The sequence below is a fragment of the Glycine max genome, chromosome 18, assembly GCF_000004515.6.
Source record: "Glycine max cultivar Williams 82 chromosome 18, Glycine_max_v4.0, whole genome shotgun sequence".
In the NCBI taxonomy this organism is placed as follows: Eukaryota; Viridiplantae; Streptophyta; class Magnoliopsida; order Fabales; family Fabaceae; genus Glycine; species Glycine max.
The window spans coordinates 18,088,597-18,160,685 of record NC_038254.2 but is presented as its reverse complement, the minus strand read 5'-3'; the positions used below and the strand labels follow the sequence as shown (position 1 = coordinate 18,160,685).

At 35.5% G+C, this 72,089-nt stretch overlaps 4 protein-coding genes and 1 non-coding gene across 20 annotated transcripts; 2 read left to right on the top strand and 3 right to left on the bottom strand.

Moving 5' to 3' along the window:
• Nucleotides 1–14,194: 14,194 nt before the first annotated feature.
• On the top strand, nt 14,195–17,336 carry LOC100781860 (formin-like protein 8). Its single transcript, XM_003553175.5, has 2 exons — nt 14,195–15,531; nt 15,634–17,336. Exons 1-2 carry the CDS (start codon nt 14,420–14,422, stop codon nt 16,844–16,846), a joined length of 2,325 nt encoding a protein of 774 aa, XP_003553223.1. The 5' UTR covers nt 14,195–14,419; the 3' UTR covers nt 16,847–17,336.
• A 177-nt stretch (nt 17,337–17,513) lies between these two features.
• LOC100815002 (protein WVD2-like 7) lies at nt 17,514–23,213 on the bottom strand. Of its 15 annotated transcripts, none has more exons than XM_006602296.4 (10): nt 22,682–23,167; nt 22,485–22,585; nt 22,223–22,306; nt 21,333–21,998; nt 20,786–21,211; nt 20,627–20,691; nt 19,303–19,399; nt 19,100–19,171; nt 18,829–18,915; nt 17,514–17,843 (listed from the first exon to the last, which is right to left on the bottom strand). In XM_006602296.4, the coding sequence occupies exons 4-10, from the start codon at nt 21,996–21,998 to the stop codon at nt 17,814–17,816; spliced, it is 1,443 nt and encodes a 480-aa protein (XP_006602359.1). In that variant the 5' UTR covers nt 22,223–22,306; nt 22,485–22,585; nt 22,682–23,167; the 3' UTR covers nt 17,514–17,813. The 15 variants fall into 15 exon arrangements, with proteins under 15 accessions (XP_006602359.1, XP_006602363.1, XP_006602358.1 ...); XM_006602300.4 differs by having other exon boundaries at nt 22,526–22,585; XM_006602295.4 differs by having other exon boundaries at nt 22,687–23,167.
• Nucleotides 23,214–41,974: 18,761 nt separating this feature from the next.
• On the top strand, nt 41,975–42,676 carry LOC100780242 (uncharacterized). Its single transcript, XM_026126848.1, has one exon. It carries the CDS (start codon nt 41,975–41,977, stop codon nt 42,674–42,676), a length of 702 nt encoding a protein of 233 aa, XP_025982633.1.
• A 4,416-nt stretch (nt 42,677–47,092) lies between these two features.
• On the bottom strand, nt 47,093–67,510 carry LOC100813933 (pyruvate dehydrogenase E1 component subunit alpha, mitochondrial). Of its 2 annotated transcripts, XR_005889502.1 has the most exons (9): nt 66,690–67,508; nt 66,245–66,324; nt 63,867–63,944; nt 63,649–63,744; nt 63,478–63,549; nt 48,417–48,470; nt 48,232–48,297; nt 47,251–47,590; nt 47,093–47,178 (listed from the first exon to the last, which is right to left on the bottom strand). XR_005889502.1 is itself a non-coding variant. In XM_003551951.4 (8 exons), the coding sequence occupies exons 1-8, from the start codon at nt 67,384–67,386 to the stop codon at nt 47,546–47,548; spliced, it is 1,188 nt and encodes a 395-aa protein (XP_003551999.1). In that variant the 5' UTR covers nt 67,387–67,510; the 3' UTR covers nt 47,093–47,545. The 2 variants fall into 2 exon arrangements, 1 of the variants encoding a protein (XP_003551999.1); XM_003551951.4 differs by having other exon boundaries at nt 47,093–47,590; nt 66,690–67,510.
• MIR9743 (microRNA MIR9743) lies at nt 54,117–54,355 on the bottom strand. Its single transcript, NR_126780.1, has one exon. It is a non-coding gene; the product is annotated as a microRNA MIR9743 (primary transcript).
• Nucleotides 67,511–72,089: the final 4,579 nt, after the last annotated feature.

The following is a 72,089-nucleotide window of genomic DNA, read 5'->3' as shown; positions in this document are numbered from 1 at the left end:
TTTTTTTAACTCGGTTCAGAATGAGAACTGAGTTTTTTTTTTTTTTTTTTTTCTTTTTTAATTTTTTGTTATTTCTTTTAGTTTTTTTTTTGTTTTTTAAATTGTTTTCTATTTTTTCTTATATTTTTTTAAATTAACCATTTTTTGTTTTATATATTAATTTATAAAAAATATAATTTATCTAGAATAGTATTTAAGAAAATACATATATTTAAATACTCAATATAAATATAATTTAGTTAAATATTTATATAAATATAATTTAATATGATTTATATTGTATTTTAATATAGTTAAATATTTTCCTTGTTATGATTTATAACTATCATTTGAAAAAACATTAAAAAAACCATTTTAAATTTTCCATGTTACGATTTACATCATGCTTTTATTAATTTTCATACTTATTTAATATGTTTTTCAAGAAAGATGCATATATTTTTAAGTTATCATATATTTTCTTTCTTATTAATTTTATTTTGTTTTAGTTAGAAAATTAAATGTGCAAAAAAAAAAAAGATAAAAAAATATAGCAACAAGTTTAATTGAACTAAAATATTTAAATTTGAAACAAAAGAATAAAATTTTTAAAATACAAAGAATATGACATATATTCAAGTTGTTGGCTTGAGTCTACATGGTAAGGGTAATTTTTCTTTGAATGGCTTGGGATGCGACACACAGAACATCACTTTGGTCGACCTGGTTCTCGGATATCTATTTCGGTGTGAATACGAGATGAGACAGATGTTGCAAGCTGGGTTTTCAGATGTTGCAAAGCTCAAACAAGCTAAAATCGATGATTCTTTAGTTACTACTTTGGTTGAAAGGTGGAGACCTGAGTCACACATGTTTCATCTTCTTGTTGGTGAATGCATAATCACCTTGGAAGATGTTGCTCTTCAATTGGGTTTACATGTTGATGGAAGACTAGTTACTGGTCCAACATATTATGATTGGGAACAAATGTGTGCAAAATATATAGGTGTTGTTTCCCCAAAGAATGCACTGGTGGCGTCAACACTTAAACTAAAATGTTTAAAAGAAAACATGTTGACTCTCCCAATAGAACCCACATCATAACAACTAGCAGCCCATTATAGGGCATACATTTTAGGGTTGATTGGTGGGGTGTTGGTGCCAGACATGTCAAGGAACAGAGTTCACTAGATGTCTCTGCCCCTGTTAGTATATCTTGATCAGGCTGACCGGTACAGTTGGGGTTCGGCATGTTTAACACATTTGTATAGAGAAATGTGTATGGCTATTTATCCTACATCCATAAAATGTGAGGATGTACAATGTTGTTATAGTCTTAGGCATGTTATCGCATGTCGTTCATTCAACCAAGGGTTAAGCGTCAGCCATCATATCCACTTGCAACTAGGTAAACAAAAATTTGTCACTCAAACCAAGTCCATTTTTGGTAATGTATTTGATACTAACATATTACATTTCACTAGATAAAGCAGTGGAGGGCTACAGTTTTTTGGAATCCCACGCGGTGATGTGATAGGTTATAGGTCAAGATTCAACAAGATGCGTAACGAGGAGGTTGAACCATTTTTTTTTAATTTATTCAAACGTCAATTATATTATTTTTAAAATTACTAACGCAAATTATTTTTGCAAGCTCCATTGGATTCCTTAGAGAGGTTTTGAGTCATTTCTGCCAAAAAATACAAACAAGGATTCCAAAATATGGAGTTCTTATGTGGTTTTAATTTGTTTTCCAGTGGTAGTATGACATTAAACTAACAGGGTCATGCTCCAGTTTGGACTTTGTCAAGTCATACCAAATCCACCACATAATCTTGACAAAGTCCATCATACTGACATGAGAGGACATAGTGACACAAATTGAGTAGAGGAACATCAACGGTGGATTACAATTTGGAAGGAAAGACACAAAGTCCACCATCGACATCTTTCATCATTGTCACATCTCGTCGAAGCATCGCGTCTCCGTCAGGTACTTCTCTTTCTCTTTCGTCTAAAGTGTGAAAGTTGTGTGTGCACATGTTTATGTTTATGTTGAACCAATTGTGGCTTCTGTAAACTTTTTTTTTTATCAATTATGTTTGACGAAAATCTGCATCAAATCTGTTTGGTGAAATTGAAATTTCGAAGCAACACACATTACTAAAAAAATAGTTTTTTACGACGCACCTTCAAAGATGGTTCCCAAAAAACCCATCGTCGTATATAAGGCGGTGGCAATTTCATAAATATGTGATGTTTCAATGAAGATGGTTTTACAAAAACATTCTTGGAAACTACCATTCCAGGACGGTTTTATAAAAATGTCTTAGAATGACAATGGGCTTTATTTATTGTGTAGAAACTGTCTTTATTTATTGCATTCAACGACAGTTTTGCACTTGAACCATCATTGTCTATTCACATTTTGCCAGCTTTTTACTACATGTGATATCATTTTTTTCATTCTTTTTCTTCTTTCCTGTAGTGTATGGAAAAGACGCTTCATCCATCTCTCTCTCTCTCTCTTATCTTCTCTCTCTATCTGCTGGGAAGACGTCGTCGGTTTGGAGGAGCAGTAGTGACCCCACCTCCAAAGGCTCCACACAAAGGGAGTGCTCTAGAAGCCACTGTCGGAGGAGGAGGACTCATCATCGTCATTGTCATCCTCAACCCTCAGATCTGTTGTCTTGCAACACTCTCATGGCAGCGAGGACTTCGCCGATAGAAACTGCCTGTTCACAGTGTAACTAACGGCAATGGGCGGTGAGGATTTTGACTTGTGTGAGTTGCGGCGGAGGACGGTGGCACGGTTCTTGGAGGAATTCGGATCTAAGTTTTGAGGAGAGAGAAGTGCCAGTTCAGAAAAGATAGACTCGATCTCCGACTACAACATACATATTGAGCATGTGGAACGAATTCAGAAAAGATTTCTTTGTTTTGACAACGAGTTCAGGGAATCCAAAAATGACAGAGGCACCACCTCTTGAAATCTTAGCAAAGCATGATTCTTTGATGGAGTCTAAGTAACTGAAGACATGGTCGCAGAGTATTGTCTCTCCGTTAAAGAATCTTATAAGGGTGTGTGCGGTTCATAGATAAGATATGGTATAACTATTTCTTTAGTCTCTTCATAGTCATTTGCATTAGGTCATGAGCGAGGATGAGTTTCTCAGAGGAAAGGTTCTGAGAGAGCAACAAATACATAGTTTTATGAAGCTAGTTAACATGGTTAATATGTTGTTTGGCTTCTCTATGATTTTAACCATATCTTTCCATTTGCTTTTCCATTACGTTTCTCCATTCCCTTCCCCTCTTTCTACTTTTGAACTTTGTCTTTGTGTGTCTTTGAAGTAACTTCATGTGGAACTTGTAGGCCTTGGATCTTCTTCATCAATGAGGCCCTTTGCTTCTTGAAGATCAATGGTAGTCAAGAACAAGCTCACCACCATAGGAAGCCATGGATAATAGCTTAAAGGTAGGAGAAGATGAGTGGAGGGAGAATGAGAGAATGAGCACAAAATTTTATGCCTCAAATGAGGTCTGAACAATGAAGTGTTATTCTCAAATGATCAAAGTTGAAAAAATGCACACACAAGGTCTCTATTTATAGTCTAAATGTCACACAAAATTGAAGAAAAATTTGAATTTCTATTCAAAATTCACTTGAATTTGAATTTGTGGAGTCAAATTTAGATCCAAAATTTCACTAATTATGATTAGTGAATTTTAGCTATGGTTCAACCCACTAATCCAAGATCAAGTCCAAAATTTTCCACTAAGTATGCTTAGGTGTCATGAGGCATGTAAAGCATGAAGGGCATGCACAAAGTGTGACTATATGATGTGGCAATGGGGTGTAGTAAGCAAATGCTCACCTCCCCCTTAAGATGGTCCAAAATTTAATTGGATTGGGCTTCTCCCAATTCAATTAAATTTATCTCCCAACACACACATCAAATAGTGCACTTAATGCATGTGAAATTACAAAACTACCCCTAATACAAAAACTAGTCTATGTGCCCTAAAATACAAGGGCTAAAAAGTCCTACATTACTAGGGTACCCTCCCTACACTATGAAGCTCTAAATACAAGGCCCAAAAATAATAAAACCTTAATCTAATATGTACAAAGATAAGTGGGCTCATACTTAGCCCATGGGCCCGAATCTACCCTAAGGCTCATGAGAATCTAGGGTTTTCTCTTGCATCTCTGGCCAATCTTCTTGGAGTCTTTTATCCAATGCCCTTGGGGGGTAAAATTGCATCAGTCTCGCTAGGGCAAAAACCATGAACATCTTCAAGCTCTCCAGTGACATGACCCATATTTTCAGCATTCTTGTCCTCCTCCTCAAAATCTATGCCATCAAATCATGTTCAGGTCTTTTCACTCTTTATTCTCTCTCCGTCTCTCTCACTGTTCCCCCAAAATTGGGGCTATTTTTTAATTCTATTTTCCAAATGTTCATTCTCGAGTGTCACTCAATCACTCACATTCCTTCGCCAAACAAAATTCCCTATGTTTGATTTCCATCATTTCACCGATTGATTAGAACTGTTATTTTTTTTTACAGATTTCTTGCAAGACTCAAGAGCTGTACATGATTGTGTTCATGGCACGCTATTTGGATCTATTCATGGACTTCATATCCATTTTACAAGACCTTCATGAAGGTGCTGTTCATTGCAAGCTCCTTAGCCATTGTTTGGTGCATGCATTTTCATCCCATGGTCAGGAGAAGTTATGATAGGGAACTCGACACTTTTCGCCATTATTTCCTTGTTGGGGCAAGCTTTGCTCTGACACTCATCTTGCATGAAAAGTTCATTGTTCAAGAGGTCCCTTACTTATTAACTCACTCTCCTTTTTGCACTTATTTTTCTCTACTTTCTCGTTAGCTTGACTTTAATTTCTAATAATTCATATTTTGAATCTTATCTTCATTTTTTATAGTTTTGCAAAGTGATGTGAATTATTGATGAGATCAAATTAACTAAAAAGGAAAATAGAAAATAAATTGAACACCATCAATTTATATTACGAATTTGCTTTGCCAACAGCCTTGGTCCCTATGGTAATTGGTAATTGTCTTATGACAATGGTAGTAAGGGACAGGGTTCAAGTTCGGTAGAAAAGAGCATACATCAACATCACTATTGATATTACTAACTTTCCCTCTATTTTGTAGTTGGCAAAATGTGTTGAAGTAGGGTTTCCAACACTGATTGTTATGGTTTTCATGTCATAGGCAATTGTTTAATCTCGCTTGTGTCCTATAGAATATGTGATAATAATATATATTATGAAGGCACTTGGAATAATGTTGGTTAAGATCAATATTTATGTTATAGTAATATAAAGAAATTACGAAAGGTGCAGTTATAATATGATACAACTAAATTTTAAATTCACTATTTTTATTCTTAAATTTTGGTCCATAATGTGTTTATTATCAACTATTCTCCTGCAGTATCTTAATCATTTTGTTAGCACCAAGAGACTTATGTATGAGCGATTTGCGCTGTTGTTTTCCATGGCAAGTGCATGGTTACTTGCAAAGCTTCTGACTTCAAGCATTGCATATAACCATAAGCCAAAAAGTACTCAAAATAGTTGTCGGACTGATCGTGTTGGCCTTATTATTGGTTATGAATGGTAAGTTTGTGGACTCATTAAGTTTGGAAAAGTATGTTGTGTTGGAATTTTAGGGGATCCTTATAAAATACCAATAATCACCAGGAACACATTACATTAGATTATCAAGAAGAGTTTTAGGAATATCTAGATCCATAATGATTGATCAAACAAACTCAACAAAATTTGTATCCGTAGGTGATTTCTGATCTATGTACTTTTCTTAGGATCTGTTACGGAATGTTAAGACAACGGATAACCGACTAACAAAGTAACCAATGGCTTCATGGTTCTTCCTCAACTGGAGCCTCTTTAATCCTCAATAGGACATTCGTAACTTTTCCGATGGAAAGAAGCGAAACTATGTGCGACGACTCAGTATATTAGGGAACATAGTCTTCTTATAGTGTGTTAACCTAATAGGGTTCCTATTATCCCATAATGGGCTAACACTAACATCTGCCCATTTACGTTCATATCATTTGATTTAGTTGTCTAACAGGTTCACTTAATTTGATCACATAAAATAAAACCCACTAATGATAAATATCTAATATAATTGTCTTATAACATTAGCCCACATTAATTATTGGAATAGAAAATTCCAACAATCTCCCACATGGGCTACATATTGTAACAATTATATTAAAATCCTTAAGCGCACATCTGTACGCTATTTACCATTAGAGTTCCACCTTAACAACCTGGTCCATCTCATGTATCAATAATGGAATCACTATGACTTTCGTCACTACAACAAATGTAATTAGACCCCAATGACCACCACATCAATATACTCAATGACATAGGTCAATATGGATAAGCAACATGGAAATTACATGCAATGTGATCTCAGTCATGCCTATTTCCAATTGGTCCAAACTTTATTCTTTATAGAGATAAATCCAAACAAAACATAAATATTGCAAACAAAACAAGATTATAATGAAATGATAAACTTCTAATTTATTTCTGCATAAAATCCAAACCACAAAATGTTTGTAAACCATAAGATATAGAACATAAGTAAGACTACCACTAAATTAAGATACTATCAGGAATTACACCCATATGAGCAGTATGCTCATGAAAAAACTTTAACTATTAGACCTTTAGTAAGTGGATCAACTAACATGGAATGAGTCCTTATATGTTCTATACAAATATGTATTTTTTGAATTCTTTATTTAACGACCAAATACTTTATATCAACAAACTTTTACTTGGTTGAATCCTTAATAACACCGCTAAGATATTGTCCCAACAAACACCCGATGGCTTCTTAATGTTGGCAATAACAGGCAAGCTAGTTGCAATAATTTAGCAGTCATAAATTCTAGTATGATATCTCATAGCAAAAAATATTAACTCCACCAATATGGCTAAATGAGGATCCTTATGTGGAGTGATTGCTATTAAAATATTTCATAAAAATTGAAGTCAGAATACCCAATGATCATTAAACTTCTAGACTTTTGATATAAAAACATGCAGTTTCTATTTCTCTTCAATTAGCACATTATGCGCTTTACTACTTTCTAGTGTTGCATATCAAGATTACTCATATATCACCTTAGGATTCCCACTAAAAGTTATTTCAGGACAATAAAAAATAAACTTAAGAGTACATGATAAATTTCAATATAACTGTTTTGCAATAATAAACTGTATGATGCTAGTAGGATGTCATCAATATATAATACCAAAATAATGAATTTACTCCCTCTAAACTTTTAGTATATGCAATCATCAACCAAATTTACTTCAACAGCATAAGAAGTAATCTTGATGAATTTTGTAATACCATAGATGAGAGACTTGTTTAAAAGCGTAAATAGATTTCTTTAGTTTGCATGCCATAGACTTTAAATCATCTTAAACAAGGTTTTCTGGTTGCACCGTATAAATTGTTTCATCAATGTTTCCATTTAGAAATGTAATTTTTACATCCATCTATGCAAAACAATTATCAAAATGATCTATAGTGTCATTATTGCCTTCAATTAGAAAATCTCTTTGTGATCAATGTCTTCATTCTTGTAAAACTTTTGGCAATTATACAAACTTTATGTATCTCAATATTACCCATTGAATCCCTTTCGACTATAGATATTTATCTATAACTTATGGGTTTCACACTTTCAAGCAAGTTGACGATATCTCAAATGTCATGTTCAACCATCGGTTTTATTACATCACTTATAACATCAATCCACTTGAGAGTTAAAGCACAACATGACTTGACTAAAGTCAATTAGACCTTTTCAGTCAACCTAATGTCATATTCATGTTCTTAATGAAATATGACATAATCATATCAAATTATATTTTTCCTTTCTCTAGTGGATCTTCTAAATAACACTTCTTGAGGTTATTGAGTTTGAACTTTAGGTGGTGCTTGAAAGGGAATCTTAGTATTGTCTTGTCTTTTTAATAATGTTAGGAGTAACATCATTATTTAATTACCATATCCATTTCTTGAACAATGGTAAGTACAAAGGCTTATCTATTATCAATAATAGGTTATTCTTTAAAGAAAACTCTTTATGTTTTCTTCCCCTCCAAACTCAATTTCCTCGAGGAGTCTTGCATCCCCGTCTCATACATGATCTTAAAGTGGGATTGTAAAACTTATACATGCAATAGCTTTAAATGTAACAAAAAAGAATTGTAACTAATTATCTTTAAGTCCAACTTACCTTCATGGATCCTATAAGCCATTGCTTCGACTGGACATCCCCAAATGTGCAAATGCCTTATGTTGGGATTTCCCTGGCTCACACCTATAGGGTAGTGACTACTTTAATTGATATCCTAAAAGGATATAAATTACATTCTTTAATGTCTTTTCCCCAAAGCAACTTTGGTAGAGAAGAATTAAACTTCTTACCATATCTGTACAAGTCTAGTTTCATTCTGCAACTTTGTTCATGCTAGGTTTCCCTAACATTACATGTTGTAAAATATTTTTACAACTATTAAAGAAAAACACATGGGGGACTCCAAACGTTGTACCTTATGTCATATCTACCATAGTATTCCTCACGATCAGATTTGACAACCTTAATTTTCTTTCTTTTTCTTAGTTGAAGTTCAACTTTAACTTTGAAAGACTAAATGTCTAGAGACCAAAACTTCTCATAATTTAAATAAAGAGGAATCATCTATGAACATAATAAAATACATTTGTTCTTTCCATGAATCCATAAGGAATAGAACGCAAATATATGTATGTATTAGTTCTAAGACATCCTTAGTTATTTTAGCACTTGAATTCCTTTTTGTTTGTTTATTTTCCCTTTATATACTCAATATAGACTATAAGGTCCAACCAATATAAATGATCCAAAATTTCCTATAACACAAGCGTCCAAATTCTCTATTAAGAAATATGACTTAAGCTTTTATGTTATAAAGTAACGAAATTCTCATTAAATTTTAAGTTTCGTACCACCCAAAATTGTTTACGATAGAAACACTCAAATATCCATAAAAGAACTCATAACTTGCAACATTTGAATCATAAGAGAGACTAACTTTATTATTTATAATTGAACAAGAATAACTGAATTTGTCCAAATTAGAAATAAAATTTGGTTTAATAAAAAACTCAATATATGTCTCAATCAAATTCAAATGAAATTGAGTCTTTTAAAGGAACATAAAAGTTCTTAAGCTTCAACTGCAATATTATGTCATCGTCCGCATAGATGAATCTTTCATCATCACTTGGCGGATGACTCCATAGGTAACATTGTATAGACATGTTTATGTAAGTAGTAGAACCAAAATCTACCCACTAACATCTTTCGGTACAAAACTAAATTAACTTTAAAACAAATAAAAATGAGAAGTTTACCATTTTTCACACACTAAATAATCGAAAAGGGACTTCCTTTTTTTATATGTCTCATCCTACAAAAGCAAAAAAGAAATTCCTTATCTTGTTCTCTTGTTTCTTCTCTAAAAAAATTTATGTAATATCCTCAACTCTCAACTGACTCCTTCCAAACTCTAAATTGTATACATGTATCTTTGGGATTCAAATAATATGAGTATTTTAAATCATAGTAGTAGCAACAATAACAATTAAAGAAGAGAAAATAAACATACAATGCAAAAATAATCTTTATGGTAAATTTCAAGACCCAAACAAGATACCTAGCGCACCATCAATCCTCAATCTTTGGATTGAAAAAGACTAAATGCAAGTGGTACTCTCAACGCATTGATCAAACATTGGTGATAAGTCTTGTCAAATAAAGGTTGTCTTTGGACACTCCATTTCTCACATGGAAAACTTATATGATGATTACTCCGATCAAATAATGATTGTCTTTGAACATCTCATTATTCACATGGAAAATCATACTTTATAATCGCGACATGTTTACCATCGCAAACATGTAATTATTCTTTCAAATTATGTCTTCCTTTGGGCCGAACACAATTTGCATGAATAATTCCATGTAGCATCTATGTAAATTCAATCAAATCAAGTTGCGCAATAGAGGTTACTTTAGCAACATGTTATTTCAATCAATTTAACCAAAAAATACAAGATAATTTAATATGATATAATAAATGGGAGGTCTTAAAATCACACAACTTTTACATATAATTTAGTTATATAAAAATATATATAATAGAGCATGCAAATATTTTACAGAACAGACTTATCACAAGATACCTAACACAACATTAATTCCTAGTCTTTGGATAGAGAAATTAATTTGTAATTGGTACTCTCAACACAATTATCAAATATTGACAATAAATTCTATCAAATAATATCCTTTTTTTGGACCGACTATTATTCACATGAAAACACCTTATAATTGTCACACATTTATCATCACAGGTACAAAATATTATTTGGCCTAAAATTCCAACAACTTTAACTTTGGAAGCTTCAATGATGAAGCAGTTGTAGAGAACAACTCTGAGAGTAATGATGAGGATGATGAGAGGCCTGAATGTTTTGATGGTAAAGTACAAAAGAAAGGAAAAGAGAAAGGGTCTTGATCTTGCTACCACACTTGAACGTATTGAAAAGAACTTTGTCATTATTGATCCAAGCCTGCCGAACAACCCCATTGTAAGCTGATCTTTTTTCATACCATTTAATGCTCCAATGCAACAAAAAATGGTGAGTTTTTATATGGGATTCGTGTACTAGAGATGAGCTTAACATGATTAAGTTTTTATTTGGTTTTCCCGATTTTTGCATCTGATATCTTCTTAGAGCTTACAAAGTATAGTCGTGAAGAATTCTTGGGAAGAAATTGCAGGTGTGATTTAAATATTATATACTTACCATGAAAATAAATATCAAAAAACAAAAATTGAATATTATAAATAGGTGCTTCCAACTTTACCTCAGGCTTCATTAAATGGAGTATGGATGCTTTCATGAAGGTTCAATAAAAAAATTATATATAAAAGAATGCAATTGTTGCATACAGAATACATATAAAACAAAATACCGAAAATTTGAGGAAACTAAACTCTAAAATTATTACATGAATAGTTTACTAATGCTAGATGGAAGGTGTTGTAGAAGCAAAGACTTTGACTTTGATGTTTTGATGATTCCATATGAACATGCGCTTCTCAAGACAAAAATCCAAGAGTTTCAAGATACATCATCAAGAAGACCTCTAGTGATTTAGGGAGGGAATTCCAAATTGAAACAACAAGAGGTTTGGCCAATGGATTTAAGCTAAAAAGTGTTTTTCATGATATTTATTCTCTGGTAATCGATTACCAGAGGATGTAATCGATTACCAGTGGCCAAAATGTTTCATAACAACTATTAGAAATTTGAATTCAAATTTTACACTGTGTAATCGATTACACACAGATGGTAATCGATTACCAGCAGTTATTGAACATTTTAATTCAAATTTTAAAGCCTGTAATCGATTACACAAGTCTTGTAATCGATTACCAGAGGAGATTTTCAGAAAATAATTTCCAAGAGTCACATCTGTTCAAATGGTTTTTGAATGGCCATCAAAGGTCTATTTATATGTGACTTAGAACACGAATTTGCTTAGAATTTTTCAGAACAAAAAAGTCTTATCCTCTCAAAAAGCAAAATCATCTTATCCTCTTAAAAATTCCTTGGCCAATACACTTGCAATTCAATAAGGAATTATTTGAGTGCTCAATTATTCAATCTATCTCTTTCAAGAAAGATTTCTTCTTCTCTTCATCTTATTTCTGAAAAAGGGATCAAGAGACCGAGGGTCTCTTGTTTTAAAGAAATATGAACACAAAGGAAGGGTTGTCCTTGTGTGGTTCAAAACTTGTAAAAGGATTTTGCAAGATAGTGGAACTCTCAAGCGGGTTGCTTGGGGACTGGACGTAGGCACAAAGGTGTGGTCGAACCAGTATAAATTTGAGTTTGCAATCTTTCTTCCCTTAAACTCTTTTATTGTTTATTGCTTATTGCTTATTGTTTCTATTCAGTAAGATTTATTTGCATAATTATTTAGGAGTTCATTTTAAAAGGAATTTTGGGTTTTAGGTTAAGATCAAAATAGAATTTTTTTTAATTAAGAAAAGATTGTGATATCTTAATTCAACCCCCCTTTCTTAAGATATCTGAGGTCACTTGTCTAACAGGTGTTCGTAAAAAGTTCTTGAACTTGTTTCATTTGCAGCCTATGCGTGATAAGAAGGTGCAGTTTATGATAATAACTTCTTTTTTTGTAGTTAATCTTATCTCATTTACCAAAGCTTCTAACAGAAACAAAGGTTAACTTGTTTCTCTTTTTCTTTGTTCAACAGGGAGAGGTACACTATTTTATTGGAGTTCAACTTGATGGTAGTCATTCAAAAGGTATTACTTTTGTAGTTGAAATTATGGCATAGTTTCCAGTATTTTGGTATTGATATTATCTAGTTAAAGATTTAGAAAGTACTAGTACAATGTATGACCATAAACAAATAACTCGACATATGTGATGAACATTTCAACATGTCTCATTTTACATTTGTGTTGTCTTCCATTCTTGTCTTGCCTTTAGTAGACTATTTTAATTTTTTTTTCAACCCCACAATAAATTCAAATATTATGATTATGTCTCTTTCTTTTTAGATTTCATTTTTTGTAGAATAGAAACATTTTTATCTTTATATTTTTCATATTTTTTTAATTATGTATTCTATCAAAGATTATTTGAATTGGTGAACATGACATCAAAGATCTTTCTATGTCTATATGGTTGTTATTTTAATCGTTAAATTACACATGTAATCTTATTAGTCAGGACGTCAAATTACATTTAACAGGATTATCACCAAAGACTAACAAAAGTTTGCTTAATTTTTATAAGGACCAAATTAATGATAAAAATTTTATGAAGACCAAATTAATACTTTTCAAATTTTTTTAGGATCTCAAACATATTTTATCCTAAATTTTAATATTATAAAGAAATCAATCTTCATGAAAAAATTTAATGTATTAAGTGAAGAAATGAAATCAATTACAAAGTCATATAATTTTTTGTCACATGCATGTTATAGATGTAAAATATTATCAAATTAATCAATGATTAATCTTTACCGAAAAATCTTACTAATTATTTTTAATAACTAAATTTTTTTATTCTAATCACGTTTTCCTTTAGAAGTCTCGAACCGAATATCTTGATTAAGAAATCTGAATTTAATTCTACTCATACTAACAATATATTGGCCTGTGAAGTGATATATGTATGTACTATACTCGGAGAATTTTTTTAAAAAGTATATATCATGACAAGACTAGGGTTGTTAGTTAGGTTAACGAGATTTTAGTGCAAAACGGTACTTCTTCATTCTAGAAAATTATATATATTCATTTTGTTAGTTAGGTTAAAGACATTTTAATGCAAAATGTTACTTCTCCATTCTAGAAAATTACAAGCAATGAAATAAACTAACAAAACTACTCGTGGGGTATAAATTTGACCTTGGAGTGCAAACTAAGAAAGCGAGTGAGACCTTGTAAAGTACATAAAATTAACAAGCAAATATGACCGATATAATAATCTTCATGACCGTCTAAGCAAGGAAAAGAACAGAAGCCAAAGGCAAATTTTTAATCAAAAGCAAAAAAAGAAATGGGAGGAAAATGCCTTTTTGTTAAGGTCATTGCATTGTCCCAACTAAAAGCCAATTTGGTGAGCCACTTTACTCAATTCTCAAACATTTAATACTCTCCATGGCTCCACGAGGAACTATTAAATCACAACCAATTTTTTTGTTCCAAAAAGTCCCATAATGGAATTGGTTCCCTTCTGCCTATTTTAAACCCCCCTGCCCCCCATAATCTATAGTTTAATAGGAGTTGTTAGTTCTTAAGCTACACATCACAACCAAGTCAAAGTGGTGAAGACCGTACGACAAATTCTTGGCTAAAACAAAACGCATTGAATCAATGATAGCACGACTTCATACGTGTAAGTTGCTGTTGTTGACTTCAAGTTTGACAAAGTAAAACCTTTCCCTATCGACCCAGCTGCATTGCATGTCCCATTTATTATGACTCACAACACCAACACCAACAACGACTCTTCCAATGAAAGTACCAAATCAACCCTCAACTGCAATTCCCGGAAGGCCAACCCAAGAATTAACCGCTTCTTCCACTGTTTTGAAACTGCAGCCAACAAACAAAACTAAGTAGCTTAAGACAAAGAAGAACAACAAAAGAACTTGCAGTTACCACTTTTCAATGAACAGAAAAAGCAGAAGAGCATATTTGTTTTTAGAATCCTCGTTTGTTCTACTTTTCTCACGGCTTTGAACACGATGATGCTTCAATCATGGCCTTTTATGAGCCTTGTTTTTGTTTTACTTTTGCACAGTTTGTCAATAACACCATATTGTCATTGCCAAACCAGCAATTCTCCTCCTCAAAACATTGAAACTTTCTATCCAAATGGAACTTCAGCAACACAACAACCTTTGCCGCCACCACCACAGCCACAACAACCACCGCCACTTCCAACCGCTAACGTAGCACCTAGCCACGGTTCATTGAACCATAACATAGCGACCGCGGTGGCTGCAACTGCGGCCAGCACCATAGTTGTTTGTGGTTTAATTTTCTTTTTGGTTCAAAGGTGCTTGAGGAAGAGAAGGAGAAGGAGAGAGGAGACAAGAAGTAACACTGCAACTGCTGATGGAGATACCCGAGTTGTGCCTCAGGGAAATGTGTTTGAGAGAATTGATGGGAATGTGAGGGGGTTGATCGTTGATGAGGATGGTTTGGATGTGATTTATTGGAGAAAGCTTGAAGGGAAGAACTCTAACAAGGATCTTCTACATAAGGAGGTTGTGAGTAGTCCTAGAAACAAAGAAAAAGCAGAACATGGTCATGATGAAAATCAAGTGAAGAAATCCAAGTCCATCCAAGTGGTTCCTCTGCTTAGAGGAAAATCTTCAACTTCTCACTTGAATGTATCTCCAGAAGAGGATGAGCCATATAGATTTTCGCCGCTTCCATCTCCTACTCCTTCAAGTCTTCCTGCATCAGCTGGGATTGTTATCAAGGATGTTCAGAAACCAGATTCTCCAACTCAACCATCAACTCCACCCCCTCCAATTTCACCCTCAACTCCATCATCCTCTGCTTCTTTTGCAGCAATTCCGAAAAGGAATACTCCTGCACCGTCGCCTCCCCCTCTCCCAATCTCAGTTAGAAGGAGTCCAGCACCACCTCCTCCTCCTCCAGCATCATCAAAACCACCACCTGCTCCAATTGAAATGACAGCTATTAAGCAAAGAAACTCTTCAGGGAAAGGCATGCCAGAAACCAGCAATGATCAAGTGAAGCTGAAGCCTTTGCATTGGGATAAGGTGAATAGTAATAATGCTGATCACTCCATAGTTTGGGACAAAGTCGATCGTGGCTCTTTCAGGTAATCCTCATGCGTTAAATTTTGTAAAATAAATGTATATGTTTTGATCATTCAAGTTTAGATTTTACTGATCATCCCAAGCTTTTGAATACAATGTTTCAGGGTTGATCAAGATCTTATGGAAGCTCTCTTTGGTTATGTCGCAACCAACCGAAGATCTCCCAAAGGAAAGAGTCACTCAGCCATTCCCAGCAAGGATGGCTCAGCTTCTTCAGCAAAAACATTTCTTCTTGACCCTAGAAAATCACAGAACATTGCTATTGTTTTGAAATCTCTTGCAGTCTCACAAGGCGAAATTCTTGATACACTCATTGATGGTAAGGGCCTCAATGCAGATACCCTTGAAAAGCTTGCTAGAGTTTCCCCAACAGAAGAAGAGCAATCTCTTATCCTTCAATACAAAGGAGACCCAGCAAGACTTCCAGCAGCTGAATCATTCCTCTATAGCATCCTTAAAGCTGTTCCCTCGGCTTTCAAGCGCTTGAATGCCATGCTATTCAGGTTGAACTATGACTCAGAGATTCAAGAAATCAAGGAATCTCTGCAGACCATTGAACTGGGGTGTAACGAGCTTAAAAGCAAAGGACTCTTTGTGAAGCTTCTTGAAGCAGTGCTTAAGGCAGGAAATCGAATGAATGCAGGAACTGCAAGAGGTAATGCTCAAGCTTTTTTCAATTTGGCTTCTCTAAGGAAGCTCTCTGATGTCAAGACCACCAATGGAAGAACGACATTACTTCACTTTGGGGTTGAAGAGGTAGTCCGTTTGGAGGGAAAACGGGTTTCTCTTAACCGCAATGGCAGCCTGAGCAGTAGCAGCAGTAGGAGCAACAGCAACAGCAATGGAAACTATGAGAACAACATTGCTTCAAATGAACTGATAGAAAGGGAATATGTAACATTAGGATTGCCAATTGTAGGAGGGATCAATTCTGAGTTATCCAATGTTAAGAAAGCAGCACAAATAGATTATAACAATTTAGTTGGTTCAATCTCGGCCCTCTCAACCTGGTTAGTTGAAATTCGAGAACTTGCTTCCTTGTGTGGAAATGGAGGAAATTTTGTGAAAGAAATGGATCATTTTCTGGGAAATGCAGAGGATGAGTTGAAATTAGTGAGGGACAAGCAAACAAGTGTGTTTCAGCTCATCAAGAAAACAACACAATACTATCAAGGAGGAGCCTCAAAAGAGACTGCAGAAGACAATCTTCAATTGTTTGTCATAGTGAAGGATTTCCTGGGAATGGTTGATCAAACTTGCACTGAGATTGCACGTGAGCATCAGAAGAGGAAACCTCCCAAGGCAATTTTTGGGTAGTCAGCATCACTAGCATCAACTAGAACTTGGTCGTATTCTTCTACCATTTCCTGCTGTATATACTCTTGTAATTTGTATTTTTGGATAAATGAGATTTTATTTAAAAATTTTCAGATAAGATTCCAAAGTTGACTTCACATAGATCACAGGTCACAGGTCACAATAGAACAAGTCTAGTGCAAAACAAAAGTTGACTTCATGAGCCAACGAAAATCATGTCATAAACTGTTATTTTACTTTTTGCACCATGAAATCGAATCAGATTGCTACCAACCTCACCAAATCAGATTTTCTGTCAACAACTCTATACGAAACAGTAAATTTGGCATAACCACCCACACATCGTCTATATATTCATAAAATAAATTCTAATGCATTATTGCATTTTAGTACATCCAGCAATACTACACACCTGCACACTCATAAGTCCACGCAGTAGATTTTCCCTTTTAAGTTTACCCATAAAATCAATCAAGAAAAAAAAAAAACACCTGAAACTAAACTCAGATGGAACTAATGTGCAGAATTGTGAAGTGCAAGAGTTATTGCTTGTGTAGGTATCGGGTATCCCCATTTTCTGTTCCCTCTGGGTCCCAAGAGTAGTATCTCGCGTGATCCCACCCAAAATAAATACAAAGATCTCATAGAATGTACATGATGCAACCAATTATTAGAAATGCATGCATTTCTCATATTAGACATATTATACTTGTACAATATTATTTCTCACAAGAAATTTTATTATCAGTAACTGATGCTTTACTCCTTCCTCTTCCTTCTCACATTGTTCATATACTCCTATAGTCCTATATTACTAGATAATTTTTACCCTGTTGCAGACTAAAGTCTAAACTAAAATATCATAATGTGACTTGAGTTGTAGCCATAAACATTTCCTCTGAAGTCTGAACAAATAGATCTTACACACCCACTGACGTATTGAACCTCACTTTCTCTTGATTTTAAGCTACCTCCATTTATCAATCTTAGCATCCCCCTGCATGAGTAGACAAGACAAAATACAGTTAATATAACACAGACTTCTCCCAAAGAGGATAAAAAGATTTAACACAACATGGTTGGTGAACTACAATTTGAATTAGAGAAAATGCTTCCTTTGTCAAGGCTTACTTTCCACTCATTATGCTAATTTTTTTTTTTTCATCTGGTAGGTATATTTGTATATAATTATTGATATTGAAATAGCACTGTATTGATATTTTGAAGCTCTCTTAATTATTTTAATTCAAGGGGCTCCAGAGGAATAACTGCAAAAAATCCTCAAAGCAGCATAGGTAGTATTATGTTCCACAGCTCATGTAATGGAACATAATAAATACAGTTTTAGAATGGAAAATAATCTGTAGTCTAAATGATTTATTCATCTAAATCTGAATGGAAAAATATCTCCAGTGCCTCTTAGATGCTCCTTTAGATTTTAGATTTTCTATTTGTAACACAGTGGTATAGTTTAATTTAAGTAGCTGACCCCACCAAGGGGGGAAAAGACAATTTTTGTTGTTCTGAATTTAAGAAAATATAATGGCATTATTAGACAACTTGATAGAAAGGTAAAATATATTACCAAACAAAACTTTAATATTCTACAGGTGTAGTCCTTGAAATGATATTAAAATGTGGAATGTGGACCATATGAACTTCCATCATTATCTCTTGAGTGACCAACCACCAACTACTGAATCACTATTCTCATTTGGCAGAAAATTTGTTTGCTTTATAGAGCAAAATAAGACAGCCAGATTACACTATTGCTCCCTTACTTTCCTACAATCACCAGACTATTAAGTAGTAGAACACAAGTTTTGATTGAATTCAATTAAAATTTAAGTATTAAGCATAAAGAAAAAATTGCCAGATAAAGTTTAACTAACTACTATTCATATATGAAAAAATTTGCTAGTTAGTCTTCACCCTACCTTTTAACCTGGTAATGATAAAATTTACAGTGCACAGTAGCATACCTTTTCCGGATGGCTTTTTGATGCTTTCTGACACCGGTGGAAAGCTGCCAAGGGTGTGGCTTTGGTATTATGTTTTATCTTTTCCTCCTGTGTCAAAAGAAAACAATGTTAAGATATGCCACTTATGTATATTAAATAACATCAAAGAGCTCATAACTTATAATAACCCATGCTATAGAATTATCAGTTGGCTATCTTTAAACAATTATATCCAATGCTTATAAAATATATGCAGACACACTTAAGCGATGGCAAGAGAAGGAAAGAGTACCTTCGATTTCAATTGAAGATGCATTCTTTCTACCTCTTTTGCGTTAAGTTTCTCTTCTATTTTTCTCGGAAACTGATTAAAATACAAAACATGAAATAGCATATTTTGCAAAGTAAAACTAAAACAGTAGTTTCAAAATCTCATGAGAACCCTTGATATCAGGTGCTGGATTGTATAGACATGCATCAAGAGTCAGGACACACCTCTTTTCCTTTCTCTGCTCTAACGTCACTTTTTAGGCCAAAAGCAGTTCGAACAGCATTTGCACTTTTTCTATCCATACTGTCAACCTTAGGTGACCTATTTAATAATAACATCAACAGCATCAGCTTACAGGCAATTGAACTCCTTATACATTCATCAAAATATAATTTATGGTATAGGTTCTGATAAGGAAGGAAGGAGGGTGGGTGACAATCAATGTTCTTCTTGAATGAGTATGGGTTTTTTTTTTTTGAATGAGTATGGATGATGATTTTCATGTTCCCTCAATCGCAGAAACCAATTCTCTCCCTTCCCTACTAAAAAAATTCTCCAACCACGGTTTAAATTTGTTCCATATTTTTACTATATTATCAAAGACTCAAAGTTTTTACTTAAATAGTCCGGTTGACATAGCTCAGTTGAGTGAGTCACGTGACATGCAAGAAGAGTGCATAGGTTCAAATCAAGCAATGCAGTCCACACCCCCTTCCTTGTGGGGACTCCAGCAGAATTCCCCTGGGCCCATCTTCGTGGACCCTCCTTTAGACCCAAAAATAAAAAACATACTTTACTTCAACATCATAAATTATGATATGGAAAATGGGGGAAGGGGAGCCGTGGCATAATGGTTGGAATTATTGCCTTGAGACCTGAACGTCACATGTTCGAGTCATAGAATCAGCCTCCAGCAAATGCAAGTTAAGGCTGCATAATATACACTCACATAGTGGGTTCAACTTCTACAGACCCCACACATAGTGGGTGCTTTATAGCACCAGGCTTCCCTTTTATCTATTAGGGGGGAAGAAAGCCTTTGGTAAAAGTGCATTGCAACTTGGAAAATAGCATGTTTCTGTAATTGGTGTTAAAATGATGGGGCATAAGTTAATAACTCAATTTTATAGTTGTAGGATAACTTAAGTTCCAGTTTAATACAAAACCAGGGCTGTTTTCACAGTACTGTCATATATGGCTAAACTGTAATCCACATATTACTGGACAAATCAAGCTATAACTAAATTTAATAATGTAAAACCATGACTTATTTCAGTTATACAATCCGTGAAATTTTTAACTGTTTATGCTTCCTCATTTATTCGCATCTATCTATCGTTTCCTTGACTAACATTCTCCCACAGTAAACCAACAAAAATTTGGTCTCTAATCAGATGATTATTTTAAGCATGAGCCCATATTCAAAATCAAGTTGAGATTAATTATGAATATGAAAAAGGATTAAAAACAAAGTTACATAAAATACATGGAGGAAATGAAATAGATGCAATTAAGAAACGAATTAATAATTCAGATTCAAAAACTTACTGTCCATTTTCCTTTCGCAAAGCTATGGATGTTGGATTCCTTGTCTCTGTCACCTCTGAAGGAACCTGCTCAAGATATAGGCAAATATTCTCAAATGAAAGTGATTTTCTACTGGAACATATAACATTTATCAACAATAAACAATTCTTTTCCAAACACCTTTTCTTTTACCAAAGATTTGTTTTCAGCAGAAGTTTTTCGCTGATTGAAATTGTTCTGAAAAGTCTTGAATGCTCGTTTGACTATGTCCTTATCCCCCATTTTCTCCATAATCAAAGATTTCCTCATTGTAGTATGTGGAGCAGGATCTGGTTGGCTAGGAGCCAAACTATGGGACATGTGCAAAGATTTATTTGGAACTTTTCTGTTCTCTGCTGTGGAAGTAATTTTCCTCCAAGATATTGATGGAGAATTTCCCCTTTTAGTTGAAGAGGCAGATGCCAATGTTTTGGTGGGAGTTGTTGTAGGATTTGAACTTCTAGGGGTGGAAAATTGGGATGCCTTAGGCTTAGATGTGGATAGCATCGATTTTTTCTTCGTCTTTGTCGCATTGCTTTCTCTGTTCACAGGGGTAACCTGTCCAAACTATAAGGTGAAAAATAGAATAATGGGTAACCAAATAGCCAAATTTTATGGGGTGTTAATTATTATTTAACCACTCAAATTTTCCAGTGATCAAAATTTGTTGAATACATGAATTAGATACCTTTGGATGATCCAATGCCACATATTTTGCTTCAATTTCTGAAGCCTGTGCAGGCTCTTTGTTTACATTGTGTGGAATTTCCTTAACATCTTCAGCTTCAACATTACGACTTTCTTCTTTACTTTCCCCTTGTTCAATGCAGACAACTTCTTCAAGTTTCTCTATCTGGGAACTACCTGATCTGCTTTCTAGTTCTTCATTCTCTTTCTCTCCTTCAACAGATGAACCTTGATAATCTCTTGAAACTGCAACATCCTCCTCCAAATTACTCTCATCGGTCCTAACAATCTCACCAATTGAATTGGTTTCTTGCTTAACCTTAACCCCTTCCCTAGAACCTTGAGTATCATCACATTCTGCATCAGTCCAACAAGTGTTACAACTCAGATCTTCCCCATTTTGATGTTGTGATCTAGGAGAATCTTTCTCCGTCTGCTTCGCTTGAGCCAGCAATTCGGCTTTCCGAGCCGCAACATTCTTGTAATGAGCTTCAAAGTAAGCTTTCTTTTGAGCAACTGATCCAGGAGTGGCGCACTTCTCAACTTCTTCCAAGTACTTGTTTGGTGAGAAAGCAGACCATTTCTCCCAAGACAAGGAATCATTCTCAAATCTACCAAATGAAACAGACACTTGCAAAGCAGGATTGGAAGCTGCTGTCTCCCCCATCTGCTTACACAGCAGAAAGAAAAGGCATAAACAAAACACAAACAAAAACTCTGCATAGATACAAGGAACCAACATAAAGACAATTCACAATAACACCAAAAGCACAAATTTGAACAAATATAAATTGGGGAATCAACAAATCAGATAAATTTGAAAGAAAAACAATAATAAATAAAAAGAATCAATCTTTAGTCTCAAACAACCTAAAGGACAAATGGGTTTACCTTTTCTTCAAAAATTGGTTGCAACAACAACAAATTGCTACTCAGCCAAAAACCCTATATAACCCCCAAAGACAGAGGCATGTCCTGAAAAGCAGCAGCAGTGAGGAAAATAATCATTCTGTGGATCTCAATGGAAATGGCAAGTGGGGGAAAAAATGGCCACAATGGGACAAAAAAAAAGACTTAGAAAAATTGCAGCAAATGATGAGTAAAGGCATAAGAGGGACATGTGCATGTGGTGTGAGAGTGAGAGAGCACTCACTTTCAGATTCTCTTTTTAACTTCAGTTCCCACCTCACTCACCTTTCCACAGTAAGGGCATCATTTTATCTGCTTTTTGTACTTTGTCCAAACTCCTAAGTCCTATATGATAAGCCCAATCATCAAAAACAAAGCAAGAAAACAAGAGTAATCAAAAGTCCAGGGGTTGTAGATACAAGATAGATAGATCACACTCACACCACCTGTATCATACTTCCAAAGATCACATAACTTTTAATGGCGTTTAAGTACCACTACTACTACTTTTCCAGTGAGGGCCAAAGTGGATTGAAGCAGACAGAGACAGAGTTTCTTAAAATAATTAGGAAGAAGGAAAAGCACAAAAAGAAAACAGAAACGACTTTTCAGCAAAAGAATAATTTAATGGGGCGAATGAGATTAGCTGGCATAAGTTATGAAGCTTCCACCAAACAAAAACCAAAGTGGTGTCCAAACTCCAACAAAGTCCAAACCAAACTTCATTTTTCACTCACTAACTAATTAACCATTACCAATGGACTATGGCTTGTGTGTTGTGTCTCACTGAAGGGTTCAGAGAGAGAGAATGATAGAGAGAGCCAAGACGGCAGTGATGATGATGAGATTGAGATTAGATCAACCAATAAGCAATGCATGACATGAAATGGAAGGCAAGGAAGTAAGGCCCACGTGAACAAAGGTACACAGTGTTCTAGGGAGGGTGTGAAGGGTACATAATACATCATACATGTGTCATGGGACGGGTCTCTAGTAGCTGCATTAATTATCAACCTCACTTGGCTACGTGTGGACCACAATACTATCGGTTTGGTTCACCTATAAAATGCATGGGACGTATTTGTAAGGTTTAATACATAACTAGATTCAAGAACTCGTTGATTTTGTTTTTAGGAAACTTGTTGAAATTTTTTGAGAAAAGGAAATAAATGACTAGATTCAACAACTTGTTGATTTTTTTTAGGAGACTGTTGAATTTTTTTAAGAAAAAAAAATTATGCATCAACAATCTAAAATAGTTCTGATAAAATTATACACTCATTCAATCATAATTTATTATGTATAATAAATTTATTTACTTTTTAAAATAACTATCTTAAATAAATGATAATTTATTATTAAATGATAATGTAAAATTAGTTTTGACCATTTCTATAGCAAAGTCATTAAACTCAATATCTAGTCAAATTTTTAAAATAAAAATATTGTAATTGAATTTTAATTTTATACCCAATGAGTGACTTAGTTGGAAACACACACTCAAGAGAAAATTTGAATTTTCTTCCTACAAAATACACTCTTAGGTAGGAGCAAGGAGTTCTAAGTATGACTAAGTCCTAAATAGAGAATTAATCTTATAATCAACCTAATGGACCGAAACTTGTGGAAATATCTTAGGATCCAACTGGAGAGTCAAAGGCCCTAATTATGATACTTAAAAGAAATTTTAATCTTATTAAAAAAATGAAGACTTAAATGCAATTTTGGTACTCTTATTTTTTAAAATTCACAATTTTGATTCCTTATTTTGAAATAGAGAAATTTAGTCTCCCTATTTTTTAAAATCTACCATTTTAATCTCCTTATTTTAAAATAAAGACATTTAGTCTCTTACTTTTGTAAAATTTGATCCTTCTATCTGAAAGTGTCGACGGTTAAAATATGAAAGTTGACTATGACATAAATTAAACAAATAATTTAGTGTCACTTTATTAAATTTGGGTCATATCAGGCTAATTTCATTTTAATCAATGTTTTTCGAATTTGATAGAAGGATCACAATTGTAGATTTTACAAAGCTAAAAGACTAAGGGGACAATTTGAATTTATAATCTAATGTCTTTATTTTAAAATAGGATGACTAAAATGATGAATTTTAAAAAATATAATGACTAAATATCTTATTTTAAAATAAGAGAACTAAAATTATGGATTTTAAAAAAAAAAAAACTAAAATTACATTTAAGCCAACAATTAATTGAATCCTAGTTAATCTATGACGGCTTGAAATTATCAAAAAATATCAATTTAAATGTGACTAAATTTTGAATTGAGAATTAATATTATAGCTAATCCAAAATATCAAAACATGTGAAAATACCTCGGAATCTCACTGAAAATTCAAAGGTTGTTTACTGTGATTACCAAAAAGAAATTTTAATCTTATAAAAAATTAGTTGAATCTAAAATTAATTTATGTCTGACCGAAATTGTCAAAAAATAATAATAATTTGTGATAATTTTATTAATTCCAGGACTCAATTATAAAATTCATAAATATAAAATAATTTTTTTGGTTTGAAGACCTAATTAAAAATTTCTAAATAATTCAGATACCTAATGGTATATTAAACCAATTTGCAATTGAATTGACCTAGTTCAAATAGAACGGCGTCCTATCATCCCACCACCTCAAACAACAGCGCTCGCTTGAGAGTGCCATTGCATAAATGGGCCCGAGCCCAATAATGTAATGAAGTTTGTTACGCTGAACTTGACTTGAGTCACAAGTCCTTTTCTGTTGAACCGGACATAGCTACCATCCACCATTTTGGCTCACTCTCACTTGATTACATTTTCCCTTCGGCACTTGCTTTGTCTCCCCAGCATCCTATGCTCTTAAGCTACTCAATCAATAGTCCCACTTACAGATGTCAAGTTTTATTAATATCATCACCATCAACCAATCACCTACTCTCTCTCTCTCTCTCTCCCTACTAAACTTGGCTCCCACTGCCGAAATCCATAACATACACACACAACTATATAAATATCTATTATTTGGCTTGTTACCTCAAGAGGTATCCAAAATGAGAACCCATTTTTAGCCTCTTCCAGTATTATGCTTCATCCTATACCATACACATTCTAGCATAAAAAATACCTATCATTTAGTTGGTAATCTAAAAGGTTATCTAAAATGAGAACCCATTTTGAGCCTCATCCACTACTATGCTTCATCATATACCATATACTAGCATAAAGTACCTATCGTTAGGCTTGTAATCTAAAAGGTATCTAAAATGAGAATAACCATTATTGTTTATTGTATTAGTTAAGTTTTTATTCTTTAAATTTTTCATATTTTAATTTCTAGTTTCTAAAAAAAGTGTCAATTTTTAATTTTTCATTAATTTTCTGTCAATATTTTTAGTTCCTTTAAATAAAATTGTTCATTTTTTAGTCCATTAACTTTTATTGCTCAAAATTAGTCCCAAATATAAAATAAATAAGGGATTAAAAATGCTTATGGAAAATTAACAAGAGGACTAAAATTTGTCAAAAATAATTGAGACTAAAAAAACTAAGGAAATAAAAACTTAATCAACTATCTTTTATTCTATCCCTTAAGATAAGGAACCCTTATTAGAACATGTGATTATCAGGTTATTAGCACGACGCTCTAATCAACTGAGTTAATAAATCAATTATGTTAAAAAATAATTAACGTCGCTATATATAACATTAAAATTTCTAATGTATATTTATTATGCATATAAGTTTACATAATAAATTTTGTAACAATTAATTTTAATCTAATAATATATTTTTTTACATACATAATATAAAGTTTCGTGTTAATGATGTGAAAGTTACAAGTTCGAGACATGCATGTGCCATTAGTTTTAAATTATTTCATAAAATATACTTTTAATATAATTATGAAACATACGAATTGTCTGTAACATCCCATTTTTTGTGAAATAAATTAAAAAAGATTTTCATTTAAAAATAAATAGAGTTTTAGAAAAATGATATGGTTTTTATAATTAAATAAATAAGGAGAAATAACTTTATTAATTAAAATAATGATTTAAAGAAAAATAAAAAGAATATTTTATTTATTCATATGAAATAAAATAGAGATCATTTTTATAAAATAAATAAATAAAGAAAAATAGAATAAATAAAAGATCATAATAGGTTACTAATTACATTTACGACATGTCTCTGTGCTCTTTATTCCTCTCAAATCCATTTTTTTTTTTCAAAACTCTCTCTTATCTCCGTATACACTCAAACCTGTCTTAGTAAAACGACAATCCCGAACTTTTTAACTACTGGATTATTGTGAAATTTGAATGCTTGGTTTGGAACTTATTTTCGCACACACCCACCATTGGGATTTTCAGGATAATATTTGTGGTGGAAAAAATGTCCCTTGCATTGAGCTTTTTCTTTTCTTGCAAACATCCAAAATTTGTCCTAGTAAAACTATAATCTCAGACTCGTCAATCAAAGGATCGTCGTGAAATTTGAACACCACCTTTGGAACCCATTTTCACATATTCTCACCGTTGGAATTTGTGAAATAATGTTTTTGAAGAGAGAAATTAGTCTTGCATGTTGACAATAAAATGGAGGCTATAATCTCTTTCCCTTCTCTCTAATACTTGAAAACCCTAATAGAGCAAATAGAAGAAAAGCTTGAGAAATCTTAGGGAATTGCTAGAGACACCATTATCACTGTCGGACTACACACGTAAGCCCGCATAGAGGTAAGGGATGACTTTATCGCAATTGGGGTTACAATGAACATGTGTAGGGAACTTTAGGAGATCAAATTGGGGTTTATTGTATTATAATTCTTCAAGTATGATTATAATTGCAAGATTTTTATATTGTGATCATGAAATTGTGATTGAAATGTGTGTAAGTGATAAATTGAATATGTGATGAATTGTGAAATAACATGTTGCATTGAGATCATAATAATGTTATTGAGATTGAGTATAAGTGCAAAGTTGAACAAGTGTTAATTTGTGAGATACACATAAACATTTGATGGTGGATTGTGACATTATGAGATGTTAAATTATGAACATGAGATTTGGTTATGAATAAGCGTGTGATTAACACTTGATATGACAATACTTGTATTGTGAGCTGTGAATTATTCAATAACTCGACTGGTGTTTACCTTGAGAAAAATATTTATGCATAGTGTTAAAAGGAAAATGTAGGACTCCTAGTTAGGAACCTAAAGTGTTAAATTGTAGCGCAATATGTTAAACTTGTTTAAAACACGAGTGTGGGATCGTGGGTATTGTATAATTCATAAGCAGTGTCTGGGTGCAAAAATTATTTTAGGGGTTGAACCTGAATCAGGAAGGTGAGACCTTAACAGATTCTTCGGAGTGTAGGCATTGGGGGTGAAGACACTCGGTTTGAGTGTTCCTTTAAGACTATGTTGATCTCATATGGTTGGAACATTCTCGCAAAACAAAGGGACTCTGACTGTTCACCTTATGATTTTACTTGGTGAGAGAGACCTGGCATACCCATTGTGTGGTGTGTCTTGTTATGTACTCCTAAGCGCCCCAATGTGATTTTTCACTGACATGGTACCACATTGCATATAGGCTTGAGTCTTAATATAATTATTGCATAACGCTTGCTAATTGTTTATTATGAAATTGATGAGTGTTATTACGTCTTGACTCAAGTGTGTGGTTCATGTGTAATGTGATAACTCACTCCCTGTGTGCTATTTGTGTTTGGATCTTGTGATGATTTCAAACCTTGTGTTCGTGGAAGCAGATAACTAGGTGGATGACTTTAAAGAATCTCGTGTTAGATGACGCTAGAACACAATGTTCTAATAGGATATGACATTGGGGATGAGTTTTGATTTTAATTGTATGATGCTATTTTATTTTATTTTACCTCACTAATTCAACAAAATTTCTTTTGTAAACTTTGACAGCCTTATTCTAAACCGGATATGTTTTTAATAAGTTTTATTTGGTAATATTAAAGCGAATGTAACCTTTTTACTCACATGAGTTCCTTTATATTAATTGAATAAAATCATTTTAGTTAATTCCGCATTTTTATATGTTTTTCTTATTTATATGTATGTCTGAATAGAGAGTGTTACATTGTCAATCCGTATGTGGTTATAAGTAAGGATGCTTTTGATTTTTTTCTTCTTAGGGTGTATTGGAAAAATGCTAGATACAGGAAGAAAATCCCTCCAAGTTTAAAGGTGCTAAGGCCTTATTTAAATAGTTTATTTTTTATAAATATTTGGTTTAAATATGCTTTTGGTTCATATAAGTTTGAGTTTTGTGAATTTTGTTTTTGTAAATTTTTATATTCATTTTTAATCTTTGGGATCAATTTTAAGAGTCAATCAATCAAAGTAATAGATCAAAAAACAATTGAAAAACCTTTACAGATTTAGAAATCAAGATCAATTGAACAAAGATTCAATCACATATTCTAAACTACTAAAATAAAAGATAAAGGGTAAGAAATATCAATGGCACAATCTAATTTATACTAGTTCAGTTGCTCGGACCTACATCCAAATTGATCTGACAACTTGACTCAAACCTTCCACTATGAATTTCAACGTATACAAGCACACTGCACATGAAAGAAATATAAAACACATGTATCTAACTTGAACCCTTCAAGAAAAGAAAGTAAAACTCCCTTATAGAACCCCTCTATAAGGATCTAAAACACCTTATTTCAGATATCACAAAACAAGAATTATGAAGAGAATTAAAGGAACGAATTCACCAAATCCCAGGCTACATCAATATTGCACTTGAATAACCCAAGCTCAATTTTCCTCAACGAGGCACATGACTATTTTCAGACATAGAATCTGAGTTGCTTGACAAAGTTCTAGCTACTTTTGAGTCAGCTAGTGCGTGTTTGGCTTGTAATGTGGTGCCTCTGACATTGATGTCTGACCTTCCTAAAGGCATTGGTTGCGGCTTCTCCACAAACTCCAGAGCATCATCCCAAACAAGCCATGATGATGGGAATCTGGATACTCAAGCACATGAATGAAAGCCTCTGGAAGCTATCAAAGCGGAGGGGTAGATCTGCAATGTGACTCCATAAGCCAATATCCCTCTAGACTTGTTCACTTGATTCACAAATAAAGGAAATGTGCCATAATTTTTCCATAACTTGTAAACCTTTAACACACGATGTTGGACAGACCCATTAATTTTCCTTTAGCCTCATTCGATTTGGAAGATTGTTCCTACCAAGTCTCCATAAGAAAACCTTGACTCTAGGCAGTATTTTAAGATTCCAAATCAATGATCAAAAGCCAAGCACCTCCATATCAGAACAATCTACTATTATTTCCATTATGATATGGTAGGCCGGTAGGCCAATTTAACTAAGTAGTAACCACTGCTCTCAGTAGTCCAAATCTACTAGCATCTGTCTCAATAGCATCATACAGTGGAGTGAGTATTAAGAACAAATTCCACATCCTCCTACTCAAGGAGATCTCTGATAAGTTCTTGATTCCACATCTTAACACTAGGAAGCATCAAATTCTGCACTTTCACATCAACAAGCTCAGAAATTGGTTCAGTCACAAGGCTTGGATTATCCCTACATCTCAGCCAAGATTATGTCCATATATTAATTCATGAACCCTCTCCAATCCTCCATCAAACTCCTTCCTTAATACCTGAGAAGACCAAATATTGTGCCATACAAAGGACGAGTTGTTTCTTACCACTACATCCATAAGTTCCACTTGTGGGAAATATTTAGATTTGAAAATGTGAGAGGCAAGTGTGTTTGGTTCTGTTAGAAAAATCCAACCTTGTTTTTCGAGCATTGCTAAGTTTGAGGCATTGAGGTACTTGAAGCCAACCTGCCAGCTACTTTCTTGACCATCATCCTCTCCCAAACCATCCAATTTATGCCCTTACTTTCATTCCTCATCAAACCCACCAATAGGAATTGAGCATGTGTTGTTATTCCTCACACATAGATGGTGGAAACGGATAAACACTTAGTGTATGAAGGAATCGTTTGAGCTACTACTTTGAGAAGGATTTCCCTCCCAACCATAGAAATCTTATTAAAGAACAAAATGTGAGTTATTGAGGGTGCTCCTCTACAAATATGCACACCATGAAGCTCTCTTCTTCATCCAACTCTCTTAATTAGAGAAGTAAGGTCATGATCATAGAGAATAAACAAAAAAAGTGAAAGGGGTTCTCCTAGATAGGCCTCACTTTCTCATGATTAACCAAAACTGAATATGAAACAATTTTGACACAGAGCATGATCCACTTAATCCATTGATGTCAAAAGCTTTTCTTGCACATGATTACCTCTAGGAATCTCCAATTCATGATATTGTAAGCTTTGCTAATATTAATCTTGAGGGCAACTTCACCTCTACCTCCTTTAGACTTGCTTTTATGGTAATGAATGATCTTTGTAGTTATAAGGACATTATCTAGGATTGACCTACCATCCACACAGGTTGACTACTCTTGATCGACACATTTAGAAATAACTCCCCTTAGCCTGTTTGTCAATGTTTTAGAGGGGATTTTATAAACTACCTTACGGAGAGATATTGGCCTTAAATCCTTCATTGAAGAAGGTTTGTTACATTTCGCAATAAAGGCTATGTTTGTATCATTAACTTTGGAAGGGAACTTGATGGAAGCTTGCTTGTGGGGCTTCTATGGAGGCTGGATCTTGAGCTTCAATGAGGTCCTTTAATGGTGACTTTTCACCATGGAGATGCAGCGGAAGACAAAGGAGAAGAGGTGAGAGGAGGCGCCATCCACTAGGGAATAAGCCATGGAAGAAGGAGCTTCACCACCAAGATGAGCCTTGGATAAGAAGCTTGGAGAGGATGCTTCAATGGAGAAAAAGAAAGAGGGAGAGAAAGAGAGAGGGGGGAGCACGAAATTGAAGGAAGAAAAAGGGAGAGAAGTTGAACTTTGAGTTGTGTCTCATAAGACTCTCATTCATCAAAGTTACAACAAGTGTTACACATGCTTCTATTTATAAACTAGGTAGCTTCCTTGAAAAGCTTTTTTAAGAAAACTTCCTTGAGAAGCTTCTTTGAGAAGCTTCCTTGAGAAGCTAGAGCTTAGCTACACACACCCATCTAAAAACTAAGCTCGCCTCCTTGACAAAATACATGAAAATACAAAAAAAAAGTCCTTACTACAAAGACTACTCAAAATGCCCTGAAATACAAGGCTAAAATCCTATACTACTAGAATGACCAAAATACAAGGCCCAAAAAAAGGAAAAACCCATTCTAATATTTACAAAAAAAAGTGGATCCAACCTTGACCCATGGGCTCAAAAATCTACCCTAAGGTTCATGAGAACCCTAGGGCATTCTTTAGTAGTTCTAGCCCAATCCTCTTGTAGTCTTCTATCCAATACCCTTGGGGGGTAGGATTGCATCAGAACTCACCAGTATCCAGCCACTAAGAGCATGCTAGGAAAACATCCTTCGCACAAAGATTCCAAAATCTCTGATAGAACATCGAATTTAACCCATAAGCACCTAGGAATTTGTCCATATCCATAGCAAATAAAGCTTCTTTAAGTTCCTCCTCCAAGAGTGGATCTATTAGGTTTAGATTTTTCTCCTCCGAAATACACTCCTGAACACAACTAATAATAGGCTCATAATTAGTTGCTTGGCCCTGAAAAAGGTTCACAAAATAATCTGCAACCACACATTGATCTCATCTTGCTCCATAACCTCTACCTCCAGTAAGTTTCCTCCTAGACCAACAGAGTTGTAAGCTTATCTTTAGCAGCATTAAACTTCACCATAGAGTGGTCTTCCATTCTGCTTCTAAGGAGCTCGAGCTCCTTTTTTTTCTCTGGTAATATACTCTTTGAACCTAGATTTTACCTTTTTGTCCCATCGTTCAAGATCACCTGCACATTGTCCAACTTTGACATCAAATATACTAGGATCACTAGACCAACTAGCTTCGACTACAAGTGGAGAGTCCTCCTCTAGAAACCAAGCATTTTCAAATCAAAAATTATTCCTGAACCTTCAAATACTAACAACTTGGCAACCTATATTTAGTTATATTTAATATTTCAACTAATGTTCACCCTATGCATGCATGTATTGTTTGTAATCTTTCAATATGTTGTATATCTTTTAATGTTTTAATGCATACATGAATTAATTAAAAGCTAGGAGTATAACTTAATTGTCATGGATTCTATCATAATCCTTTGTAAATATTATTCATGTCTTTTATAATTTTTTCCTTTTTTTCATTGTGTTGCTCATTTTTTAAACATATGCATGGTTCTAATTAAATATTTTCTAATCCTAGGAAAGTGTATCTGGTTATTCATAAGTCACAAGTGACACGAGGGAAAGGTGCACATATGTAGTATATATATACTATGAATTTACCATGACATTAATAATAAAACCTCTTAAAAGTTCAAAAGAGTTATTATGGCAGAGCCCTCATCAAAAAGAGAAATTATAGCTAAGGAGGAGCAACAACTAAAATTTATGCTAAATGCGGGAATCGTGAAAGATTACGAGTTAAGCATGTAAAAATATACATATACTGATCTAAACATGCAAATCAATTTAAATGGCATATTCAGATCAAACAGCGGAAATTAAAAATATTACAAGCGTACCTCCAACCATTGCAAATTGAACATGAAGCGGCGCACACACGAACCTGAAAGACAGTTTTGTTCTTCCAGACCCTTGCTCACTCTGAATAAATGATGTATTTTTTGAATAGAGAAGTGGGTTTGGTGATACAAAACTGAGAGCACCTCATCCTATTTATAGAGTCTGTCCATCACAAAGCTCAACTTGTTATCAGAACGTGAGATAAAGAATGGGTACGTGATTTGTTACTGAAGGTGGTTGCAAATATATTTGCAAAGATATGGGTTGAATGTGGATGGAAAATGGACCAGATTCAGAAATAACTAAATTTTCTAAAATAATAAAATATATAAAAAAGGAAGTATGTGGAGCGTGCTTTGAATGTGGGCTTCCAACATTCTCCCACTTGGTCCATTTAACTCAACATCAATCATAACAAGAAACATAATATATGAGTCATGGCGATAGGTCCTCTGATGATGAGTAGTATCTTCCATGTACCACAATATATCAAGTCTCTCAACACTAGCTCTCAACTTAATGAATAAACCATATGTTTATTCTATATCTAAACCGAATGATTTTTCTCGAAATAAATAAATATGTGCACAAAACCATATGAGAAAATATCTAACTGAATAAGAGTTTCATTGAAAATAACAAATGTACGTACAATGAAATTACATCACGGAACCAAGTCCCATTCGTACTACATGATCCTTAAAATTCTTTGGTGGCATGCCTTTAGTTAAAAGATCAACAATCATCAACTCCGTGCTGACGTGTTCAATGACCACTTTCTTTTCTTTAACACGTTCTATTATGACTAAGTACTTGATGTCGATGTGCTTACTTCGACTTCCACTTTTGTTATTTTTAGCCATAAACACCGCAGCAAAGTTGTCACAATACAACTTTAATGGCCTAGCAATAAAGTCCACAACTCTAAGGCCAGATATGAAACTCTTCAACCATACACCATGCAAGGCAGCCTCAAAACAAGAAACGAACTCTGCCTCCATAGTGGAAGTAGCAGTTAAGGTTTGCTTGGCATTTCTCCAAGATACAGCTCCACCGACCAACATAAAAATATATCCAGATGTTGATCTTCGTGAATCAACGCAACCGGCAAAGTCTGAGTCGGAGTAGCCAATCACTTCCAGACAATCAGTTTGTCTGTACATGAGCATGTAATTCTTTGTTCCTTGAAGATATCTCATCACTTTCTTTGTAGCTTTCTAGTGGTCAATACCCGGATTACTTTGATATCTTCCCAAGACTCCAACAACGAATGCAATATCAGGTCTAGTGCAAACCTGAGCATACATAAGGCTTCCAACTGCTGAAGCATATGAAATATTTTTCATGTGTTCACGCTCAAAATCATTTTTGGGGCATTGACTCAAAGCAAGTTTGTCACCCTTCACGATGGGAGCTACACGTGGTGAACAATCTTTCATATTAAATCTCTCTAAAACTTTGTTGATATAGGTTTCTTGAGACAAGCCTAAAATGCCTTGAGATCTTTCTTTATGGATCTTTATGCCTATGACATAAGATGCCTCTCCCATATCCTTCATATCAAAGTTCTTTGAGAGAAATTGTTTCACCTCATATAGCATACCCTTATCATTAGTCGCAAGCAGAATATCATCTACGTATAATACAAGGAAAAAAATCTTACTCCCACTGATCTTCTGGTATATACAGTGATCCATGACATTCTCTTCAAAGCTAAATGAAGAAATGACCTCATGAAATTTTAAATACCATTGGCGGGAGGCTTGTTTCAATCCATAGATGGACTTATTAAGCTTGCAGACTAAGTGTTCACCAACACTAGATAAGAATCCCTCAGGTTGTTTCATGTAAACCTCTTCTTCTAGACCACCATTCAGGAACGCCATTTTCACATCCATTTGATGCAGCTCAAGATCAAAATGAGCTACTAATGCAAAAATTACTCGAAGAGAGTCTTTCTTAGATATAGGGGAAAAGGTCTCTCTATAATCGATTCCTTCTCTTTGAGTGAATCCTTTAGCAACAAGTCTTGCCTTATGTCTCTCAATGTTGCCTTCTGAGTCTTTCTTTGTTTTGAAGACCCATCTACATCTGATGGCTTTTACACCAACAGGCAACTTAACGAGATCCCAAACTTGGTTAGATGCCATAGAATCCATCTCATCCCTCATAGCATTATGCCATAAATTTGATTCCTTAGAACTCATGGCTTGTGAAAATGTCTCAAGATCATTTTCGGCTCCAATGTTGTAGTCTGATTCTTATAGGTACACTACATAATCACTAGGAATTGCTGTCTTTTTTATTCTAGTAGATCTTCTTAATGTTGTTTGGTCATCTTGTTGAGGAACTTGTTCAACTGGTTCTTCACCAGTTTGTTCAATGTCATCATGTTGTTCCTCACAAACAACTTGATCTACATAATCACTTTCAACAGCTTGTGGAACTTCAATCACTGGTTGTCTAACACCCATTTTAACTTAAGGGGTGGGAATGACTACCAACCTATTACTTGTCCCAGAAGGTTCAGCTTCATAGTGATCCCTTTCAGAAGAAATGTTCTGAAATTGATCACTCCCACTGATCAAGTCATTTTCAAGAAACTTTGCATTCCTTGATTCCACAATCCTAGTGTTGTGGGATGGACAATAGAACCTATACCCTTTAGACCTTTCAGCATATCCAATGAAATACCCAGTAATAGTCTTAGGGTCTAGTTTCTTCTCTTGTGGATTATAAATTATTACTTCAGACGGGCATCCCCAAATGCGTATATGTCGCAAACTTGGTTTCCAACCCTTAAATAACTCAAAAGGTGTCTTTAAGACAACCTTGGTTGGAACTCGGTTTAATATATACGCAGCCGTCTTAAGAGTATCAATCCACAAAAATTGAGGAAGCTTTACATTACTCCTCATGCTTCTCACCATGTCTAATAAGGTTTGATTTCTTCGTTCTGCCACACCATTTTGATCTGGAGAACCAGGCATAGTGTATTGGGCAACAATCCCATGTTCTTGAAGAAATTTCGCAAATGAACCTGGTGCTTGTCCATCCTCTGTGTATCTACCATAGTACTCCCCACCTTTATTTGATCTCACGATCTTAATTTGTTTTCCACATTGTTTCTCAACTTCAGCCTTAAAAACTTTAAAGGCATCTAAAGCTTCATTCTTAGAATGAAGTAAGTAGAGATACATATATCGTGAATAATCATCTATAAAGGTTATGAAGTATTTCGGACTATTTGCATCCATGTCTGGGCAACATATGTCTGTATGTATGATTTCTAATAAATTAGAACTCCTCCTTGCACCTTTTTTAGACTTGTTAGTTTGCTTACCCTTAATGCAATCTACACAAGTCTCAAAACCAGCGAAATCCAAAGTACTAAGTACTCTTTCATTTACTAATCGCTTTATTCTCTCAATAGAGATATGTCCTAATCTCCGGTGCCACAACATAGAGGATTCTTCATTCACAATACATCGTTTTAACCCAACAAAAACGTGCATAGAAGTAGCGTCATTTTTATATTCAATCGAATAAAGACCATCAACCAATTGACCACAACCAATAATTTCAAATTTATTTAGTAAATTAAAACCAAAGTCTGTAAAATTAAAATAAAATCCCAAAGGTGCAAGTTTAGAAACAGAAATTAAGTTTTTACAGAAACTAGGAACATAAAAAAACTTTCTCCAAATGTAATTTAAAGCCACTACTTAAAACTAAGACACACGTTCCAATGGCCTCTACATGCGAGCTCATCCTACTCCCTGAGTAGATGCACTGCTCACTTCCCACTAGCTTCCTTAGGCTTTCCATACCCTGCAAGGTATTAGAAACATGGATTGTAGAACCAACCATGTATTATGATTCACATTAATCATATTAGATTCATAACAAACGAAAGTCAATGGTGTACCTTTATTCTCAAACCAACTTTTAAATTTGGAGCAGTCCTTCTTCATGTGTCCTTTCTTTTTACAGAAGAAACACTTTGACTCCTTTTTAATTGTTGGTTGAGTCGAAATCCTTCCATTATTGGTGCCTACAGACTTCTTCCTATCCCTTCCAGAAGTAGAAGTAGTTAAATTTACCTTCTCACCCTCTTTCATTATCAATCTCTCCTCTTTTTGAACACACATGGTCATCAATTCATTAATAGACCAGTTATCCTTATGTGTGTTGTAGGAGATTTTAAAGGGTGTATACTGTTGAGGTAGGGTGCACAAAATGAAATATACCAGGAAGGATTCATACATGGTAACTTTCAGGGTTTTCAACTGAGACACTATGTCCCTTAAGTGCATGATATGTTCACGCACACCCCTCGTTCCAGTAAGCTTAATGGAAGAGAATTGCATAATGAGTGTGCTAGCAAGCGACTTCTCAAAGGTCGTAAACTGTTCATCAATGGCTTTCAACAGATCTCTGACCTTATCATGCTGGTCAATTGAACCCCGGATACTAGCGGATATGTTGATTTTTATGAACATAACGGAGAAACGATTAGATCTCTCCCACTTTTCATAAAGATCAACAGCATCGGATTCGCTAGTTTCAGTAATAGCCGGTGGCTCATCCTTCCTTATAGCATAGTCAATATCCATCCAGCCCAAATGAAGGAGAACTCTTTCCTTTCAAACCTTATAATTATCACCTTTCAAAATGGGAAGGTCACAAGAAATATTCATAGATTGTGAAACTACAAACAAACACACATGCTCATTAAGAAAATTTGAGACTAAACAAATGCCATGTTTTACCAATGCAAATCATGTCTCAATATATGAATCTAGTGACACAAAACTTGCTTGTGGGCTAAAGTCCTACTCAATCAGATTCATCATGCAACTTTATGATAAAACTATTAAATCATGTCCTTTTCTTTAATTCCTGTGGGTAAATTAAGAAATATAATTTAATATTTTATCCTAATTAATCATACAAATACAACAAAATTCCTGTGGGTAGATTTCATCACATTATATATGATTAATCACAATTAATATTTCTAATGTAATTATAAATTTAGCATATCATTTTACTCAATTAAAGATGTTGTGACTATTCTCTAATTTAATTAAATTATATTAATCAATTAACATTCAAAAATAATCCTTGCATAAACATACTTAATAATGCAAATGTGCTCAATATTGAATCATAAAAATTACATGATACCAATTCAAAATAACATTGCACGTATATTCATTCAATATGTAATAAACTTTAAAGGATTAAATCCAATGCATACTAGTATTTAATATAATATTGCATGTTCAGCATAACTTAGAGATACACAATTTTAAACAGTTTGCGCATAAATGATTTATCCTTCAGAAGTTATAAATACACATGAACTGCACAACAAAGAGGTAATATAAACCACATCTACCACTAGATCAAGTCACGCTTTGTTTAATATTGTTAGTTTAAAATGTAGATTAACAATTCCAAGACAGTAAACAAAACCCGCAAAACTCCGTCTTCAACCTCTAGCGGGGGTCATAAAAAAAAGTTATTATTACCTCGATTTCGAAAAACCCACATCATTATATGCATTTTAGACACACAAAAATACGTTTTAAATCATAGAAAAATTAGAAAACTCATATCATTCCTAATTTTGATGTTATTTTGAATTAAGGAGGTTTAAAACATAACACCTATATACTCAGAAAATAAACTCCGCATAATAGGAACGACCCAATAAGCAAGATAGAGGTACAAATAGGCTCTGATACCAAATGTAAAAATATACATATACTAATCTAAACATGCAAATCAATTTAAATGGCATATTCAGATCAAACAGCGGAAATTAAAAATATTACGAGCATACCTCCAGCCATTGCAAATTGAACACGAAGCGGCGCACACACGAACCTGAAAGACAGTTTTGTTCTTCGAGACCCTTGCTCACTCTGAATAGATGGTGTATTTTTTTTAATAGAGAAGTGAGTTTGGTGATACAAAACTTAGAGCACCTCATCCTATTTATAGAGTTTGTCCATCACAGAGCTCAACTTGTTATCAGAACGTGAGATAGGAAGTTATCATAACGTGAGATAAAGGATGGGTACGTGATTTGTTACTGAAGGTGGTTGCAAATATATTTGCAAGGATATGGGTTGAATGTAGACGGAAAATGGACCAGATTCAGAAATAACTAAATTTTCTAAAATAATAAAATATATAAAAAAAAGGAAGTACGTGGAGCGTGCTTTGAACGTGGGCTTCCAACAAAGCATGCCATAAAGGACACAACTCACCAATGACAAGTTGAACATGTTCTTGTTAGCATGCCTAAGTTCGAAGATATCTTCTTGGAGTTCCTCGAGGAAGAGAAAGATGTTAGAGAGGGGGGGTTGAAGTGAACGTCTACAACAAGAGGGGACATGAGTTCGAAATGATGCTCAAGAAATGCAAGAGGGATGATGTTTTTTACACGATAAACTTAGGGTGGCTCAGTTTCCTTTACCATCAACGCTTAGGAGAAAATGATTTTGTCTCCTTACGCACATTTTGCCATGCATTTAACCACAACTTGTCCTTCTTTGTTACTTACACAGAGGTGAAGTAAGAAACAACAAAGTGTGCGTGCAAGTAACAAGGGTCTTTGTTTACAGTGTTTTTTTTTCCTGATTGTGAAATAGGCCATTGTAGAAGAACTAGATGGAATAAAATGTGATTGAATTGGTTACTCAATGTATGGTTAAGAGGTGGACCTATATGTATTTGAGGGCGAACAACTGCATTTTAATGTATATGTTTGAATTTTCTCAACTATTTTCATGTGAGGATAGACAAATATACCTCTTTATTTTAATAAAATTATAAGTATTTATTTTAAAATTTTATATTTACACCTCCTATTTTTATGTTTGAACCCATTACCTTTTTTCTCACACTTTTATATTATTAAATTACTTTTTCTAAATAAATTGCCCCACTGGTCCGGATTTGAGATTCACCACCAGTATGGTTATTGTTTCTCTTGATGGACCAAATTGCTATTTTATGTTAGTTTTGTTTCGGTAAAGTTGTTCAATTGGGTCCCTTAATTAATAAAATTTTCATTCAAAATTTGTATATTTCATTATACAAAAAGAACTTATTGTAGTGTTTTAAATAATTAAAGGACCTAATTAAACTTTTAAATAATTGAGGGATCCAATTGAAGTATTTTAAACAATTGAAGAACTTAATCAAACTTTCTAATAATAAAAAGACCCAATTAAATTTTTAATTATAATTAAGAGACCAAATAGATAATTAGGCTTAATTAATTGGTAGGATTTGAAGTGAAAGAAAATTGGAGTTTGTACATTATTTTTTTTTATCTATGGGAGTTTGTACATTATGATTGTGTTCATGTTATATTTTCAAAAAGGATAATTTTAGTATTACTAAGATGTTATTAATAATTAAGAGCATACCATGTTCAAGATTGTATTGGAAAATATGCCTTTCTAGCAGTATGGGCCAAATGACCTATTTGGTCCTTAATTTTACTTTTTTTTGGTTCAATTTGCTCCTTTAATTTAAAAAAAATTAATTTGATCATTTATTTTTTTTGTTCAGTTTACTTCTTTATCTTTTAAAAAGTTTATTTTGGTCATTTATCTTTTTTTTTGTTTAGTTTAGTCCTTCCATCCATTTAAGATTGACATCATTAATTATTTAAGAATGAACTTCTTTTGTTGAAAGTGAAGTAGAGGGAAAAGGAGAAAAATGAACCAAAAAAGTTCATATTTAAATGATTGACAATATTAATCTTAAATAGATTGAAGGACTAAACTGAATAAAAAAAAATAAAATAAGGATCAAACTGACCCAAAAAAGTAAGATAAAGGATCAATTTTTTTAAAAGATAAAGGACTAAACGAAAAAAAAGATAAAAAATCAAATTAAACATTTTAAAAGAGAAAGAACTAAATTGAACCAACAAAAAAGATAAATAAGTCATTTAGTCTTTAATATATAGTGTCATTCTTGGAATAAGATATTAGAATGGTTGTTTAAGGGTTTAATAGGCATCTTCTAGCACAATTTACCACCTATAATAACATGAAGGGTGGTATAGGATGAACATTATCACTTTGTTAAACTTATTTTCTATGTAAAAGGTTGGATAAACCACTTACTACAACATTTTACTCTTGCATGAAAGATAAATAGGCTAAGAAAATAGCAAGTTTGGTAAATTAAATAAATTGCAAAATTTCCACTTTTTTTCTCTTTTAAGAAACATAAAATGTCAACAATTTTAATCCTTGTATAACCGTAAAAGGTTTTTCAAAAGATGGGAGAATTATTTTCACAAGTTTTTCAATGACGAACAAGGTTGGGTACTAATATTGAGGGGCCAGAAACACAAGTGGAGGAAAGAATTTGGTTTATTACCATAGAATTCATATTGGAAAGGTTAAAGAAGTCGTTTGGATGAAAAATGATAAAGTTGTTGGCCTAGATGGTATCCCTAATGAAGTTTGGAAGTTTATGCGAGAACAATATTTATTTGGCACATTATGGCCCTGTTCAAGGGGTGATTATGAGTTTCCTATTTTTGGGTTTGAATACAATTTTGAAAACAAGACGTGTTCATGTAAAATGGGATTGAGTTTATTTTTTTACTTAATTTAAAATTGTTTTCACCTTATTTTAAAAATAATAAAAATAGTTTTTTTATTCTTGTTTTTGGTTTCATGTTAACCCTCCCACTTTTTTAATGTCCCTTCACATTTGTCTTATTGATGATCTGCAACACCTTTTCACCGCTCCACCTTTGTTCTACAACACTATTATTGTCTTTTTTCAATTTCCCTATTATTAGAATATATACCAATATATTTTTGTATCTAGTTTCCTTATTATAGCCTAGGATCTCTCTTGTAATTGTGGTATATAACCATAATTTTGCTAATGGAATGAACACAAAATTATATCCTTTCACGGTATCAGCAGTCTAGGGTACGATCCTCTCTTACTTTTGTCGTGCCCTAACTTCTCTTCTTCTCCTTCTAGTCGTCATCTCTCTTCTCACGTTAGCCACCATGACCGACTCCAACAAATTCCACCCAACTCTTGCTATCGCCAACATCAAGAACCATATCTCCATCACCATGGAGATAGAAAACGTCCAATATGCGACGTGGGTGAAATTGTTCAAGGTTCACGCACATTCTTACAAGGTCCTCCACCACATCGTCCCATCGAAAAAAGACAAGGAGAAGGTGCCTAAAACCAATGAAGAAAAGGAACTATGGTCGACCCTTGATGTTGCGATCCTTCAATGGATCTATGCAAAAATCTCACATGACCTGCTACATACTATTCTTGAACTTGATGCGACGACAATGGAGGCTTGGAATAGATTGTCTGATATATTCAAAGACAATAAGAATTCTTGGGCTGTAACTCTTGAGCAAGAATTCTATCGTACCAACATAAAGGATTTCCTAAATGCCTCTGCGTATTGTCAACGACTCAAGCAATTGTCCGATCAACTAAAGAGCGTAGATGAATCAATGTCAAACAATTGTTGTGTTCTTCAAATGGTGGTCGGCCTTACTGAGGCTTACAATGGGGTTGCCATACTCATTCGCCAAAGAGATCCTTTTCCACTATTCTATCAAGCCTGCTCTATGCTCACCTTAGAAGAAGTTGGTCTTGCGAAGAAGGTTGCAACCAGCAGGGGTGTCACCATGGTGGTAAAAAGGGTCAATCACTCTCTCTCCAAAAATTCTCATCAGTAAAAAGGCTCAAAACTGCAACAACAGTGGCAAAAACAATGGTGGCAATCGTGGTGGCGTCAAGAGCAGCAGTAATGGTGGCTGCAGTGGCGACCGCAATAATGGCTGTCAGTAGTAGTTTGGCCAGCAACAACCGGAGCACCAGTAGTGGCCTACCGGGCAATAGCAGTGGCCATAGATGCCTTAGGCTCTTCCACATTGCTCATACCCCTCATCCAATGGCCCACCCCTTTTCTCACATTGGCTCAGACCCAATTTTCAGCAAGCCCAATAGCGCCAAACAAACATCCTTAGGACAAAACCACCATAGGACTACACGGTGGTAACAGCTCCACCCACTCTGACAAACATCGAAGCAGTGGTGCACACTCTCGGGCTTAATCCTTTGAATGCTAATTGATACATGGAAACTAATTTTGTCTCCCACATGACATCCGAGCAAGGTAATCTATCATCCTATTTTAATTTGAACAATAATCGTGGTATAATTGTCAGTAATGGTCATTCAATTCCAATTCATGGTTATGGTCACACCAATTTGTCTCCCCGAATCCACCCTTCGCCTTGAAAAATATCCTTTATGCCCCTTAACTTATTAAAAACTTAGTGTCGGTTCAAAAGTTTACATCTAATAACTCAATTTATGTTGAATTTGACCCTTTTGGTTTTTCTACGAAGAATTTCCAAATGGGGATACGTCTCATGAGATGTGAGAGTCGGGGAGACCTTTATCCTATCACCGCCAATCAAGCCACTTCACCATCTACTTTTTCCAGTTTAGCACCATCGTTATGGCATGCTCGTTTGGGTCATCCTAGAGCACCTATTTTTGACTCCCTTAGGCTAAATAAATTTACTGTAATCAAACTCGTAGTTCTCATTTTTGTCACTCTTGTTCTCTTGAAAAACATGTTAAGTTACCATTTGTTTCTTCTCATTCTTGCACTATTATGCCTTTTGATATTATCCATAGTGGTATTTTGGCATCCCTCATTTTAAGCTCTTCGGGCCACCACTATTATGTTTTGTTGTTGGACGATTACTCTAATTTTTTATGGACCTTTCCATTGTTTAAGAAGTCTCAAGTTTTTTTTCCATATTTCTATCTTTTCGAGCTTTCATCCACCCTCAATTTGAACACTCAATTTGAACAGGAAGTAAAAAACATTTAATGTGATAATGGTAAGGAGTTTGATAATGGACCTTTTTGGGAATTTTGTAAAGTAAATGGGATAGCTTTTCGCCTCTCTTGTCCACATACATCATCACAAAATGGGAAAGCCAAGAGAAAAATCCATACCATTAACAACATTATTCGTACTCTACTAGCTCATGTGTCTTTACCACCTTTCTTTTGGCATCATGCTTTGCAAATGACAACATATTTTCTCAACATTCTTTCAAATAAACAATTAGCCTATCAATCACCTCTCAAGGTTCTTTATCAAAAGAACCCATCCTACTCTCATCTTCAGGTGTTTGAGTGTTTATGCTATCCACTTTTTCCCTCTACTACCATAAACAAACTTCAAGCCCGTTCCAGCTCGTGTCTTTTTGGGGTACCCATCTAATCATCGTTGGTACAAGTGCTATGATTTGTCCTCTCGTAAAAGCATACTAAGACGCCATGTCATTTTTTTATGAAACCTAATTCCCCTTTGCTAAGTTGCACACTCCACAACCTCACACTTATGATTTTATGGACGACGGACCCTCCCCGTATGTAGTCCACCATTTGACCTCTTCGTCAGGCCCAAACCAACCGGCTCAGTAGGTCTTGCCCAACTCGCAACTTGCTGCCCAGCCTACACCTCTATCCAGCCCACCCACACCTAGCCCACAATCGCCACAATAGCAACCCTCACCCAACCCAACGCTTGCACCTTCACCTCCATATTAGCCCACTCTTTTTTTGGCTTTCAAACCCGTGACACGTAGTCAGCATGGGATTTTCAAACCCAAACGACATTTAAATCTTAACAATAGTGTCACTAAATCCCCCCCTACCACATAATCTCGTGTCTGTCCTTTGTGACCCAAATTGGAAAATGGCTATGGATTATGAACTTAATGCTCTTACTAAAAATAAGACATAGGAGTTGGTGCCCCGTCCACCTGATGTTAATGTGATTCGATCTATGTGGATTTTTACTCAAAAAGAAAAACCTTATGGTGTTTTTGAAAGGCATAAGACCCGTCTTGTAGGGGACGACAAAACACAACAGGTTGGCGTGGATTGCGGTGAGACTTTTAGCCCGATAACCAAACCGACAACTATTCGCAATGTTCTCAGTTTAGTCATCTTTAAAACATGCTATGTTCACCAACTTGACGTTAAGAATGCTTTCTTGCATAGAGAACTCAAAGAGACTGTGTACATGTATCAACCCATGGGTTTTAGGGATTCAAATCATCCTAATCATGTATGCTTGTTGAAAAAATCTCTATAAGGCCTCAAACAGGCCCCTCGGGCTTGGTACAAGAAATTTGCTGATTATGTTTCTACTCTTAGGTTTTCTCATAGTACTTCTGATCATTCCCTCTTCATTTACCGACAAGGTACAATTATGACTTACATTCTTTTGTATGTGGATGATATTATCTTGATAGCTTCCTTTGATGCTACTCGAAAGTCTATCATATCCCTTCTTAGCTCGGAATTTGCTATGAAGGACCTAGGGTCGTTGAGTTATTTCTTGGGTATAGTTATAACTTGTCATGCAGGTGGTCTATTCTTATCTCATCGAAAGTATGCAACTAAGATCATTGAACGGGCCGACATGTCATCTTGTAAGCCATCTCCTACTCTGGTTGACACGAAACCAAAGCTCAGTGCTAATTCCAGCACACCATATGTCAACACATCTCATTATCAAAGTCTTGCAGGGGCTCTTCAATGTCTCACCTTCATGAGACCCGATATTGCTTATGTTGTACAACATGGGTGTTTATTCATGCATGACCCGAGGAAAGAACACATGCACGCTCTCAAGCGCATTGTGCACTACATGCAAGGTACTTTTAATCATGGCTTGCATCTTTATCCATCTTCCACATCCACTCTTCTCTCTTTTTTAAGAACAAAGGAAATATACAAAATTATGCTAACTACAAAGGCATAAACCTTATGAGTCACCCTATGAAGTTATGAGAAAAGATGATTGAGCATTGATAAGAGTAAAAACAGGGATTATCGAGAATCAATTTGGTTTTATGCTAAAGAGGTCTACAACATAACCCATTTATATTTTATGAAAGTTAATGGAAAAGTACAAAAGAAAAGAGACTTGCATATGTTTTTATTGACATGAAAAAAAAAAAGCTTATGACTTTGTTCCAAGAGAAGTGTTATGGAAGACTTTGGAGAAAAAAGATGTGTGCATGGCTTATATCCGAGCTATACAAAATATGTATGAAGGGATTACTCCAAGAGGCAAAACTCAAGATTTTCCTAGCAAGATAGGATTACATCAAGACTGAACTTTAAGTCCATTTTAAATCTATTCTTAGGCATGCTTATCAAGGATATACAAAAGATTATCCGAAATTACATACTTTTTGCAAATGAAATAATCTTAATTGAGGAATCAAGGTAAGTAATTCATAGTAAGTTTGAACTCTAGAAGCAAACTTTGAAAACAAAGGGTTTTTGCTCAAGTAGGAGGAAGATGAAGTATATGAATTACAATTTTAGCAATAGACAAATGATTTTGGCCTGAAAGTAAAATTGGGAGAATATATCATACCACATATTTCTAAGTTTATATATTTGAGATCAATCACACATGATAGAGAAATTAATGAGAATATCACACATAGGATACAAACAAGATAACTTAAATGAAGAAAGACATTAGATAAACAATTTTTATCACTATAGATCCGACTATACGGTAATGAATGTTAAACTTTAAAGAGACAACATAAAAGAAAAGTGGGATTAACAAAAATTATAATGTTAAAATAGATGTGTGATCATACAAGAAATGACAGAATACAAATGATGCCATACAAGAAAAAATTGATATAGCATCCATTGAGGGAAAGATGACAAAAAATCAGTAGACGGCATGATTTTTAACCCATAAAAAAGGAGGAAAGGGAAACCAAAAAGAATATTGGAGGAGTTATCAAGGAGGATCTTAGACTTAATAATATTTCTTAAACTTTAATTTTTAACCATGTTAAATGACATCATATGACATCATATGATCCATATAACCCACATCATCTAATGGAATATGACTTGATTATTGTAATATTACAACTGATTCACCATATACAATTCACATTAAAATTTCACTATAATCGTGAAATCTGTAAGTTAAAAACATTTCAGGAGGTTGAATAAAAATACATAAAAAGCATTAAAATAAAATCAACAGAATTTATTTCCCTATATATAGCGAGACATAAACGTAAGTAAAGAGCAGAAAAATAAAATAACATAATCCAACCTGTATCAACAATTCAATCTGTGCAATGTACAGGCATCATATTTTTAACTGTCCAAAGAAACATGAATTGTTAATAGCCAAAAAAAAAAAGATTTCATTTGAACACAATCTGGTGAATACCTAAAATTAAAATAATGGCAAAATTTTGCCAACCATGGAGGTTTTGCATAACGAAATCCTCCAAATTTGCAGGAGACTAGTTGCTTGCAAAATCAATTGAGGTAATATGAGTGTTAGATCCTCCAAAATTAATGGCAAACCATTAATTTCTGCCTCATTGCTATTGAAGAATCAATTTCATATACAATTAGGGGAAAGCTCAACAAATATGCAGAGATGATCTTCTGAACCTTTTATTCTTCATTATTTTGATTTGTCCAAAACTAAGGAACTAAGGAAAAGGAAAAGTTTTCCATCAGGGCAAAGTAGCCCTAAGTTCTTTCCTATCCGCGCCACAAGCCTGAAATTCAGAAGATCACCAATCAGATGAATAAAACACATCATCCACCAAGTAACACTAATAATTGTTATTTACGTGAATGTAACAGGATCTGCATTTAATTTTCATGTAATTTTAAAAACTGGGTATGTTTGGGTTGTTCACTTTGACACTAAAACAGCGTAGAAATTAATTCAACCATCATTCTAAATTAAAGTCTTCCCTTCATGATTTCAAATATCTAAACTCTTGTCTAAAGTACTCTCAGTTTCAAAATAATTTTCATTTGAGGTTTTAATTGGTTTCAAATTATTTGTGACTTTAAGAAACAAACGAAGTATCAATTATTTTTCTTTTCAACTTTATCCTCATCTTTTGGTATCTCCATTAAGTGGAAAGAGAAAATGAATGGTAACACAATCAGGTGAGCTTCTGTTCCTTGAAATTCAGAATATTTCATGACTTTCTGAATCCTTGTGCAAAGCCTTAAATGACAATTATTTCCAAATGAAAGGAGTAATATTCTCCCCAATTTAAGTAAAATACTTCAGAATCTTTCATGTATCGGTTGATTTGCTTATACCGAAATTCATGTAACATTTGATAATAAACAATTGAAGAAAGATATATAAAATAATGAGTAAAGATGAAAATATCACTACCTCGACACCGAAGCCTTTTACATATACATTGGTAAATAAATCAGATGGCTCTGGCATTTGACTTTCCTGGAAATCAGAAAAGAACACAAAACTGAGATTGTAAATCACATAGGACAACTGCAGGAGATGGAAATATGTGGGATACCAAAATTAGTATGAGAAGAATAAAAAATCAAGATTTTCACCTTAGCTTTGGCAATGGCTTCATCTACTTCTTTTCTTATTTCCTTTTCAATGTCCTGAAAGAAGAAAGAGCATAATATTTTAGCACTTGTAAAAGTTAACGGTCTACATTTTTGAAGAACTTAATTGAGTGAAAATATGTCTGAGTGTGTTGGTTACCCCACTCGGCCAAAAAAATTTCATATATATAGACCAAAGGTCTTTGAGTACAAGAGAAGTAAGAGGTCTGATTATACGAGAGAAAAGCAAGATTACATATATGTCAGAGTAGATAAACTAAAACAGCTTTATTGCTGTCACTAATACATCAGAAAATATAATATAATCTAACAAGAAAATATAACATAATCTGAAACTTCCCCTCAAGCTGGGAGCACATAGATTGTATGCTCCAAGCTTGGAACATATGAATTGAAGCATCATAAAATGAAAACAACTTCAACGTAGAGGACTTAATGACTGACACAGATGCTGAGCCATGATGAACTTCCTCAAACCAAAACTAGGAGGGGTCATCAAACTCAGATAACAACACAAAGGGGCTGGGCTTCAAAAAGACTAGTACTGATTGGAAACTACAACCAACAAACTTAGTCAAAGAGCCTCACCAGACAAAGATCCCTAGGAACATTGGCTTCCTGGATCCTTCGCACCAACCTTCTAACAATAGCGGTTTTTTCCCACCCTGTTCTCCAATCAAAATTGGGTTCTTCTTCATGGTTCGCAATAAAATCTCTATGACCCAAGGTCTCTTCTGTAGGTCTTCAGATGCTGAAAGGTTGCTATGCAAAGGTTCACAAATTCCAATTTTACCTCCTCGGATTTCTCAAGCACTTTCACTATCTCATCCACTCATAGAAGGCTGAGGATTAGATCGTATTAGAGTATAATATTGTATAATGTGAGAATTCACATTCTATTATAGGTAGTTTGATTACAGCTAACTGTTTATAGTTAATGACAGCTGTTAACTTCTGTTAACAGCTTCTATAAATACCTAAACAGTACTCTCTGTGCATTTGAGTTAATAAAATACAGAACTCCACTCTCTGAAATTCTCTCTATCTCAGTTTCTCTAATATGGTATCCAGAGCCACGTATTCTTGTGGAGAATCCTAATTGTTTTTTGAACCCTAGCTTTCTTCTCCCATGGCAAGTTCCAATCCCATCCATCACTTCTGCACCTCAATCCTTTCCTAACTCCATTACCGAGAAGCTTGATGATCCCAATTTTCTTCACTGAAAGCAGCAGATTGTGGTAAATCCAATGATTCCTCCTCGGTTTCGCAACGATGAAGATCGAAGTGCTGAAAATGTTAATCCAGCGTATGAAGCCTGAAAGGTTCAGGATCAAATGCTGTTAACTTGGCTTCAGTCAACTCTGTCAAAATCTGTTCTTTCTCATGTTCTTGGTTCGACTCATTCGTATAAAGTGTGGAACAATGTTCATGAGTATTTTCAGCTGCAGACGAAGGTACGTGCTCGACAATTGCGCACTGATCTTTGATCTACCTCTCTCAACGGCAAGACGATGCGTGAGTTCTCGTCTCAGCTTAAGAACATTGCCAACGAACTTGCTGGTGTTGGTAATCCAGTGCAGCATGAAGAGTATGTTGATGCAATTCTGGCTAGTCTACCTCAAGATTATGCGCAGGTGATTGCTGTGATTGAAGGTAAATTTCAGACTCCTCCGATCTCTGAAGTCAAGGCTCTTCTTGCGCATGAGTCTCACAACAATCATTTTTGTAAACAATCACTTCCCTCTGTTAATTACACTACCACCAATTCTTCTGGTTATCACAGTGGTTCAAATGCTGGTTATGCTCGCGGCAGTGGCAGTCGCGGTGGTTACGCCGATCCTGGTGGCGTCAGCGGTGGTCGTCGTGGAGGCGGATCCGACAAAGATCGTGGAGGTCACTTCGCCAATTTTCAGTGTTAGATCTGCTTGAAGTATGGTCACACTGCTAACATTTGCTATTACAGATCTGACAATTATCAACCTCATGAGTCACTGGTTCTGTATGATCCTACCACACAGCAACCAGTGCAATTCAATTCGCCTCAATCTAACAACAGAACCACTAACACCTGGGTTAATCCTAACTTAAAGTCCTCTAAGCAAAGTGCTAATGCTAGTTCAGCTATTCCTGGTGCTATGCTAGCTAATACTTCTTTTCAACGTGCTGCTAATTCCACATGGATTCTAGATTCTGGTGCATCTTATCATGGCACTGGTGAACCTCAGAATATTGATCAACTAAGTCATTTTGATGGTCAGGATCAGATTACATTGGTAACGGCCAAGGTTTGCACATTTAAGGGTTCTGGTTCTTTCCTATTCTTGTCTCCTATTAACTCTAATATTTCATTTAAGCTTAACAATTTACTTCATGTTCCTTCCATTACCAAAAACTTGTTAAGTGTGAGTCAGTTTGCAAAGGATAACTCTATATTCTTTGAGTTTCATCCCCATTCTTGTCTTGTTAAATCTCAGGGGACCAATGAGATTCTTCTTCAAGGTGTTGTTGGTGCTGATGGTCTCTATTCATTCCCAAATTTAAAGCTTCAAGATCCTTCAGTGTTGGTGTCTTCCTCAGCTGAATCAACTTCAGATTCTGCTGTTCATTCCTCTAGTTCAAGTCCCATGTTCAATTCTAATTCTACTAGTTCAGCATCTAAACCCATTCCTGATGTACATACAGTTTCAGATGTACCCTTAGCCCCTAGTTCTAGCACTATGTGGCATACTAGGCTAGGCCATCCCAATTCTCATGTACTTAACTTGATCATTGTAAAATTGTTCCATTCAATAAAGGTGTTTCTGATTTCTGTTCTTCTTGTTGTGTGGGAAAATCACATCGTTTACCCTCCTCTATTTCAGAATCTGTTTACACTGCCCCTTAGAACTAATTTACACTGATCTGTGGGGTGCATCTCATTACCTCTCATTCTGGTTATGTTTACTATGTTTCTTTTATTGATGCTTATCCTAGGTTCACATGGATTTATCCTTTAAAGTATAAATCTGAAACTCTTTCTGTTTTTCAACATTTCAAATCAGTGGTTGAACTTCAATTAAGTGCTAAAATCAAAAGCATTCAATTGGATTGGGGTGGGGAGTATAGATCCTTCACTTCCTTTTTGGCCACTCATGGCATAACTCAGACTCATTTGTCCCCCCACACACCATCAAAATGGTGTGGTGGAGAGGAAGCATAGACACATTGTTGAAATTGGTCTTACTTTCCTTCACCATGCTTCTCTACCCCTATCCTTTTGGGACTTTGTTTTCACAACTGCAGTTTACCTAATTAATAGGTTACCTACTACTTCTTTAAATTTTGTTGTTCCTTACACTGTTTTGTTCAATAAATCCCCAGATTACAGCTTCTTGAGAACATTTGGTTGTGCTTGTTTCCCTTTCTTGAGGCCTTATACCACTCACAAATTGGATTTTAGATCTCAAGAGTGTCTCTTTATGGGGTATTCAAACACTCAGAATTCTGCTCCTAGTCAGCCCTATAACTTTGGTCCTGAAAATTCTGTTTCTAGTGAGAATTCTAACTCCAATTCTGAGTCTACATCTGAGTCCTCCAAAAGTACAGAGTCTCCTCCTAGAACTGTTAATAATCACCCCATGCAAACCAGATCCAAGTCTGGAATTCACAATCCTAGACTTCACCCTTGTTTATTTCTGGCTCACTGGTGAACCTAAATGTGTAAATGTGTTAAACAAGCCTTAGCTGATCCTAATTGGTACTCTGCAAGGCAACAAGAATACACTGCACTAACGAATAATCATACCTGGGACTTAGTGTCTTTACCTCCTGACAGAAAAGCAGTGGGGTGTAAATGGGTTTTTCGAGTCAAGGAGAATGCAGATCTATAAATAAGTGCAAGGCACGACTGGTTGCCAAAGGTTTTCATCAAGTTCATGGGTTTGATTTTCATGAAACCTTTTCCCCTGTGGTTAAGCCCATAACTATAAGGCTTATTATTAGGCTGAAGGCAGAAATGTCCTAGGGGTGTGTGAGGATAGGGTTGTTATCTTATGTGATTCTTTTTGTAGCTGGGTTTGGCAGATTCTGCCTTTGTAATTACTTACCTCTTCAGTACATCTAGTACTGAAGTTTTATTAATACAATCATATTTTTGCAGTGCAAAAAAAAAAAATTGCTCTTGCACTTACTAACAACTGGGACATGTTTCAACTATATGTGAATAATGCTTTCCTAAATGGATTGTTGGAATGTACATGAGCCAACCACCAGGTTTTGAAAATTCAGACAAATCTCTTGTTTGCAAGCTGAACAAAGCCCTCTATGGCTTAAAGCAAGCACCAAGGCAGTGGTTTGACAGACTTAAATCCACTCTCCTTCAATTTGGTTTTACTGCCAGCAAATGTGATCCCTCTCTCTTTACTTACAAGCACCAAATGCATACTGTTTTTCTTCTAGTGTATGCGGATGATACAATAATTACTGGCAGCTCTCCCTCTCATTCAGCAGCTAACTAATCAGCTCAACTCAAGCTTTTCCCTCAAACAACTAGGTCTTCTAGACTATTTCTTGGGCATTGAGATCAAATATCTACCTGACAATTCTCTCATCATGACTCAGAGTACTACCTGCAAACTTTCAAAGAGTGGTAATGATCTATTTCAGGATCCTACTTTGTATAGGTCTGTAGTTGGAGCTTTACAATATGCTACATTAACTAGACCTGAAATAAGTTTTGTTGTGAACAAGGTTTGCCAGTTCGTGGCTAAGCCTTTGGACTCTCACTGGGTGACTGTAAAAAGGATCCTAAGGTACCTTAAAGGCACTCTATTTCATTGTCTTCATATGAGACCTGCTACTGCTGGACAATCTTTGACACTAACAGCTATGTGTGATGCTGATTGGGCTTCTGATATCAATGATAGAAGGTCCACATCAGGCTCTTGGTGGTCAAGGAAACAGTAAGTTACAGCTAGATCCAGTACTGAAGCTGAGTATCGCAGTGTAGCTCAGACTTCAGCAGAGTTGACTTGGGTTCAGGCTTTGTTACAAGAACTTTAGCTTTCCTTCTCTACACCTGTCCTGCTCTGTGATAATCAGAGTGCTGTAGCCATTGCTCGCAATCCAGTCTTCCATAGTCGCACCAAACACATGGAGATTGATGTCTTTTTTGTGCAGGAGAAACTTCTGTCTAAGCAGCTTCTGATATACCACATTCCAGATCTGGATCAATGGGCGGAGGTGCTGACCAAGCCTCTCTCTCCTGCCAGATTTGAGTTTCTTAGAGGCAAACTCAATGTGAAAGTTTTTCTTCTGAAAAACCTTCCCCTTGAGTTTGAGGGGGGTGGTATTAGAGTATAATATTGTATACTGTGAGAATTCACATTCTGCTATAGGTAGTTAGATTACAGCTAACTCTTTACAGTTAGTGACAGCTGTTAACTTCTGTTAACAGCTTCTATAAATACCTAAACTGTACTCTTTCTGCATTTGAGTTCATAAAATACAGAACTCCATTCTCTTTATCTCAGTTTCTCTAATAGATCGTAAGTGCTGCTATGTGGGTGATTTTGCTCCTGCACTCTATCATGAACCTCTTTGAGCTCATCACTAATGGAAACCTCATCAATAACCTGACAACAGCATTTCGCACACAGCTTTTGGAACTCATCCACCACGTCACGTGTGACTGTTATGCTCATGGCTTGGGAGAGTGCTTTGAAGAAAATGTCAGTCTCATTTGCAAGTAGAGAATGTGCAAGGTGATGATGGGTGACTCTCGCGTGCATCCCCTCATGTGCTGATTCACGAGCCCTAACTATAATATCCTAGATTCGGACAAGTATGCGAGAAAAGGATGCACACGAGTCACCCCTATTAACCTTACGCATTCTCTACTTAGAGACGAGAATGGCATTTTCTTCAAAGCACTCTCTCAAGCCGTGAGCATAACAGCCGCATGCGACGTGGTGGACTAGTTCCAAAAGCTGTGTGAGCTAGAAGAGGTTCTTGATAGAGAGCAAGAGAAGAAACGCTCACATAGAAACACTTACAATCTAATCCTTAGCCTTCTACAAGCGGACAAAATAGTGAATGTGCTTGAGAAATCCGAGGTGGAGGTTGAAGAGGTCAAATTGGAAGTTGTGAACCTTAGCAGAGCAACCTTTAAGCATCTGGAGACCTACAGAAAAGACCTTGTGGAACAAGCATGTATTAACATTGTTGTTGGAAGAGACTCTAAAGTTCGAAGGGTCATGGAGATTTAATTGTGAACCATGAAGAATAACCCAATTTTGATTGGAGATCAGGGTGGGGGAAAAAACCATGATTGTTAGTAGGTTGGCATGTGGAGGATCCGAAAAGACGATGTTCCTAGGGATCTTCGTATGGTGAGGCTCTTTGAATTGGACAATGGAGCCCCCTAGACCAAAACAAGAAGGGATCCTCAAACTCAGATAACAACACAACGGGGTTGGACTTCAAAAAGACTGGTACTGATTGGGAGACACAACCAACACACTCCCCCTCAAGCTAAAGCCTACTATGCTTTTAGGTTGTTACAATAAAATAAAAAAAATAAAAAAGTGACAAAAACAAGGTCAAAGCAACTAGGACATATCTCTAACATCCCCCGCAATTTGGAAGGTAGACTCAGCACTTCCAACTTGGGATGAACAATACATGTAGACAGAGAGACAACAAAATATGTCGGAGAGTGAAATACAATGACTAAAAACATTCAAAGACAATTGGAATATGCTTGACTATTGAGCAAAAGCCATAACACAAGGCTTAACCACTTAACATAAGCAAACACGTTTAACCACCAAAAAGGCAGAAGCAAAACAATGACAAATGCTTAACCATCCATGGCAGAAGCTTAACACAATGCTTAACCATCCATGGACAGAAGCAAACATGCTTAACCACCTAAAAGGCAAAAGTTGACCAATGACAATGCTTAACCACCATATAGGCAAAAGCAACAAAGCCTAACCATCAATAGCAGAAGCTACACATGATGCTTAACCACTCATGACAGAAGCAAACCAATAACAAGTGTTTAACCACCATTTAGGCAGAATTGCAGAAGCAACAAAGCTTAAACATCAAGACTAGAAGCTAAACATGGTACATAACCACTCAAGACAAAAGCAAAACAAAATATTTGAATGCTTAACCACCATAAAGGCAGAAGCAACACACCAATGTTTAACCATCCATGGCAGAAGCTTGACATCAATGCTTAACCACCGCGGACAAAAGCAGAACATGAACAGGATCAACAGATGACTTTTTTTTATATATTAAAACTTGAGACCCAAGAGAGAAATACAATGGATGAACAGTATCCTGGTGACATTTAAAAAAAATATATATAAACACCTAAAACCCTCCTAATGAATGGAGGAGATATCAATAGAAAGCAGTGGAAATATGCAGAGCAGATGAACAGATGGACAAGAGTGATTGACAATGGCACTGCACAACAAAGGGTTACTAGAGATAGATGAGGAGAAATAATCTCAAACAGCTAGCAAGCTTGGAGGAAACTTCAAACCCAAACTGAACAAACTCAAATCTGTCTGCAAAGTAAAAGAAAACTTAAAAACTTGAGAGCACTTCATTGACTAAACAAAGTAAAAGAAAACTTGAACAGTAGCATCCTCTGCCAATCTATCTTCAAAAGTCCAATAGATGTCCTAGAAATAGACAGAATAGGGGCTGAAGCAGATATCTTGATCAAACAGAAGCAGCAAGCTTGACTTGGATGAACCAACCATTTTTTTATAAATGAAGGGCTCAAAACAGTGCCAACAATGATTTCAAGATGGAACTAGCATAAATGAACAGCGGAAATGAGTTGGGCATGTGAAAAACAGCTAGAAAAGTCAAAAAACAACCACCCCAGCGATGGCTTCGACAATGGTGGCTGACTAGTGGGTCAGACACGCTGGAGTGCGACGAGTGCAGTGGTGGTAGTGGGTGTTGCTGAATCTCACCAGAAAGAAGTAGATCTGACAAAAAAAAAGGAAGGAGATGACCAGAAAAGAAAAAGGAGAACCCACTCCTCACCAGTGGGCAAAGAGGACAGCCCAAACCCTAAGGCTAGGAATGGCTCCAGGAGACTCCGGCAACCCTTTCTGTGGCGGCAGGTGTGTGGACTGCACGCACCAAACAAGACAGCATGTCAGAGCACCTGGTTTCCGATTTGGGCTCAAAACTGCTTTGCTTGGGTTGCGTGTGACAAAGCACAACCTAATCCTGAACTCGCCTGAAAAACTGGACGTTGACAACTAAGACGAACTTGAAGGACAACCATGAAGGTGACCAGAACCAGAGAGCTGGATCGATCCACTCGGATACCATGTAAAAGTTAATGGTCTGCATTTTTTAAGAACTTGGTTGAGTGAAAATGTCTGAGTGTGTTGGTTACCCCACTCAATCAAAAGATTGTCATATATATAGATCAAAGATCTTTGAGTAAGAGAGAAGTAATAGGTCTAATTACACAGAGAAAAGCAAGATTGCATAGGGGAGAAGCCTATGTGTACTATGTAAGAGTAGATAAACTAAAACAGCTTTATTACTATCACTATTCACTAATACATCAGAAAATATAATATAATCTAACAAGAAAAATATAACATAATCTAACAGCACTAAATTCTAAAGTTCCATCAAAATTAATGTGATAAGAACTTTGATTTCTTTAAGAAAACTCAGATTAACATCTTACAGCAGAGGCAGACCTCTTTAATTCCTCTAAAACAGAAGCACAATGTTAGAAAATAGGTTATTATATTCCTATTGTACTAGGCTACTGTTCTTCTTTTTGACATTTTGTACTTGTTCTGTTCTGAGTTTTCTGTAAAAGCTTCCTTTGTAAGCTAAGTTTGATATATATAAGAGAAGCTGAGTGTTGAGAAAACACTCAAGCATTTCATCCAAAAATATCTCATTATATTCAAATTGGTATTAGAGCAGCAACGATCCCACTCTACTTGATTATCACTGACGCCACCGTCCGCTGCCACCATACACCGCCACCACCCCCTGGCAAAATATCCAACAAACCCAGGGGTTTGGTGCACCTCAGTGAGCATGACCTAACCCTGGAAGTCGCGTAGTCAAAAAGCCCTCCACGCACCGCTTGTCCAGAGCCCTTTGTTTGGCACATGAAGTCCACGCACCGCCCTCTGCAGGTCGAAAACTTGCCGCAACAGTATAGAACAACTTGCGGACCTCCCTAGACCTAGATTTGGTCCTGGATCTTCATTATCTCTCATCAGTAGTGTTGGGTTCTCAAGTTGGAACCTTTTGTGAAGGTTCTGTTTGTGCGAGTTTGATGTCTTGGTTTGCACTGCTCCTCCTTGTTATAAGATAGCCTCTACAACCCCTTCTACAACTTCTGTTGGTCCCACAGCTTCTTTCTCTAGGACACCTGTCATAACCTCAAAAAGCTGAGTGGTAGTAAAAATTATTTGTCTTGGTCTGCATTTGTGGAACTCCGATTCCTTGGCCAAGGGCATCACGACCACTTGGAGAAAGAGTTCACTGAAGTGAGTTCAACATCTTGGTTTGCATACCTCCTTGTTATAAGATGGCCTCTACAACCCCTTCTACAACTTCTTCTGTTGGTCCCACAGTTTCTTTCTCTGGGACACCTGTCACAACCTCAGAGAAGCTGAGTGGTAGTAAAAATTATTTGTTCTGGTCTGCATCTGTGGAACTCCGATTCCTTGGCCAAGGGCATCAATACCACTTGGAGAAAGAGTTCACTGAAGTACCAGCAGAAAATCAGGAACAATGGAAAAGGCTTGACTTCCAGCTTTGTGCCTTGTTGTGGCAGTCTGTGGAGCCAAATATCTTAGGAACCTCGAGGTCCTTCAAAACCTGTTGCTCCTTTTGGAAAAAGCCCAAAAGATCTATGCCAATGGCATTCAGAGATTGTATGATGCAGCTGCCAAGTTGGCATCTTATAAGCAAACAAATCATGATATGACCTCATTTGTTGCTCAAATTCAATCTACAGTTGAAGAACTAAATATGCTCTTAGATGTTGACTCAATGGAGGAAATGAAAAGGAAGCATGACAATCTGTACATTGTGCTGGCCTTACGTGACATGAATTCAAATTTTGATCATATTCGTGATCAAATTCTGACTGGTCAAGAAGTTCCTTCAATGGATAGTCTCATGACACGTCTTCTTCGTGTTCCCACCCCAAGGAAGATTGGAAACTCACTTAAGCATTTTGAATCTTTAGCAATGGTGTCTACTAGAGGAAGAGGGGATCGTGGGAATTGTGGAGGACGTCGTGGTGGTGGTGGTAGAAACACAAACTCAGACCTTCGATGCTCACATTGTAAGAAGTGGGGCCACACCCAAGACAAATGCTACTACATAATTGGCTGGCCTGATAAAACAGCAAATGTCACCAAATCAGAAACACTTGATCCTAAGTTTTATGAAGAGGAGTATAAAGAATGCCTTCGATAGAAGTCCAATAGTCAAGCTCAATCATCTTTCAAGCTTGAGTACTTCAACAACTTGCATTTCTCAGTTTGTGGATAGTCAAGGTCCATGGGTAATTGATTCAGGTGCTTCTGATCATATTTTCGGTAATGACTCTATTCAGCTCTATGTCTCCTCCAAAATTTCCTTATCTGATCACCCTAGCAAATGGCACCAAAGTCACTTCTAAAAGAGTTGGCAAAGTCTCCATTTCTTCTTTAAACTTGGATCCAGTTCTTTTTGTTCCTAATTGTCCTTTCAACTTAGTTTCTCTTAGTCAACTGACAAAATCATTAAATTGTTTCGTAACATTTGATGTTGATTCCTTTGTTATACAGAAACGTGGTACGAGTCGGTTGATTGGCGTAGGACATGAATCTAGAGGTCTCTACTATCTTGAAACCAGCCTATATGTGTCTTGTTTTGCATCTCCGTCTCCTAAACTTTTGCATAATCGCTTGGGTCATCCACATTTGTCAAAGTTGAAGAAAATGGTTCCTAATCTCAACAAGCTTCAGGTCTTAGAGTGCCAATCATGTCAATTAGGAAAACATGTTAGGTCCTTTTTTCCAAAGAGAACTGAAACAAGATGTAACTCTGTTTTTTCCACTATTCACTCTAATATTTGGGGTCCAAGCCATGTCACATCTTTTGGTTTCAGATATTTTGTCACCTTTATTAATGAATACTCTAGATGTACTTGGGTTTATTTTATGAAAGACCAATATGAACTTTTACCTATATTCATGTCTTTCTTTAATGAAATCAAGACCCAGTTTGAAAAGTAAATAAGATTCTTAGGAATGATAATGCAAAAGAATATTTCTCCTCTAATCTCTCTTTGTTTTTAACCACACAAGGCATTTTACATCAGTCCACATGTCCTCACACACCACAGCAAAATGGTATAGCAGATAGAAAAAATAGACAGTTAGTTGAAACTGCATATACCTTATTGCTTGGTGCAAATGTTCCTGTTCATCATTGGGGTGATGCCATCCTTACTGCCTGTTTTTTAATTAATAGAATGTCATCTTTATCTCTTGAGAATAAATTCCTTACTCAATTCTCTTTCAAAATGAACCCTTATTTCACGTCTCTCCTCGTATTTTTGGTTGTACTTATTTTGTTCATGATGTTTCTCCAGATCGAGACAATCTATCTGCAAGGGCAATTAAATGTGTTTTCTTGGCTACTCCCATCTACAAAAGGGGTACCATTGCTACTCACCAGACACTAGACGACACTAGACGGTACTACATGTCTGTAGATGTCACCTTTGAAGAAATTCCCTTTTTCTCTTCAATGCAAGATTTCAATTTTGTCCAACAAGTTTTACCTGTCCCATCACTTGATCCACTATTGTCTCCAATTCAAGAAATCCCTATTATGGACACAAGTGAAGCCACCTCTCCAACCAGCCCTTCTTCATCACCCCACACTACTCATCAATATGAGACACAAAGAGATCTAGTCCTATGCCACATGGAGAGTCCTCTGCTTCATGTTCATCACCTTCAGCTATCCATACAACAGTTCTAACTAATAACAACTTTGGGTGGCCAATAACTCAGACTAAAGGTATTCGATCTACCAAAAATTCCCATCCTATTCATAATTGTTTGAGTAATCACCGGTTATCTTCTTACTTCTCCTTTGTTTCATCCATATCGCATCTCACCATTCCTAAAAATATCCATGAAGCACTTGATCACCCTAGATGGCGATAAGCCATGATTCTTGAAATGTCAGCTCTTGAAAGCAGTGGCACATGGGAACAAGTTACCCTACCACATGGGAAGAAGACAGTTCATTGCAGATGGGTGTATGCTATTAAGGTAGGGCTTAATGGTGAAATTGATTACCTTAAGGCTCGATTGGTGGCAAAAGGGTACACACGGATATATGGTCTTGATTATGGTGATACATTTTCTCCTATGGCCAAACTCACCACGGTCCGCCTATTCCTTGTTATGGCTGTCAGTCACCATTGGCCCCTCCATAAATCAATTGGATATTAAAAATGTTTTCTTGCATGGTGACCAAGAAGAAGAGATATACATGGAGCAACCCCCTGAGTTTGTTGCCCAGGGGAATGTGGGTTAGTTTGTAAATTGCGTCAATCTCTCAATGGCCTCAAACAATCTCCACGAGCTTGGTTTAGGAATTTTAGTCAAATTGCACAGGCTTTTGGATTGAAGCCCAGTGAAGCAGATCGTTCAATTTTCTATTGTCACACTTCTCCAGGAAAGTGTATTTATCTAATTGTCTATGTTGATGACATAGTTATTACAGGGAATGATGTTGCTACAATTTGTCAGCTGAAAAAGCACCTATTCAGACACTTTCAGACCAAAGACCTTGGGTGTCTAAAATACTTTCTTGGTATTGAGGTGGCACAATCAAACGAAGACATTGTTATTTCTCAAAGAAAGTATTTTTTGGATATCTTGAAAGAAACAGGCATGATTGAGTGTAGGCTTGTTGACAGCCCCATGGACCCAAATCAAAAGTTGATTGCAGAACAGGGTGAACCCTTCATTGATCCTGAGCGGGTATAGGAGACAAGTTGGGAAACTCATTTATCTTACAATCACTAGACCTGACATCTCTTTTGCAATTGGGGTAGTTAGTCAATTTATGCAGGCTCCTCACACTCATCATTGGAATGTTGTAATTCACATTCTTAGGTACATTGAAAGGGCTCCAGGACAGCGATTGTTGTATGAAGACAAGAGAAATACCCATGTTACTAGGTATTGTGATGTTGACTGGGCAGGCTCTCCTATAGACAGGCACTCTACAACTGGATATTGTGTATTCATAGGAGGAAATCTGATTCCTTGGAAGAGCAAGAAACAAAATGTTTTTGCTTGGTGTAGTGCAGAAGCTGAATATAGGGCTATGGCTTCAGCCACTTGTGAACTGATGTGGGTCAAACAACTCCAAGAACTTAAATTTTGTGAAGTTTAGCAAATGCAACTATATTGTGATAATCAGGTAGCACTTCATATTGTTTCTAATCCGGTATTCCATGAAAGAACCAAACACATAGAAATTGACTGCCACTTTGTTCGAGAGAAGTTGTTGACTAAGGAAAATAGTACTGAAAAAAATAGCTCTAATGATCAAATTGCAGATATTTTGACTAAGTCATTGAGGGGACATAAGATTCAGTTTTTATGCTCCAAGCTTGGTGCATATGATTTATATGCTCCAGCTTGAGGGGGAATGTTAGAAAATAGGTTATTATATCCCTATTGAACTAGGCTACTATTCTTCTTTTTGACTTTGTGTCTGCTCTGTTCTGAGTTTTCTGTAAAACATTCCTTTGTAAGCTAAGTTTGATATATATATATATATAAGAAGCTGAATGTTGAGAAAACACTCAAGCATTTCTTCCAAAAATATCTCATTATATTCCAGTCTGATTGAGGGGTTTTATTCTCCATTGCCTAAAGGTCCCAAACCCCTGCTCAATGTCAAGGAGAGAGGATTGAAAAGGTAATGATAGGTGTATTATTTACTAAAACGGAAGATATTGCAAGGACAAGGAGTATTCCCCCACCTGCCCCCAATCACAGGGCCTGGCTCCATCGAAGAATGCAAAGCAACTTTACCCAGCTTACAGCCAAAAGAAAATAACAAAATGAAAGACTAACTCAAATACCTGCCTCTATGCTGTATTACGGATCTTACACACGACAGACCCCTTTCACAAAGCTAACAAACTGTGACACCTCACCCTCCTTGTTTTGAGCATTTCCCTTCCTACCCCTTCTAGTAGATAATTGCCAAAATGCCAAATCTTAGGGCCATGACAGTTCTACCACTCTACGTCCCATTGCTTTAATTGGGAATTTAAACTACTTGGCTCTAACACTCAATCACTGAATGCCTTCCCTCTTTCCCTTTCCCTGCTTTCCATGATTTTCATTAATAGAATTATGTTATGCATTTATGCACATAGTGAATATTCCATTCAGCATCCAGACTACCTTATGGGTCTTACTCCCCAGCATTCCTAATAGTAATAATACTACTCCTTGTCTAACATTAATATATATCAAGACACTTGCGTGATAAACTAGCTTTTCCAAATAGGCAGAAAATTTGTGACACTTGGCAAAAATTTAAAGAAAATCATGACACATCATTCATGATAGACAAACAGATCATATCATCCAGCACATAGCATAAGTAATTACAGTCAGTATAAAGCTCAAGTAGACAGTAACTATCATAATTATAGTCTACCAACTCACATGGTAGGTAACCTATGTGGGGACTCGAATTCCATGACAACTATTTTAATATAGCCAAAAATATTATGAAAAAATATCTGTAGTTTCATGAAAATAACAATTGGAATTTATTTAAACATAAAATTTACTCATTACTAGATGAACTTGAAATACTAAGATGCCAGGAAAAAATTTGATCACAGATATAAAAATGACAGCAAGAGTATTTAATACAAAACAAACAGATATATCACATTTTGCAATTGAAGTACAGAGCATGAATTCAAACTTCATTCAATCACCTTTAGCTCCTTTTCAGTAGCAATCTCGTGAGTCAATAGTAGCTTTCTTACTCTCTCAATTGGATCACGCTCCTATAATCAGATTGGACAGGAGAAAATAAAAGAGATAGAGTAAACTCCTCAATATTAATTAAACAAATAGGACATTTAATTATGATTATAGTAATATACCTGTCTTACACCAGAAATCTCATCACGTGTACGGTATGTGCTGCCAGGATCAGACATGGAGTGGCCATGGTATCTGTATGTGTCCATCTCGAGAATCTGGACAAAATAATTAAGATAGAGAAATCAATTGTAATATAACAGAGAATAAAAGAATCATTCCTAAAATCTAAACACAAATTTAAGAAATATAAGTACAAAAAAGAAGTAAATTTACTTACAATGGGACCATTCTTTAAAGCAAACTCCTTTGCAAATTTACAAGCTTGTTTCACAGCAAGAGCATCCATGCCATCTACCTGCACAAAGTATAAATATTTACTTCCAAAAACAACAATCAAAACAGCAATGCAGGAAAGAAAAAATTTAAGCTTTCTTAGCTGTATATAGGTGTTTCAGCAATGCAAAGAGGTCATTGACAACCTATCCACAACTACCAAAACAGCAACACACCCTTTACATCTAGGGAGACCAAAATAAAGCCAATCAATATATCTTCCTATATCTGAGAAGGTATTGAGAGTGTTTGTAAAATTCCAATTGGCAATGATGGACTTCAAGATATCAATGGGATCGTGCATCCAAGCTCAGCATTCTACTTCCATTCCTAAACCTCACAATAAGTGCAGAAATCGTGCCTCAAGGAACCCTAAAACTTGAGCCACCAAAGACTCAAGTTCTTGGAGATATTCCTCTACAGAACCTGTTTAATATTTCAGAGTAGCCTACAGTTGTTTAGCCCAGCTTTCTGTTGACTTAGAAGGTGCTTTTTTGTGTATAGACCACATGTAATTTCCACTGGAAGCAATCTTGTACGAGCTGAGAGGACCACTATGGGCGGCAAAGCTCTCCCTTTGGGTATTTAATGCAGCAGCATACCCAAAACTCGAATTTGAGACCTCTCGTTAAGCTAGAACTACCCCATGCCAGTTGATTTATGCGCTCGGTGGTACTTAAAAGGCACTAACAGATTTAGAGAGAAAAGAGAAATTGTAAGAGTTTGTTATTGAGGAAATTCAACCCAACTAAAAGCTTATTAAACTTCAGTTTGTATAGCAGCAACAGTTATGTAACTGTCAACTAACCTGAGTTAGTTAGTGACAGTTGTCACACAGCTGTCCTAACTATTAAGCTAACTAACAACAGTCTAACTACTAACTATAGTTAGACTTACAGCTTAGCTAAAAATAAGAGCTTTAAAAATAATGTAGAAGTTGTTTGGCAGTTTTAGCCTAAATTAAAAGTTCCATTTCTTCGTCTTGGATCGATGAGAACAGCATGAGAGAGACAACAATGGAGGTATGCAGCTTACTTTTATAAGCTACTTCAGTTAGCTTTTTTTTTCTAAAAACTACTTATTCTCACTTCTTTTTTTTATCAAAATTAAGCTGCTTAATTTTTCAATAGTTTTTCTCCAAATATGTTTGGCCAAAGCTTCTCCTTTAAGGAGAAGAAAAGCCCAAAATAAGGCCAACCACTATCTAATCCTTGAACATAATACCAAAAAATTCTTCTTCCAATCCACCACTCCCAAGACAAATCTAATGTCTTCCTCAAGAAGCAAAACCAATAGACAGTAGTATACATACTGATGAAGGCTAGGTATAACTTTACTTCTCTGCTGCCAGTTTCGTCTGATACAACTAAAACAAATCTCAAAAATAGCAATACATCCCAAACAATCACATCCATCAAAATTGGCAATTTCACCATCATCAGCCAAGGGCAGATCCCATCTCTAGCAGATTCTAATTCTCCAGCATTCATATACCTCCATCTTGCTTGTTTAATAGAGAAGACAAGAGCTAACTGTTGTATTTCTGCATTTTCTTCAAGATTGATGCCCTACTTCTTCATTCTTCAACCCAACATACACTTATTTTCATCAATTCCGTCAACATACTATCTCAAATACACAGAAATACAATGAACACAGCTGGACCCATGATTTCTGGTGATTGTTGGTTTTCTTCAAAAGTTCCACATAATTGTCCAATGCCTCAGCACAGGTCTCCATCTCCCCAATGAGTGCATCCAGCAAGTTGGACCAAAATGTTAGGAATCCAATGGAGAGAAAAAGATTGTTTAATTGAAATTAAACAAGAAGAGAAAATAAGTGAAATACAATGTTTAGAACATCTCATTTCTACCCGTATGTCCTCTTATTTTTCTAACTGAACCTCCTCTAACTAGTTAACTGCCCTGCCCTAATTGTTTCTAACTACTTTGGCTCCCCTTTATTCTTCCCACCACATCTTACCCTTCTATCCTAAAACAATCACCATCAATCTAACTCGCAATCAACAACTCAATAACAAGAGTTGTTGCCTAAACAGACACTCAACTATGTGAACAAAGACAAAGTTAGGAATTGAAAAGTACAGAAGAAAAAAAAAAGGAAAATAAATGAATAGTGAAGGTTGAAGAAAGAACACAACACAGGAAAAAATAAATAAATAAACAGCAGAGCCCTCTCCAAACATGACACGAACAGATCATAGACCAAACAGGGTAAATCAACACCAATCAAGCTGCACTATGATGTGTGAACAGTGTGGAATTGAATATTTATAACACAACAGCCATCAATCTCTCTAACCTTCAATCCAGGAACATAATCCCCACGCTTGTAATAACTAGGACTCTTAGCAGCTCTCCACTCAGCTGTCCCCATTCCATCTGTCCCACAAACCAAACCAAATTAATCGAAACCCAAATCAACAAAAGCCTTGTTTGGATCATTTTTCCAATAAGCACTTGGAAGAGAGAAAAAAATAACAAAAATAAATTAAGCTTCACTCAAGTTAAAATTAACTCATGCATAAGGGATCTTGCTAACCAGTGTCATCATCGGTTAATGAACTAAAAAGAGAAAGTATTTATTGTAAGTGTAAACCAGACAAGGCAATTTTACGCATCCATCCCAATAAAAAAAATTCTCCTTTTAATTCCTTAACTCAATGCTAAGGGTACTAATTAGCATTTGCCTTAGTGGAAAAGTTTATCCAAACAAAGTCTAAAACCACCTCACATTTCACACTCACAGTGATTATTCTCGCAGACCAAAATGGAGGGGAGATCCCAAAGCGCAGAAATGTTAAGCGCCTCGAACAACTGCCCCTGATTGGCAGCACCATCGCCGTACATAGAAAACGTAACATTCTCATCCTTACAATACTTCTGAGCAAAAGCCAAGCCACACCCCAGCGGAACCTGCGCCCCAACAATTCCATGGCCACCGTAGAAGCCACCTTCTTTGCGGTAAAAGTGCATGGATCCTCCTTTCCCCTTGGAGCAGCCGTCGCGGCGGCCCATGAGCTCAGCGAAGACCTCGATTAGGGTTCCACCGCGGGCGAGGAAGGTGCAGTGGTCGCGGTAGGCGGTGATGATACAATCCTTGCGCGTGATGGCGGCCTCCATGCCGACGGCGACGGCCTCCTGGCCATCGTAGAGGTGGCAGAAGCCGCGTATGAGCTTGGCCTTGTAGAGCGAGTCCGCCGCGATCTCCATCCGCCGCATCAGCGCCATGTCACGGAAGAACGAGAAGAGCTCCGCCGAGGACGTCTCCACGGCGCGTGGAGGCGCATCGCAGTTGTGGGAGGTGAAGGGCACCGAGGTCTCCACGGTGAGGGGCTCCGACGAGGTCGACACCGAACGGCGTCGTAGGGATAAGTACGACGAGAGGGGTTTCAAAAGATTCGACTGTGATGGCGACGATTGAGCCACGCGCGATAGAGCCATTTTTTGGATGGAAACGAAAATTAGGTTAGAAATGAAAGGAAAAAAAAAATCGAATTAGTTTAATTTAGAGAGAAGGAATGGGAATGAAACAAAGAAGAGGAAAAAAAAAAGTATTTTGTTTGAGGTTAGGGGTGCGAATAGGGCAGGCCAGGCTTTAAAAGGCCTGAGTCTAGCCTATGATTAATTTTTGAGGCCTGAGTCTAGCCTATAGACTATCAAAGGCTTTTATTTTGATTCGGTCTGACCTTTTTAAAAATCTAACCTAGCTTGGTAGTCTATTTAAAAGTTTTCTTCACATTAAATCTTTAATATTCCTAGTTTTTTTTGCCAAAAAATAAATAAATAACACACCTTCTATAATAGACTAAATACAGAATGTTAATTACCTCTATCAAAAAGCTTGAAGTGAAAAGGATATGATTTTTGTAAAAAAAAAAAAAAGGAAGCCTGATAGAAAAAATATATGATTTTTGCCTAGGAACTTAATAGGATATGATTTTTGTATAGGAATAGGGTGTGATAGGATATGATTTTTGTTTGGTTAGGAACGTAAAGTAAAAAAAACCTGATAGAAAAAGGATATGATTTTTGTATAGGAATGTAATAGGATATGATTTTTGTATAGCAATGTAATAGGATATGATAGGATATGAATTTTATTTGCTCTAGAATACAGGAACGTAATAAAAGAAAAAAGAAACCTAATAGGAATAGAAAAAGGAATGTTAATAGAAATAGGAAAACTAATAAAAAATAATGAGAAATAGAAAGGAACACCTGACTCACACCTTGTAATTAAAATTTTACTTAATTATAGGAATGGAATCTGCTAGTTTTTTAAAAAATAATATAAGTATATATATATATATATATATATATATATATATAGGCTGGCCTATCAGGCTTATAAGGCTTTTTAATAAGTTTAGGCCTGGTCTATTTAATTTAATAGGCTTTTAAAAAAGTCTGAGCCTAGTCTTTTAATTAAATAGGTCAGGCCAGGCTTTATGTAGGCGTAGGCCCCCGTAGGCCGGCCTAGCCTATTCTCACCCCTATTTGAGGTTGGAGGGTTAGGTGTGGTTTTTTTTCCTTATGTACAATATTTCTTTCCAAATTCTCAATGTACACAGCTTAATGTCTAAATTGTACTGTCATGTGAAAAGTCTTTTTTTTTTTTCAGGTTGGACTTTCTACCTTTGTTTTTTTTCAATATTATTTTATTAAATTTAAAAATGGTATAATTAAATAAAATGATAATAATTAATTAATAGTCTTAAGATAAATTAAAAAAGGCAAAGTGATTAAAAAAATAAATCGATTAAAAACACATTGAATATATAATTATCATATCTCAACTATATTATATGAAAAAATTAAAATACTCAAATAACAAAAAAATACTAATAATTAGAGAGACAAACATAATAAACAGAACATGATAAAACAAAAATAAAAGCAAAACATACTAACAGTAACAATTGAAACACAAAAATGATGAAACTAATCATAGTATGAAAGGTGTTTTGCAGCGAACATGTCTTCTTCCATTTGAATCATTCTAGCGAGTTGTTCATCATGCGCAACATTTGCATTGGTTATTGCAACATGTTGATCAGTTATTGGGACTGGTTGGGCTTAGGGGTGGGTAAGCGAGTCAGCCCGCCCCGCGTAAGGTCCGCCTACATAAGCCCGCATTGGCAGCGGACCGGGCCAACCTGCCCCGCATTCTTACACTGACCAAATAAATTGGTATGCCCCCACCCCGTGGACCCTGCGGGTCAAACGGGCCGGTTCGTAGGCCTAGTTTTAAAAAAATTTCAATTTCAATAAAAATACAACACAATCAAATTAAGTTCAATTCAAATGTAAATAAAATCTTAACAATTAGTCAATTACATCAATAAAATAAATAATGTCTTAACAAAAGAAAATCCAAGCAATAAATCTAAAATATGAAACTTAAACATCTTCAACAACAAATGATTCCATATTTGAAACAATAAAATCCTAATGCAGGCAACCCACGGACCCCGCGGGCCAAACCCGCATAGTCCGCAGGTTAAGTAGGGCGGGTCCAAAAATATGACATAATCATAGACCGTTTAAAAAAATTGATCTGTTACCCGCACGGACCGCAGGCCCCGCGGGCCAGTCCATGGGCCTGAGCCCGTTTACCCACCCCTAGTTAGGCTACTAGTTTGCTAAAAATGGCTAAAATTTATATTGAACAACAACATTTCTAGTAGTTGGATTCTGCCAACACCTTTAATACGTCTTCATCGTTTTTTAACTCTGTTATTTCATATTTGATTAATTTTTTTGGATATTTTGTATGACCTCGCAGTTGAAACCACTTATGATTCATGAATTCCATAAGGGGAAATCCTTAGAAGTGCAACTTGCTTGATGAAATCCTTAAGTGTTTTAATGTTGCATCCCAAAGAAATTTTAAATCTTATTGGGTTTGTTCCAGTGAAATACTAACCCAAAAAAACCATGGTATCTTCCACTTGTTGATGTAATACAACATTGCACCATAAGTATGAGTGATGGTGGATCAAAGTAAGTTGAGTATACCATCGGGTGTTCTATTGATAGTGTATAATAATTCTATAGGGCCAACAAACGGGTATTACTCATTGCACATTAACATTGTGCAAACATCATCATCATTTTTCAATTGTAAAAAATGAAAAAAAGATTGTTGACATGCATCTATGGAAGATTATCGATAGTAGATTTCATGAAAAAAAGATTGTTGACATTCTATTCTTTAGTGTCTCGCAAGAACACTTATTAGGAACTTACATTGGTATTGGAGTAGGACATTGAAAATAAACACTAGTTTAGTTGTGTTTGATTGATCCATTGGGAAAAATGAATGCTAATTTCGAGTTAGCAATGGTTTGAGTGCTTGTTTCTCCCAAGAATGTCATAATATTGAGATTAAATTTTGTTTGTGAAGATATATTGTGTGGAAGTGTTTGGTGTTATTTATAGTTGTTTGAGTATTTGCTCCGTTGATGTGTATTGGATTCTCATAAGGTTAGAATTCTCTTTTTGATAGAGGCTTGTCTGGAATCCAATGTTGATTGAGATATGTCATTATCCTAATTTCGCTTTCATCAATATTGTGCATAGTATTGTCAATTTCAACTATGATTTTACCCTACTAACTAGTGTACCAGTCCATTATTATTTTCAGACTTTAAATTTAAATTGTGAGTTGTCAATTCAATGTTAGTTTTGTCAGTGAAACATCTATTATTTTTTTTAGAGACTTGGGTAAATTGCAAAGTGTTGTCAATTTCGAATGTCATTTTAGTCTGCTATAGGGTGTACCAGACGTCCATTATTACTTTCAGACTTTAAATTTAATTGTGAGTTATCAATTCAATGTCGGTTTTCTATAAATAATAGAGACTTGATTAATTCGCACAAATTTATCAATTTCAAGTGTCTGTGTTTTAGGGAGATATCATTTTTTGTTATTTTCATTGTTAACATAAACTAAAAACAAATAATTTTTTTCATTACGTAAAGTAAGTGCTACAAACAACAACAATGGAATGAAGTAGGCAATGCAAACTCACAATGGCATAATGTTAAAGCATTGAACACCAACATAACACACTACGGGAAAACCTCAAAGCAGTAACAACTAACACATAGATCATCCCCAAATTACCAACCTCATTTGATTATTGGTTTGTGGGAAGGAGACATGTTACACCTTTCCAACCCGAAAAAGAAGTCATTATCACTACATGGTATTTGACCCAGCAATCTACAATGCGCTCGTATTCATCTAATAGGTCCTCAAGATTGGAGGTTCAGTCATGTTGGTTGTTTAGTGGGCTATTGTTGTTACAAATTGTGGCAAATAACTCCACAAATAGTAGTGTTAGGTTATTGTAAAAAATGTTGAACATATGTCCAACATCATGATCAAGTCCCAAAATAAAACATGTGTACATATGTGGTTGTCCTGGCTCAAATATAGGGCATCAAAAGTGGAGATGTTGGTGTGGTTCAATGTTTATCTATTGTTGAACAAGTTCAACCAATTGTGAAAGGGGCCTTGTTGACCATGAAAGTTTTTAAGTTGTTACTAATGAAGGTGGTGCCCTCATTAGTGTTGCATATTTGGCCGTTATAGTAAACACAAACATATGCAGTTGGGTGACACATAGTGGTAAGGGTTTAGATGAATATTTGAAAGTTATATGAATGTCTTCAACTTGTAGTGGTATTTATAGAATTTGTTGGTTGCATGCAGATCTTCATTGTGCAGTCACATGCACTGGTAAATGGCATGTGAGTCTGACCAGCACATGGCCTCGAGATGCAATAAGGGTCAGTGTGGTGAGTAATAATAATAAAAAAAACAACTTGAATTGTTCGTACAAGCTTTTGTATGTTGTGAGCAGGCATTCACTATGCAGTCACATGCATTGGTAATTTGCATGCAAGCCTGACCAGCACATGACCTCGAGATGCAAGAAGGGTTAGTCCGGTAATAAATGATTTTTAAATTCAAAATTATTGGAATTGTTCATAAACTATAAATATGAGATTTTAAAGGTCAAAAACATAGTTTTTTTGGATGTTTGAGTAATAATTTGAGGTCCTTCTTGATCAAATTGTAACACAATATTTTTTTTGGATTCTTTGATGTGAAAACTATGAAATAAATTTGGCAC

Bases quoted from the DNA above. Each gene is read 5' to 3' on its own strand.
- LOC100781860 (XM_003553175.5), top strand. From the start codon at position 14,420: ATGATGCTTCAATCATGGCCTTTTATGAGCCTTGTTTTTGTTTTACTT. The intron at 15,532-15,633 runs GTAATCCTCATG...ACAATGTTTCAG, and splicing joins GTCGATCGTGGCTCTTTCAG to GGTTGATCAAGATCTTATGG.
- LOC100815002 (XM_006602298.4), bottom strand. From the start codon at position 21,998: ATGGGGGAGACAGCAGCTTCCAATCCTGCTTTGCAAGTGTCTGTTTCA. The intron at 19,400-20,626 runs GTAAGTTTTTGA...ATTATTAAATAG, and splicing joins TTGCGAAAGGAAAATGGACA to GTCACCTAAGGTTGACAGTA. The intron at 18,916-19,099 runs GTACTCTTTCCT...CTTTTGACACAG, and splicing joins ATCTTCAATTGAAATCGAAG to GAGGAAAAGATAAAACATAA.
- LOC100780242 (XM_026126848.1), top strand. From the start codon at position 41,975: ATGACCGACTCCAACAAATTCCACCCAACTCTTGCTATCGCCAACATC.
- LOC100813933 (XM_003551951.4), bottom strand. From the start codon at position 67,386: ATGGCTCTATCGCGCGTGGCTCAATCGTCGCCATCACAGTCGAATCTT. The intron at 63,945-66,244 runs GTTAGAGAGATT...TACTTTGTGCAG, and splicing joins ATTATGTTCCTGGATTGAAG to GTAGATGGCATGGATGCTCT. The intron at 63,550-63,648 runs GTATATTACTAT...ATCTGATTATAG, and splicing joins AGATTTCTGGTGTAAGACAG to GAGCGTGATCCAATTGAGAG.